At 32.1% G+C, this 69,309-nt stretch overlaps 3 protein-coding genes across 5 annotated transcripts; 1 reads left to right on the top strand and 2 right to left on the bottom strand.

Annotated features, from left to right (window-relative positions):
• Positions 1-9,324: 9,324 nt before the first annotated feature.
• On the bottom strand, positions 9,325-26,143 carry LOC143043575 (UV excision repair protein RAD23 homolog A-like). Of its 3 annotated transcripts, XM_076215824.1 has the most exons (11): positions 25,977-26,143; positions 24,261-24,342; positions 23,225-23,304; positions 22,556-22,701; positions 14,996-15,230; positions 14,501-14,675; positions 12,875-12,895; positions 11,668-11,694; positions 11,035-11,165; positions 10,228-10,392; positions 9,325-9,732 (listed from the first exon to the last, which is right to left on the bottom strand). In XM_076215824.1, exons 1-11 carry the CDS (start codon positions 26,040-26,042, stop codon positions 9,607-9,609), a joined length of 1,254 nt encoding a protein of 417 aa, XP_076071939.1. In that variant the 5' UTR covers positions 26,043-26,143; the 3' UTR covers positions 9,325-9,606. The 3 variants fall into 3 exon arrangements, with proteins under 3 accessions (XP_076071939.1, XP_076071942.1, XP_076071945.1); XM_076215827.1 differs by lacking the exon at positions 11,668-11,694; XM_076215830.1 differs by lacking the exons at positions 11,668-11,694; positions 12,875-12,895 and having other exon boundaries at positions 25,977-26,140.
• A 67-nt stretch (positions 26,144-26,210) lies between these two features.
• On the top strand, positions 26,211-43,457 carry LOC143043562 (tRNA:m(4)X modification enzyme TRM13 homolog). Its single transcript, XM_076215818.1, is given in 13 exon segments — positions 26,211-26,434; positions 30,043-30,089; positions 30,491-30,557; positions 31,614-31,673; positions 32,281-32,350; positions 33,053-33,156; positions 33,556-33,634; positions 34,253-34,341; positions 34,757-34,835; positions 39,176-39,250; positions 39,990-40,077; positions 41,477-41,914; positions 43,054-43,457. Coding segments are annotated over 13 exon segments (1,482 nt in total). The 5' UTR covers positions 26,211-26,326; the 3' UTR covers positions 43,232-43,457.
• Positions 43,458-52,521: 9,064 nt separating this feature from the next.
• On the bottom strand, positions 52,522-63,909 carry LOC143043550 (uncharacterized). Its single transcript, XM_076215810.1, has 13 exons — positions 63,830-63,909; positions 59,129-60,451; positions 58,540-58,645; positions 57,816-57,976; positions 57,139-57,190; positions 56,492-56,576; positions 55,747-55,815; positions 55,125-55,184; positions 54,480-54,527; positions 54,090-54,209; positions 53,463-53,564; positions 53,149-53,246; positions 52,522-52,813 (listed from the first exon to the last, which is right to left on the bottom strand). Exons 2-13 carry the CDS (start codon positions 60,438-60,440, stop codon positions 52,660-52,662), a joined length of 2,367 nt encoding a protein of 788 aa, XP_076071925.1. The 5' UTR covers positions 60,441-60,451; positions 63,830-63,909; the 3' UTR covers positions 52,522-52,659.
• Positions 63,910-69,309: the final 5,400 nt, after the last annotated feature.

The following is a 69,309-nucleotide window of genomic DNA, read 5'->3' as shown; positions in this document are numbered from 1 at the left end:
AACTTAAAAGACTGTCGTCAAGTACTTTTAGTAAAAAAAAATAGCTATTCGAACACACCTACTCTGTTTTTGTGATTAATTAAATAGATATTTCACTTGACCCATATATTTCATCTTATCGTACAGTGATTTTTTTTATGTTTTAAAGTGGACCTGTAGCTTTGATATATGGGTCATTTAAAAAAGGCAGTGTCTGCGCGTACCCGCATGCGGGTACGAATAGCAAAATTGCCGGCTACGCGTACCCACATCCGGTTTTATAATAAATTGCCATCGGATCGGGAATTAAACGTAAAATATATACAGAAATTATCGCAATTAGTGAATAAAATTGATCAACTACTTAGAAGTTTTGTAAACATTTATATATATATATATGTAAGGGAGCTACCATTTGATTTTTATGGGGGGGCTAGGATGAAATTTGAAAAAAATAGGCAGGACAGGAGTTTTGAGTAAAAAAAAAAAGGCAGGATGAGACACTTGCAAAAAAAAAAAGTCAGGATGACAATTTATGTAAAAAAAAGTCAGGATAAACTAAAAAAAAAAAGGCAGGACCGAATAGAGTGAAAAATAAAAAGGCAGGACAGAGATTACAACTAAAAAAAAATGCAGGACAAAATTTTTCATCCTAGCCCCCCCATAAAAATCAAATGGTAGCTCCCTAAGTAAACAGTTTTTCCTCGGTTAATAAATATTCTTAAAATTGGAAAAGAGTGATATACATGTGGGCAGACATTTCAAAGTTATCATGAATTGGATCAATTTGTTCAAAAGTATCAGTCGATTAATTTTATACAATTGTATATAAAACAAACTCGGAGTCAATTGCAGCTGCAGAGAAAAGAAGAACTGGAAACACAAAAAATAAAGAGTGACTAAAGTTTTACAGAATAATTTCTTCCTGTATTCACGGAGGCAAAAAATTCTAAACAAGTTCGACAGGAAAAATTAAAGCCTAATACATTATTTCTGATAAACAAAGGCCGATGCCAATAATCTTCTATGAAAGCTTTGACGAAAATGTAAACCTTCGGCGCATCAAAAAATATTTTGCCTCTGAGGCGTGGAAGCAACTTAAAATTCTGATATTATATATTATAGGACTATAGTTTACAGGGACTGTATATTTCATTTTCAATCAGTGTGCATTTAATTTGCAAAGTTTATTATATATCATTAACTTATAAATACAATTCGAAAAATATTATTTGTCATACCCTTCACTCGTTCTACTCGAAATCCCCATAGTATCGATATTTTCTGTATATATTTCACGTTTAATTCCCGATTTGATTGCATTTTATTATAAAACCGGATGTGGGTACGCGTAGCCTACGTATGTCAATTTGATTATTCGTACCCACATGCGGGTACGCGCAGACACTGCCTTAAAAAAAATGTCGAATTTTCAGTACACCCATGCTAATTTTTTTTTTATTTCTAATGGAAATTTCAGTTGTAATGGTTTAATTGAAAGCTTGTCGGATTTATGTCCGATTTTGGGGCTATTTGTGTGCGTACAGTGTCAGAAAAACATTTCAAATGATTTTTTTCTGATTTTCTGATCGCCTAAATGCCCTTGATATCCACAAAAGGAACTTTTTAAGAACGTTAATAATTACTCTAATGAAAAATCGTAGCTTCTTTATCATTACAAGTACACACCCGTGATATCGCGGGTCCATGACTGAATTAAAGTATATAACTATGCCTAAGCCTTATTTTAGTAATTGGTATTGTCATCTGATAAAGTCATGTCGATTATAAGATACACAGTTTTCTCTGCTTTCAAATCTTTCTGTTTGAACCCGGCGACCTGGAACTTATCAATTATTGGAAATATTAATTATTTGGAAAACAAAAGGTCCAGGCTATCCAGGAATGGGGTACTTTTTAATCAACAGCATTGTCCTATATTAGTTATCTTAGAAAGTCTTGCTGATTGCTGAATAAAGCTACAATAGGGAACAATTTGACAATGATTGAATTTAGTAGTGTCAGTCCTTTGATTATGACCCGTGTATATAGCAAAATCCTAAATACACCGTTTGGTGGTGCGCCTGTCAAATGCGGAACGTACAGATAAGGTAATAGCTAACAGGTGAATATACTATTGGTATCGGTATCGGATTAGACCCGGAACTTGTTAATTATTGGCAAACAAAAGGGTCTGGAGTGGTGTAATTTTTAATCTACACCATTGTCCTATATTAGTTATATATAGAGTTGAATTCTTTGATTTGTCGTTTTTACCCGATGACGGCTGACAAATTGGACCTCGTAATTTTAGTATTATAGATATGTAACATATTATCTACAAACTATAAAATTCAATCAGCGTACGAGAAGTTCATGTCCATCCTGTTACCGCTATACTTAATCAGCCGTGAAATTGTTCTCCCTATGAATATTGAATCAGTCAAGTGTTGATTTCAAAAGTACAAAGTCACCTTTACATTTAAAACGCCACGTTTCTCGAACGACAGTGTAGAGAAAAGAAATTTCAAGACATTTAGTAAAAAAATAGAGGGTACTTTTTTTCATGTCTATGCTGTTACCAACAGTTTTGATTAATTACAACAACAGTATACTTGTAAAAAGTGCAATAACCTGTTGGAAACCAAATTCACAACAGTAAACCATAATCACTTCACCAAAGGGTGTAGTTATTTCACAACAGCATTCAAAAATGAAGACATTTGTCTATCCTGTTATGGTTACAGTAACAGGATAGACAATTGTAGATAGAAACGTCGTTAAAATTTTAGATTAACATATAGTTGCAATAAACGAAATTGAAATATGTCGTTGTTTGAACTCATTAAGGTTATAACGTCTTTTAAAATCTTCTAAATTAAGCATTTGCAGGTGCAATACTGATATCGGTAACAGCAGTGGCGGATTCAGAGGGGGGCGTAGAGGACGTACGCCCCCCCCCTTTTTGCCCGGACTTTTTTCTTTCTTTTTTTTTGTAAAATGATTAATCAGACTAGACTTCGTGAACTTTGCCATTTCCTGTGTACTCTTTATTTTATTTTTATGCGACAATTCTTTAATTATAAAGATGTTTTTCGCTGGAATCTACTGATTATCAAAGTCATGTGTCTGTGATTCGCATATGTTAGGGTTGACCAGTGCATCGAACAAACCGTCGCTCAGTCATTTCAATATTCAAATTACAGTAACACACTGCTTTTGCTGAGGATGACATTCATGACACTTTCAAAGCGAAACAAGATTGAGCAAGTACGTATATTGACTTCTATTTCATTATTCCACCAAACAGAAAGTAATACTCTATATATATAGACTATTACACTCTCATGACAAAAAAGTTCCGCATCAATATTAAACACCTACGAAAACATGTTTAACATCAAACGCCCTAGCCTATTTTAAAATAACATAGCTGAAAAATGATCCCCAGTCAGTATAAGCTCTATACATTTAAAGTCTAACGTACGAACAATTTGATTTGAGGAGACAGTCTTAGATATAGGAGAGAAAAAAATTGACTCTGATTTTTGCCTTAAACAAAATTCTGGTCGTATCTGGATTGAAAACAATAATCTTGTCCACATTTTTGCTATTAGAAACGAAAATTTCCAACAGAATTATTAAGCATTCAATGAACATGATGAATAAAAACGGACACATTTTATTTTGTGGCAAGAGTTTGCATGCCTAGCCTGCATATCTGTTTCGCCGAACTGATATATTGAATACTTTTTTCAAGACCAGACTGCAACCTGCCTGCTGGGTGTGGCCTTTATGTCTCAATTTGTCGGCCGTCAATCATAACTTCGTTGTCATTTCAGACTCATTGTTAGCCTTTGGATAATTTGAAAACCCTCACTTCCCTTAATTTTGTTGGGTGAAATATATCAACCAAACATTTGGATAAAAATTGCTTGTTTGTCTTTTTTAACTCGTGACTGTCGTATTTTAAATTTTTATTTATAGCCCGGCGTATCTCTTGTTTAAAACACGAAGTTTGTGAGGTTATGATAAACTTATTACTTGCAACAAACCAGTGAGAATTTTCCATGTCTATTTTTTACTGATAAGTCACATGCACATCAAATTTATTAGAACATAGCTTTGGATCCATACTACTAGTATCATTTAATGATAGACAATAATAGGGAGAATACAGCATCGAAAATATCCAACCCTTACACTTTACAGCAACTACAAAATATACATGCCCCACGCCAGGAACCGTTTTAAAAGTGCATATTACACTTTATATTTCAGTATGTTTTTAGCCCAAAAAAGGTCCCAATTTTTTTTTAAAGTTAAAACCTTTGCCCCCCTTTCCAAATTCCTGGATCCGCCCCTGAACAGGATAGACTTTTATATAGTGATATATCATAAACGTACGTCCCTGTTACCAATGAAATAAAGAGAAAAGTAAACTAGCTTATGAGGGATTTATTTGATGTTGGGTTTATTTGAAAGAGAGAAAAAATGCAGAACAATTTAATATGAATTTCTATCTTAGACTTGCATTACTGGAGGTAGTTTTTACAAACTTTGAAAATCAATTTTTAGAGGTATTTTCCATTACAACCTGGAACATTGGCAAAAACTCTTTTATTTTACAGAATGAATATATATAGAAGTTTATTCTATTGAAAACCTTTTAATTGGCTACGTAAAACCTGAGACTACTATAACAACGTGTCAAAAAGTAAGATCACAAAAATACTGAACTTAGAGGAAAATCAATTCGGAAAGTCCATAATCACATGGCAAAATCAAATAACAAAACGCATCAAAAACGAATGGACAAGAACTGTCATATTCCTGACTTGGTACAAGCATTTTCAAATGTAGAAAATGGTGGATTAAACCTGGTTTTATAGCGCTCACCCTCTCACTTTGATGACAGTCTCGTCAAATTCTGTTATATTTACATTGATCAAGTGTTATAGTAGTCTCAGGTAAAACAAGCTTTAAATTTTATCTAAATGTTTTTTTAATAACCCAAAATTTCTTTTGAAAATGGTAACAGGAGAGACAAAATATTGTACAACCTATCAAAAAATGTTCAAGATATTCTTGTATGACATTATTAAGATTGCATCTTTTAATATGTACTGTTTGTTTTGATTTGCTTATAGAGGGTTGTTTGAATAAGTAATTTTTAATAAATTTTTCAATTTCAAAATTCGACATTTTTTGAAAAAGACCCATATAAAAATGATAGAATCTAAAGCGAAATGATATATCAACTACTCTTGCTCTGTACGTTTTAAAGACAAAATATACATCTCAAACATGCCCTAACATAAAAAGGTGCACTCGATTTTCTCTTTTCGATACAATTGTTACCCATTTTTGGGAATTTTTTCTTGAGTTACATAATGGAATGGCAGACACGAAAATTACTGAACTAATAGATTGATATGTTCTCGCCCGTGGTACTTTTTTTTTTTTTTTTTTAAATCGGAGGTTATGCATTTTCTACATCTAACTTGATAGATACCATGTCGTGGACTTGATATCCAACTGTTCTGCATTACTTTGTAATAGATAAATTGAAAACTTATGCAAATGGTGTTTTTAAAATAAAACATTTCGTAATTGAGAAGAAAATTGTCGTTTTATTTGTTTCTATTAACTTTTAAAAAATTTGTTTCTATAGTAAACATTACAGTAAGCATTTATCGCCTTCTCTAACAAAGAACTATTTGAACTGGGTTTCCGCCTGTAGTATCTGAGAAACATATCAATCATGCAAATTTAATCTTGACTATTGATCCATGAAATGTGATCGAGGTAAGGTGAGTTCTGTGACCTGTTGAACAAGCAAAGAAACCCACATGTCAACCTATATTTGTTTCACCTAACAGAAGTTCCACAGTTATAAACAATGTTGTAAAATGTGTTCCTGTTGGAACAAATATTCTTTACCATTTATTCTGTTAGGAACATATACTACATAATATTTATTCCAGGATATTTTTTTCATTTCTGTTATGACGGAACTTCTACTTCGTGACACATGTGTACCGAAATATAAGCTTACTTCAAATAGTTTACACCACTGCCAGATTGTAATTCCTACAACTCAGGCAAGATGAAAACTACAGGAGTACAGTGATCTGATAGTTTATAAATATGTCTGATAATTTTTTCCAACTAAAACATGTATAACACCTACTTTCAAAAACACATTTATGTGAAATAACATAAAATTTGCTGTAATTTTTTTCTTGTGTCTGTCACAAGTCAGGAGCCTCTGGCCTTTGTTAGTCTTGTATGATTTTTAATTTTAGTTTCTTGTGTATATTTCAGAGTTTAGTATGACGTCCATTATCACTGAACTGGTATACATTTTTGTGTAATAGGGGCCAGCTGAAGTAAAGTGCTTCCAAGTAAAGGAGTTTCTCACTTCATTGATGACCCATTGGTGGCCTTCGTCTGGACGTCGGGTTGTTGTCTCCTTGACACATTCCCCTTTTAAAAAAAATGGTGGAAGGTAAAGGAAACTTTACAACAACTAACCAATCAAGTATACCAAAATTCAAAGACCCTACAAAAAAAATCTGGAATGCAAGTTTATCTTATGGAGAAATTGCTTTAAAAAACCCCAAACCCCCAACACCAATTTTAATTTTAAAATTTTCACTAAAAGCAGTGAAAGGGAGTTTAAACGGTTTGTTATGTCTGTCCAACTTATCCACTGCATGTTGAATGAATACAGATATATTCTTAGGCATGTATTTAATGTTGGTTTGAATTAATCTATGGAACTACAAATTAGAGCTTCCAAATAATTGGTATCAAGCTTCATGTAAAAAAATTGTACTATGTGGGACATTTTCATGTCAATCACTTGTTCAATTTCTATTTACTAAATACTTACATATAATATTCTTGCACACAATGGCAATGTAAGAAATTTTGTTTCCGTTTTTCTCAGGAGCAAACGTTGGAATCAGCCTTCATGTGAGCATGCTAAACCATGTGATCAATCTTTAATCAACTTCCTGTTTAACCAAATACTTATAGGGGTATCATAAGTAAGCAATACTTGATCTTTAAGTACAGTAAAATTTAGAGACATACATGAAGTTCATGTTTATCCTTAAACTGAAGAACAGGCTTTCTCATATAGCTTCAGGACCGTAGCTTTTAGGTCCTTATGTTATTTTTTTACTATTTGCAAACCAGAGATCTATGGTCCGCAAATAGTCAAAAATAACATAAGGACCTAAGAGCTACTGTTCTGCAGATAGCTCTCATATACTTCATATATTTGATGAACTGATCACATGGACCTTTCAACAATTTTTGTAATCAATTCTTTTGTTGTGCTGTAACATCACTGTTCAGGTAAGGGGTTGGCTGTCCCCATGCATGTTTAACCTCACCACTTTCTACAGTGCCTGTCCCAAGACCAAAGTCAATAATTCAGTTAGTTTTTGTTAATGTATATCATTTTTTTTCTTTAGTTTTGTGTAAAATCAGGCCATTGGTTTTCTCATTTGAATTATTTTGCATTTTGTTATGTTTGGGTCTTTTATAGCTTACAAAGTTTGGGTTTTGCTCATTGTTAAAGGTTTACATCATTTTGGTCACTGGTGTCTAGCTTCACATTATTCATTGCATGGCAAACAAGAAAATACCAAGAGTGCACTCACTGAAATGTCTCACCTGCTTGACAGATCATGAACGATTTCTAAAATATAGGTTTTACTACAAAAGAATCTCACAAAATGGACATTGTCAATGATCCATGTAAATGATGTCAAGGTCGGATGAATACTGTGACAGACATGTACACTTTACAATCATTGATAAACCAAGTTTAGTTGATCTACTGCTAACAATATCTGAGAAATAGATCAATATGTGAAAACTTGACATTAACCAATAAACCATGGTGATGATGTCAGGGTAAGATAAAACCTGCCAGACCAGTATGTACACCTTACAATCCTTCAACGACCCAATTAGTTCTCAAAGGTGAGACTAAAAAGTCAGATGAATATTGTTGATGCATCACTATTTGTAGATACATACTGAACAAATATGGCCATAATCAAAGTTGAATCAAGCATGAAATTTCATGCTGACCAACATTTTACAGATTTTTTTTAAATCAAAACTTGGGGAACAGTACATAAATAAGACAGGTGAATGAGCAAATGACAGGAAATGTGAACCACAACAAAAACTTAAATCAAAAGCAAAGACAATACAAACTCCCATCAAGACCAGGATATCAGGTGTTCTTCAAGGGCAGAAATATTTTGACTTTGTGTGTGATGCTCAAAATTCAATGATTATAATAGATGCATGGAAATACATGTGTGGATACTAATCATGTACAACTTGATAATGTTCATGCCCCACTTGCACTATCATTTTCTATGTTCAATGGACTGGGTCAAAACTCCAATTTGGCATTAAAATTAGAAAGATCACATCATAGGGAACATGTGTACTAAGCTTTCAGTTGATTGGATTTCAATTTCATCAAAAACTACCTCGACCAAAAACTTTAACCTGAAGCGGGTTAAACGGACAAACGATTGCACAGACCGAAAAACACAATGCCCATAAATGGGGCATAAAAACATCCAACTTTGAATGAGTGTTATAATAAATAATAAAAGGTTACATAATATTTTATTACTGATTAAGTTCATGTTTGCTGTAAAGTTATTGCTGTGGCCAGTTGCTTTGACTGTTGAATCCATATCAATATCATTATTAATACATGTAGCATGAATTTCATTTTGAACAAGATTTATTCTTTCTTCCTAAAGATGACTGAATCTTTGTGCAATTCCTGCAGTTCAGACATAGGAGCAAAAGATTAATTTAGTCCTCAAGATCAATGAATTAATGAAACTCAAGGTTTAAATGAACCTGCATGGATCACCTAGAACCATGCCAACACCTGTATACAAATTTGAATCAAAGAGGAAATTTGAAAATTGACCAATCAGAATCAATAATTGCCTTTGATGACCATGGTGTTTCCTGATTGAAATGTGTGTAAAGATTTCACTATTTCAAAAGATTTAGCTGTTTTGCTTCAAGGATAAAAAAATTCAAAACTAACCAACCAGAATCAACAAATGAAGTATCTGCAGGGTTAAGGAAAATGTGAACATTTATCAAATTACAACAGGCAATAAGCATAGCACCTCAAGTTTACAATATGACAATTGTGATGCCATTGGTAGTTTGGAAAACAAAATGTGATTAAAGGACAATTTTTTTCTTCTGTTGCTTAAATCCTATACTAAATCAAAAAGCCAGAGAAGCACAATAAGCCTGTAGGACAAGAAAACAAGTATAAAAGTTGTTTAAATCTTAATTTATGGACTTCAATGGTCCTTGTTTTTTAATTACATTGCAGAGTAACAAATATCTGGTATCATTACAGTGTGTGAATCCTTCTAGCTTGCATGTAATTCATCTTAACAGTTATTAAGCATAAACAGCATGTGGATATGGAAAATGATGTATTATAGATGTCTTCCTATTAAATTTTGTCTATAATAAAAAAAATTCTGTAACATTCAACGCTTAACAAAAATGTTTATATAATGTCACAAATTGGTATATTAATTTAGTCTATCAGCTCTGTCCTTCGTCATCATCAAAACCTTGCGACAACAAAAAGTTTGCTGCCATTTCTTCATTTTTTTCACATGCAAAATAAGCTTGAATACACATGGCTTCTGAAAATCCTAAAGCTTTTAACTGAAAAAGAAAAAATAGAGTAGATTATTCTCATCATCATAATGAAGAGGAAAATCATTTATTGTATTAAAAAAAATTAACAATATAACTTATTTCTTATTTCTCTAAATAATATTGCAGCTTATAATTGTGAATATGAGAGCATGTTTTAGCTTCATCAAAAATATCTAAGGCTTATCAAACTTAACTGTGAACATTTGATGTGGTGTCAAGTTTTCTTTCACATGTCTAGGAGCTGCTTTTCTTCTCAAGTTCTACATATTGTGGAAAGGTTGAGTAATAGCAGAACTTTGTAATCCATCTTAAACATCCGGTAGTTATATTTCTGATCCAAGTCAAGAGTCTGTCAATTATTGTCCAAAACAATATTTGCTTTTTGTACATTTCTAGACTTAATTGTTAATATTCAATCTTCAAATGTCTCTGTTGCACTGCTCCATATTTCAGAACTTATTCTTTCAATGTAGCACTTTTGTAACAACTTATTTAACTTACTCTGTCAATTGCCTCTTTTTCTTGGGGTGTTACTTGTATATATTCACCACCAGGTGGAGAAGGACCCAACCCTCCTGCTCCCTGTGCTGTAGTTTCTGAACCACCTTCTTCATCTACAGGTGCATTTAACATTTGAATAAATCGCTCTTGATTTTGACTAATTAACTGCAAATAAAAAATAACTGGGTTAATAATGGTAATTTTCAGATTACGACAAAAAAAATGCTTCTATTATGCTGATTTTATGTTGAACTTATTCAGAACAATTCAAAGTTAATCACGATTTAAAAACACTGGAATGGCACACTTGATATTCTCCATTTACAGTTTAAATGTTAGTATATTTCAAATTTATTTTAAAAACTATTTCCTTGCTTAAAAGTTTTGAGGCAGCACATAGGAATCACCCTGTCTGCCTGTTTGGATGATGAATGTCCCTTGTCTATGCACCTTTTTAAAGCCTAGACAGATATTGATGAAATTTTGTAGAACAATACCTGATTTTTGCATTAAGGAATTTAACTATGGTCCATCATGCTAAAGGGGAGATAATCTTTATTTAATTGACCTACTCAAATATTCTTAAAGAATTTTTGGGCAGGGGTATCCTTTTGTTAGTTCATTCACAGCTGTAAATGTTCATATCATCTTCACACATAAAAGTTTTAAAATTTGACTTCTTGGATTACTTACTTTTTCATATTTAAGCAATGTGTACGTACTTTGAAAAGTCTTGTACATCTCCTTAAATTAATTGCTTTTACGTCTATATATAAATCCAGTTTCTTGATCTCGTTTATTATTTACCTGTAATAATGGTGGATTTGACTGACCAATTTGTTGAAGTAAAGCTGGTAAGATCTGGGGATTCTGTTGTATTAACTGTCTCATTCTTTGAAACTGTGGCTGTGTTCTTAAAAATGCTAAAGGATCTTCCCCTGAAAGATAAAAAGAAGAGATTCACAATTTCATCCATGAAAACTATCAGTTCATATATGATTTAAAGTAAGAAATATGTCCCAAGGAAATTGGTTTATTAAGTCATGTGAATGTTTCATCTCATGATACCCCAGTTTAATATGAGACCAACCTTAATTTGTCCTATGCCTCTTATTTATCTTAAGGTCTTGTAAACTGTTGCAATTTTGTTAAGTTGTTGAAAACATTGAAAAGTTTAGGATCAAAATGATCCTTATCATTCCTTGTGTTTTACCAGAAATCTTTAATATCGTGCTCATCAATGTGTATTTCTTTACTTTTTATGCAGAAATATGCATTGATTAATGTGTTTGGATAAAGATAGAATCTGTTATTATTTTCTTGTTTGCATGTATAACTGTAAATCTGCATTTGGGAAAAAAGAAGAAAAAAAGAACAAATGAACGAGAATAGAAGTCAATTTAAATAATCATGCAAAAATAAATTTTCCTAAATTCTTACCCTCAAAAGAATCAGAATCTGACTCCCCTGAAATTTATCACAAAAGGCCATTCTACAGATGTCAGATATAACAAGTAAGTTCTGGTTTTATATTGTAATGTTTTTATTTAATTTCAATGATCAAATTAGGAAAAATTAAACTAGTAAAATACTTATGTGATATTTAACAACTTGTAAAAGGAATAATACACATTTTTAGTTGTTTTTTTTAAACTTGAAAGCATAAAATAGAAAATCTGATTAGAAAGGAAAATCACAAATAAACAGCTGCGCAATGAGCGAATAATACGCCTGAGCATGATATGCCTGTTGTCTTGTGTTTCAAGTTTATGCAATAATCATAAAAAATTTCTGAGATACCACGGAACATGTGAACTCCCCCCCCCCCCCTTATTTTTTTAAATCAATAACTCTAAAATAAAATTTTGATTCATCACCAAAACAGTATACAGATCTTAAGATTGATATAAACTAAGACATGTGTAAAGTTTTAAACAATAATCATAAATCTTTTTGAGATACGGCATGACATGTGACCCCCCCCCCTTTTCTTTTTAGCATCAACTCAATAACTTTAAAATAAAATTTTGAATCATCCACAAAAAGTATACAGATCTTAAGATTAATATAGCTAAGAAGTGTGTAAAGTTTTAAGCAATAATCATAAAAAGTTTTTGAGATACGGTGCGACTTGTGAAAAAAACACCCCCTGTTTTAATCTTATTTTCACCAAAAAGCATACAGATCGTTTGACTATCATAAGAAACAACTATGTTAAGTTTTATGAAATTTGGATAAGTTATTCTTAAGTTACAGTGCGACATGTTTATGCAAACATTTGTATACCATAGTACGTCCCATCAAAATTTTGACAGACGTATAAAAATTGCACCTAAACAATGGTTATGCATTAAATATATGTGAAATCTAGAAGTTTTGATGCAATAAGTTAAGCCTTTACTAGAAAATTGTCACCATCAGATTTTGAATTGGTCAAATATTCTATAAATGTATGTAGCATTGTACAGTTGCAGTTCCTGAAACATTTTCATTTTGTCTAAATCAAACAAATTAAATTAAAACAGACTCTACTCCAACATCTGATTAACATAAACCTATACCATAATACACTTACTAAGCCACAATTAATATAGACCCAATAATAATGCTTAAAAATGTCAACATAATACTCTTTTTAAAACCTTACCTTCCAACATTTCAAAATCTTCTGAAAATTTACAACAGATTATTTTATATAAATTAAATGTTTCTGGAAACTTGAATTTTATCATTTCTTTTACTTATTTTATATTCATTCAGATTTTTTTATAAAACAAATAAAATTGAGAATGGAAAAACAAAAAGCCATCAAAGCCAAACACCTGTCTTAACTTAAACTAGTATTGGACATACAATGAATACTGTTTACTTAATTCAAAAGAAAGGGGGAACATACAAAGGGGCCATAGTCAGTTGAGAAAGACAGGACATCTGGCCAAAAGTAATTGACATGCATATTTTCCAATTTGATTGATTGATTGATTGTTGGTTGCTTAACATCCAGCTGCAAATATTTCATGCAGATTCAGGACAAGAACAAGTTCACAATAAATACAATAGGTAGGTCTTGTCACAATAGAGGCCATCTGGGATGATGGTCGGGAAAATTTGGACTGCCACTGGAAAATGAGGGTTTATTGGATAGGGACAGAAATTTTGCCTAGCTACAGGCCACCTACAGACCCTTTTCCAATTTGATAAAGACGATCTAAAGCATACTAATATTTTTTCACTTAGTTATTGAATGCTAAAAAACTGATAAAATTTCTATCAGAAGAAATGGTGTCAATGTTTTGGTCATTTTTCCCATGCTATACAGAAATAACATCCTATTAGCATGATAAAAACAGTTTAAGACTGAAGGATTCCCTAGGTTTTTTTCCTTTTTCAGATGCCTATTACAATTTGCTGGTTTATTAGGTCTTTCCACCTTTCCGTGGAAAGACCTATTGCTTTTGTTCTGATTATTATTTTTTTTTTTTCTTCCGCCTAAATTTTTTCTTGCGTATTGTTGATGTTTCAAAAGATGTCGCTTAGATATTTGGAATATGATATCGTATAGTTTATACGCTTTAAAAATTTTCAACCGCGTAACAAAATACTTTACGTTGTAAGAGTTATCTCCCCAAACACTGTTTTTCTTGTGGCCACTACTCCTTCGCAACCGTAAAAGATTATGACAAATTTATTTTACCAAATTGCTCGTTACATCTTCAGGATTAGGCAATTCATTTTGGACCGAAGCTTTCCAGAGACTCCATATGAGAGTTATTTCCCCTTATGTAAATGATATAAGTATTATGCATTTTTAACTGGTAAACCATAAGTGATAGAGACCTAGGGTCTTCAGATTTGAGGTTCTTGGTCCAAAAAAATGAAAATGAGGTCAAGGTCAAAGGTCAAGGTCATATTCTAAATTTAGATTTTGGCTAATTTTCCCTTACTTTCAAAAACCTTTAAAATCATGCCTAAAGTGATATAACTCATTTACCATACATATTACAGACCTAGGGTCTTTTTATTTGAGGTCCTTGGTTGGTGACCTTGAAATTGAGGTCAAGGTCAAAGGTTAATAGGACGTTCTAGATTTTGACCTTTGCTTTAAATTCATATTTATACATTATAAAGTCATAGGAACTGACATTTTTGATTGATTTTTAATATTTTGATAATAAAATAGATCTTTACTTGTGGAAAGACCTTCAATTGTTCTGTGAACAATTGGTTTTTAATTAGTATTTATATTTTTTTTGTAAAACAAAAATGTCAATACCAGTGCTTGGTGTTCCTCCTGTTAAAGTAGGAGGAGCCCCTGCAGCAGCCGGAGGAGGTGCTCCTAGTGAGGCTGATGGTGCACCAGTTGTTGCAGGCAGAGCTCCTGTTGCAGAAGTAGGTTGTTGTGATAAAGGTGCTACTGGTTGTGCAGGTTCTGGTACATCAGGAATGCCCTAAAAGATAACAAGTTGGTGTATATTACAATAAATACAAAACAACACCATGAGACCATGACCCCCAAAAACAACCCAAATCTTCCTTTTGTGGTATTAAACTTTTTTGTTAAATTTCAAAGAGATCCATACACTTAAACTTAAGTTATTGTCTGGAAACCAAATGTCTTAAGACGACTACTATGTACATGAAAGCATTATACTACCCCAAATTTTTTTTAAGTCATATAAAAACGATTAAATGACAAACAACAGTAAGTAAAATTCAAAATAGAAAACATGTGACTTTATCATATATATACATGGCATTTTATATTTACCCCTAACAAATATTCTACAGCTCTGTCTGGATTATTGAAACTAGCTCTCAGTGCTCTCAGTACTTGTTCTCTTTCGAAGCCCATACTCATTAATTCTGTCACCATATTTTCATACTGCTGTCCTGTAACTAGAGCACTTTCTGCCGATGCCAGTGATACAGCTTCAGCTAAACCTGCCGCTGTAGTTGCTGCAGTGGTTGTTGCTGCAGGAGCAGGTGAGGTCTCCATGGCAGTACTGAAATTGAATAGTTAAAATATTATATTTATGCATTTCCCAGTTTGGAACATATAATTGTGAATTCAGTTTTTGTTTCCATAAAAACATTTTAAAAGTACACTTAAATATTCTGAAGAAATGGCTTACCATAAATTGGGAAATGTTGGCATCAAGATATTTTGGCGGTTTTCACTCAAAAGGCATGTGTTTTATTTTGGTGTGTGTAATTTTGGTGCTCTGCTCAATTGATGTGTTTAATTTTGGAACAATAGAAGTGTGCCAGCTCATTCATATATGCCCGTTTATGTTTATTGACAACATATCAATGACCCACACAAACTAAAAACACGACAAAGTTAACTAAATGAAGGAATCTGATACGATTGCAATTGCAAATAATTCCGTACCTCGGGTTGAACGCTAAAAATAAAGTGATTTTAAAACCTTACTTATGTTTTACAAAAATTCATATGAAATAAATGGTAATCATAATCTCTATTGCAACTACATGATTATCAATCAAGGATTTAAATTTTAATCATTATGCCTCTGGCAGTACATGTTAATTATATGAAGATAAATGTTAATAAGGAGTGTTTATATTCTTATTACAAACAACAGTATCTAATCAACAGTAGCCTGGCATATTTATGACATAAGTGAATACAAATCCATATTGTATTTTTTTTCATAATTTCATAAAATTGACAATTAAATAAAAATTATATAGTGTCGGTATTTATTTTCAGATTTGGTATTTATTTTCAGATTTGGCTATGTATATAATAATAGAAAGATACTAGATATCATTGAGATGGGAGCCATCTCTGTGGGCCCTGCTGTGAATAATGTGCATTAAAAAATTGTATCTTTACCATAGGACATGGGTTTGTCAACTGAAATCAAAGTTTTTGACCTTGACCTTTGACCTAGGAAGTTGTAAATAAATTATGACACACCCTTTGGTGTTGGTTTATAAACATGTCAAGTATAAACTTTGAAATGATAACGGTTCTCAAGATATAGAGCGGACACGATCTTTACCATAGGACACAGGGTTGTCAACTGAAACCAAAGTTTTTGACCTTGACCTTTGACCTAGGAAGTTGCACATAAATTATGACACACCCTTTGGTGTTGGTTTATATACATTTCAGGTATAAACTTTAAAATGATAATGGTTCTCAAGATATAGAGCGGACACAATCTTTACCATAGGACATGGGGTTGTCAACTGAAACCAAAGTTTTTGACCTTGAACTTTGCCCTAGGCAGTCGTTCATAAATTATGACACACCCTCTGGTGTTGGTTCATATACATGTCAAGTATAAACTTTGAAATCATAACGGTTCTCAAGATATAGAGCGGACACGATCTTCACCACAGGACACAGGGTTGTCAACTGAAACCAAAGTTTTTTGACCTTGACCTTTGACCTAGGAAGTTGTACATACATTATGACACGCCCTCTGGTGGTGGTTAATAAACATGTAAAGTATAAAGTATGAAATCATAATGGTTCTCTAGATATGGAGCGGACACAAAGTTATTACAAAGTGTTACGGACGGACGGACGGACAGACTGATCACTATAGGGTGACCCGCCTTTGGCGGGGCCCTAATAATAACATAAGATATGTCCCCCAACTATCAACATTACGATATCGTCATACCGGTCCTCGATTAAGGCGTTCCATATTTAGTGTTTGCATTATTTTCGTGTGTTTAATTTTGGCACTTTCATTTGAGGCACCAAATAAACCAAAATAAAACTACAAACAAAAACCAGATGTTCCGCAGGGCGTAGCTTTATACGACCGCAGAGGTTGAACCCTGAACGGTTGGGGCAAGTATGGACACAACATTCAAGCTGGATTCAGCTCTAAATTTGGATTGTGATTAAATAGTTGACACAGCATAGGTTTCTGACACAGAATGAATGTGTTCTAATGAACTTAAAATTTTTGTTTTCTCTTAGAGCAATTCACTATGCTGTTGAATATTAATTCTCTCAAAAAAATGTTTGAAGAAATTTTCTTTTTTATTTATGAAATTTCAAATGAGAAAAATTGAACCCAATTTTTTTAATCACATCCCCCTTTCCCTTATTCCAAAACTAATCTCAATTAAAATTTCTAATGGAGTTTGCAACAATAACTACTCATTTAAATACATCATGAAATATTAAGATGTAAAAAACTGCTTGTTATCACTGAATGGTAAAGATTATTTTAATTTATCAGTTGGTAGTAAAAAGTGAATATACATTGTATATTGTATATAACAAAGATTTAAGTTGATTCTGGACAAAGAAAGATAACTCCAATTAAAAAAAAATCTTGCTATTGCACAATATTTTGCAATTAGATATTTCTTGCTTACTATTCTGGACAAAGAAAGATAACTCTAATTAAAAAAAAATTTGCTATTTCACAATATTGTGCAATTAGATATTTCTTGCCATTGCGCAATACTGTGCAATTGAAAAGACTTGCTATTGCACAATACTTAATATAATAATTTTAGATCCTGATTTGGACCAACTTGAAAACTGGGCCCATAATAAACCAGATGCTCCGCAGGGCTTAGCTTTATACGACCGCAGAGGTTGAACCCTGAACGGTTAGGGCAAGTATGGACACAACATTCAAGCTGGATTCAGCTCTAAATTTGGATTGTGATTAAATAGTTGACACAGCATAGGTTTCTGACACAGAATGAATGTGTTCTAATGAACTTAAAATTTTTGTTTCTCTTAGAGCAATTCACTATGCTGTTGAATATTAATCCTCTCAAAAAAATGTTTGAAGAAATTTTCTTTTTTATTTATGAAATTTCAAATGAGAAAAATTTAACCCAATTTTTTTAATCACATCCCCCTTTCCCTTATTCCAAAACTAATCTCAATTAAAATTTCTAATGAAGTTTGCAACAATAACTACTCATTTAAATACATCAGAAAATATTAAGATGTAAAAAAACTGCTTGTTATCACTGAATGGTAAAGATTATTTTAATTTATCAGTTGGTAGTAAAAAGTGAATATACATTGAATATTGTATATAACAAAGATTTAAGTTAATTCTGGACAAAGAAAGATAACTCCAATTAAAAAAAAATCTTGCTATTGCACAATATTTTGCAATTAGATATTTCTTGCTTACTATTCTGGACAAAGAAAGATAACTCTAATTAAAAAAAAATTTGCTATTTCACAATATTGTGCAATTAGATATTTCTTGCCATTGCGCAATACTGTGCAATTGAAAAGACTTGCTATTGCACAATACTTAATATAATAATTTTAGATCCTGATTTGGACCAACTTGAAAACTGGGCCCATAATAAAAAATCTAAGTACATTTTTGGATTCAGCATATCAAAGAACTTCAAGATTTCAATTTTTGTTAAAATCAGACTAAGTTTAATTTTGGACCCTTTGGACCTTAATGTAGACCAATTTGAAAACGGGACCAAAAGTTAAGAATCTACATACACAGTCATGACAGTTAGTTTCAGCATATCAAAGAACCCCAATTATTCAATTTTGATGAAATCAAACAAAAGTTTAATTTTGGACCCTTTGGGCCCCTTATTATGTTGGGACCAAAACTCCCAAAATCAAACCCAACCTTTCTTTTATGGTCATAAACCTTGTGTTTAAATTTCATAGATTTCTATTTACTTATACTAACGTTATGGTGCTAAAACCAAGAAAATGCTTATTTGGGTCCCTTTTTGGCCCCTAATTCCTAAACTGTTGGGACCTAAACTCCCAAAATCAATACCAACCTTCCTTTTGTAGTCATTAACATTGTGTTTAAATTTCATTGATTTCTATTTACTTAAACTAATGTTATTGTGCGAAAACCAAGAATAATGCTTATTTGGGCCCTTTTTTTGGCCCCTAATTCCTAAACTGTTGAGACCAAAACTCCCAAAATCAATCCCAACCGTTCTTTTGTGGTCATAAACCTTGTGTCAAAATTTCATAGATTTCTATTAACTTAAACTAAAGATATAGTGCGAAAACCAAGAAAATGCTTATTTGGGCCCTTTTTGGCCCCTAATTCCTAAAATGTTGGGACCAAAACTCCCAAAATCAATACCAACCTTCCTTTTGTGGTCATAAACCTTGTGTTAAAATTTCATAGATTTCCATTCACTTTTACTAAAGTTAGAGTGCGAAAACTAAAAGTATTCGGACGCCGGACGACGACGACGACGACGACGACGACGACGACGACGACGCCGACGCCAACGTGATAGCAATATACGACGAAAATTTTTTCAAAATTTGCAGTCGTATAAAAATCTAAGTACATTTTTGGATTCAGCATATCAAAGAACCCCAAGATTTCAATTTTTGTTAAAATCAGACTAAGTTTAATTTTGGACCCTTTGGACTTTAGTGTAGACCAATTTGAAAACAGGACCAAAAATGAAGAATCTACATACACAGTTAGATTTGGTATATCAAAGAGCCCCATTTATTCAATTTTTGATGAAATCAAACAAAGTTTAATTTTGGACCCCGATTTGGACCAACTTGAAAACTGGGCCAATAATCAAGAATCTAAGTACATTTTTAGATTCAGCATATCAAAGAACCTAACTGATTCATTTTTTGTCAAAATCAAACTAAGTTTAATTTTGGACCCTTTGGACCTTAATGTAGACCAATTTGAAAACGGGACCAAAAGTTAAGAATCTACATACACAGTCATGACAGTTAGATTCGGCATATCAAAGAACTCCAATTATTCAATTTTGATGAAATCAAACAAAGTTTAATTTTGGACCCTTTGGGCCCCATATTCTGTTGGGACCAAAACTCCCAAAATCAATACCAACCTTCCTTTTATGGTCATAAACCTTGTGTTTAAATTTCATAGATTTCTATTTACTTATACTAACGTTATGGTGCGAAAACCAAGAAAAATGCTTATTTGGGTCCCTTTTTGGCCCCTAATTCCTAAACTGTTGGGACCTAAACTCCCAAAATCAATACCAACCTTCCTTTTATGGTCATAAACCTTGTGTTAATATTTCATAGATTTCTATTTACTTATACTAACGTTATGGTGCAAAAACCAAGAAAAATGCTTATTTGGGTCCCTTTTTGGCCCCTAATTCCTAAACTGTTGGGACCTAAACTCCCAAAATCAATACCAACCTTCCTTTTGTAGTCATTAACATTGTGTTTAAATTTCATTGATTTCTATTTACGTAAACTAAAGTTATTGTGCGAAAACCAAGAATAATGCTTATTTGGGCCCTTTTTTGGCCCCTAATTCCTAAACTGTTGAAACCAAAACTCCCAAAATCAATCCCAACCGTTCTTTTGTGGTCATAAACCTTGTGTCAAAATTTCATAGATTTCTATTAACTTAAACTAAAGTAATAGTGCGAAAACCAAGAAAATGCTTATTTGGGCCCTTTTTGGCCCCTAATTCCTAAAATGTTGGGACCAAAACTCCCAAAATCAATACCAACCTTCCTTTTGTGGTCATAAACCTTGTGTTAAAATTTCATAGATTTCCATTCACTTTTACTAAAGTTAGAGTGCGAAAACTAAAAGTATTCGGACGACGACGACGACAACGTGATAGCAATATACGACGAAAAAATTTTCAAATTTTGCGGTCGTATAAAAACCTAATTTACTGTAGTATATATATAAGATTTGGAGACAGTTTTCTTGAATAAGGATACAATCAAATATCTAACAATCAATTGAAATTCATCTTTACTTTTTTCATCAAAACTGCTTGAAACAAATCTTTTAACATACAAGTTAATGAAATGTGAGAAAAGAGTTGCCTGATAGCATGATCCTGAAATGCATTTGACATGTTTCATTATGCAAAACAAGCTTCCTATCTAGCATGAAACATTGGATAAGTTAACAATAAAATATGTCATTGATAGATCTATAGCACATAAATCTAAATACAAAGCACAAATCAAAGCAATTTCAGGTTAATTTAAACTGCATATCAAACTTTCAAATGATATAGATCTCACAAATGTTTTTCCTTTACACTGTGACATTGGTAAATGGTAACATTCTTTGAAATAAATGTATAATGTGAAATGTAGTTTACAAGGGTAATACTCATTTTTTTTTACATACCGTCTTTTGGTATGTATAACACGCACATTTATACCCTAGGTCATGTTTCTTGTAAGACAGGTGGGTGTTACACATGACTACAAACAATTTCTTAGTCTTTTTTTTTCAGGTCCAAACTCTGACAAAGAAATTTCAAAGTGAAGTGAAGAGTACAAAATATTTTTGCTAAAACCTCGATTGTTTTTATGTTTTACATGTTATATTTGTAATATGTATCGTATTGTTCTTGATTTGTCATGTTTTATTCAAATAAAATACATTTCATATCTTTGTTATTACATTTATCGTGTAAAATTGTCCATCTGTTTTGCAATCCGGAAATTTGCCAAAGCTTAATAAAGACACAATTAAGCTTTTGCTGTTGATTAAATTAGCCTATGTGTTCCTTGTTGTCATAACTTGCTGTTTTTGTATGTGTTCATCATAGAGATTTGAAGAAAAGTGTATGAATTGAATAAACCATGCTTGTTTTGAAAAGATAAACCGCCATTTTTTCTAATGTATTGTAAAGTGATGATTTACTCTATCAAAAATTTATTTATATTAGGAAAAATACGTTTTTACTTTGTAACTTTTAAACAACTGTTTAAAACCATTCAAGAAATTATGATTTAAAACATGATAATCCCATAATTGTAACCTAAACGAATTTAATTAGGAACAAGGTCAACCTGTCACTGATTTGTTTTGACATCGATTAGACCCGTTGATTGAGGTGTGATAATCCGGATTAACAGCTAGAATCATCAAACAAAAAATTAAAACAATGAGATTTAACAATTTATTACAGCACTAATGACATTAATTATAATTATTAAACTGATTCATAATTATTTTATTGCTTGAATCAGAACAATAATTTGGACATTTAATCTTGTCCATGATACTCAAACAATTTATTAAATTTGGTTTAAAATATTTATTTCAATCTAATAAAATTCTTATTCATTTGTTAGAATACTTTCAATTTCATATTAATTATGTATTCCATACAGAATTCTCCGACATTGGTGTCCATTTAAAAAACTTCCTGTTTACCGATAAACTTCCTGTTTGCCGATTTTGGAGCTGTAACTTTTCCAAAAATGTCTAAGAGTATTATATGACCAATAATTTTCTTCTCTCGTTTCTTGGACCACAAATGTGCACTATTCACACCAAAAGATGGTATTTTCTAATATATGTTAACACAAATTGTGAACCCACCTTGGAGGTGTTTCTTCTTTCTTTTCTTCTGGTTTTGTCTCTGGTTGTGTTGCTGGAGTAGGTGTAGGTGTCACAACAGGTGAACTTGCTTCTACAGGGGGTGGGGCAGCTGGAGTTTCTGCTGGTTTAGCTGGTGCTGCTTTTGGCTGTTTATAAAAAAAGATAGTTGAAAAATTACTTTCTATAAACAGTTCTTTTTTCAATATAACAATTAACCCTTTCCTCCATTATGGCACCTTTTGAAGCCATCCCCATTACTCCATTATGATGCCTGTGTAGTACCTCAGTTGAAACACTTTGGACTAAAAATGTCTGCATCAGACTTAATAAAATTTGTATCCAATATGAAAAGGATATTCATAAGAATATCTGACTTAAATTTATTAGATGAAATATTTGTTTTTGGCAATGCATTAATACTTTAAAACCTATTTTCAGCATTTTATTGAAAAATCCTATGCAAATCAAGTATGCATATCCATTGAGGAAAGGGCTAAATAGTATATATTGTTGTAACATCATGTTTATTATAGAATTAGCAATATTTTTAAACTGGAAATTTATAAGATTTATTTGTTTGAACAGTTTGTTGGACAAGAGACTTATTAATATCAAAGGTTCTATTTAGCAATTTTTTCCATCATACTTTTATAGAGTAAAACTTTATACCTTGGTTACCATAACAACCACAAAGTTTTTCTCTTCTATTTTGTATTCTGCTATCTTTTTTTCATCATCAAGGATTTTACCTATAATAAAGAAACTGACACGTAAACATGGGAAAGTGGCAATAGAAATTTAGACGTGTGTAATCTCTGTTTTGTGTATTTGCATGCTTCCTTCTTTACATGAAAATTAAGTTCTTTCTGATTTGTATACATGATAACATTACTGGACCATATCTTATAACATTCATGAGTGTGTTAATGTAATTCAATTGCATGTTACCAGTTGTAATTAGCTTGATTCATGGATTGATTAGGCAAATATAACATACATATCAGAATAAAAACATGTTAAAATGAAATGTTTATATGACAGTTGTTATCCATTCGTTTGATGTGTTTTAGTATTTGATTTTGACCTTTGCTTCGGAACTTTCTGTTTATAATATTCGTCAGAGTTCGGTATTTTTGTTATTTTACTTTTTTTTGTACTTAAACTTAAATAAAAACTACATTCTTTTGTAGTCCATACAGTTCAGTTTAAAGACCAAACCACAAATCAAACATCAATGTAAAATGCTGTCTAATTCAGATTTTTTTAGCTTGTGCGTTTATTATTCAGTCACCTTTAAAAAGTATAAGCATTCTAAAATAGCTGCTTAACTTTCCAAGAAGGATCCAGAGAATAATCTGGCCAAATAAGATCAGCCAGAGTCTTCTGTATGTATGGAATCACATCAGAGTTCAAACAAAAACGGTTTTATACATTTAATAGTATGTTGTGGCCATATGTCCAATTGAAAGAACCAAAGTTGAGTAGACTAGTTATTTATTAGATAAGAATCAATATGCTATGCAGTGCAAAATAATTTGTGTTCATGTAGTATTGCTGCATAGTAAGTGATTTTTTGGTTGTCATGCTTGCCACAATAGTAACATCATCATAGTTTCTGCAGAGTAAGTTATCTACAATAATTACAAATTGCAATGCAATTGTTTTTTAATGAAGGACCTTGTTTAGTAATTTATATCATATATACCAGCATAAATTAATTTCTGTCCACCAGCAGGAAATGTTTCTTTTCCTTTCTCTGCCTCTACTTTTTCTTTTAATTTCTTAACCTACAAAATGACAAAAATCAACTTTCAAAAAAGTTCCTAAATATAACTTTAAATTGTTTGTACAGTGAATTCTGTCCACACTGAACACCTTCTAGACTTTGTGATATGTTCGATAATTTGATAAAAAAAAAAAATCTTACTGGAACCAACATCAGGAACACATTAATTTCTGAATATGGTTAAAAGACAACTAATGTTCTCCAGCTGAGCCTAGCAATATTCAAGGTAATTAATACACTGCCCAAAGGTGCTGTTACAATCTGGGTTATTGCAGTAAAGTGCCCTTTCAGACAAGTACATGTAGCAACTTCTACTCTGAGATTAAAAACGGAAACACTGATGAATATTTACCTATGGTCAGAATAATCCTATTGATCTCTATTCATTTACATTGAACCAAATTTTTTTTTTATGAAAAATAAATGTATATTGTTTTTTATTAACCTACTCTATATTATTCCTTCACATAAATTATATGAACATTTTTTTAAATTTTTCTTTCATTTTGGATGGGGTTTTTAGTGGGTAAATTGAGTAAGACGCAAGGTGCTTGTCATTTTGAAATTCTTAAAAATAAGATTTGCTTGGCCTATTTAGTCTGCCACTAAGATTGATGACGCTTTAAGGAATGAGTGCAGTGCAGACTAGAACTGTGATGAGAAAATATTACATTGTAAGAGATTTGTGTGGTAGTCAGCGTGAAAGATTTGATACCTTGAAGTTTAGCGAGAAACTTATTATTTTTAATTATAATTTTGATTATATTCGTCTATAATGATTGTTGTCTTACATGTCTTAGTTTAGTTTTATATTCTCTGACCTACGTTTACCAACAACCATCTCGAAATTTTATGATTTTTTTTTTCTTTCGGGCGGGGATGTTATATACTTGATTTGTATATATGGTTGTTGGAAACCTAGTTCAGTAAGTATCATACCGGAATCACAGGGGTGCTCCGGGATGATGTTTGTAAATAGTATAATCATCTATATCCTATGTATCACATTTCATTAGCATGCTTTCTCTCTCTCTTTACCACCGCATGTTAAGGTAGTCACACACAAATATATTGAGAGCAGTAAAATTAGTTTTTAGAAATGTACACAAAGCAATGGAGGCCAGAAGTGGGATTTTCTGAAGTTCTGAAAGGTGGATATTTGCCCTTCCAAAAATAGATGCGCTGCTTCCTCCCTTCCGGTGCCAACTGAGTCACTGTGAAAACTGTTTGAATATGGAAAAACAAAGGGTGGCAGGTAGGTGAAGCTTACATAAATAAAGAGATAAATGAAAAATGAACAAATTGATACCCGATTTATATAAATTCAAGGCTGTTAGTTGGCACAAGAAAGTACGAAGCAACGCATCTATTTTGGATGGGCAAATATCAACTTTTTGATATGGGACCAGCTCTGACGTCCAACGGCCCCAGCATGTCTGGCAAAACAGCCGTTGGACGTCAGAGTAATCTCGGACTAAAGGTTTGCTAACTTTGTCACTTATAACAGGTAACACCTGCCTCATATTACTTTAATAAAAAGATTTTTCGGATAAAAATACAAATACATGTATAAATGTACGCCGAAAGTGACGCCGGAAAAAGGGAAAACCACTTTGACAAGGCACAAGAACTTACCAACTCATCTTCCCCAATTTCAACCTTAAACGTTTGTTGTTGCAAAGTTTTCAGTGTTATTATCATTTTGATTCAATGTAATGGTGTTATCTACATGGAAAGTTGTGCTTCTCCTTTTTCAAATCGATTTTGCAAGTAACCGGATATAGTGTCATTACCGATCGCGATAGGTTCGCACTTCAAAACAAATCTTTATTATGTCTTTCGACTTTAAATTTAAATTGAGAATAACTTATAAAATATTAAGTATAGTAATTAATCATAAATCTTATTTCTTTTTGTCTAATACAAGAGTGTAAACAAAATTCATTGCAGTTCAGTGATTTGTTATTTACTTCCGGCACGTGGAAATGACAGATGGGCACTGCTCGTTTTTCTTGGAAAAGAAAAGAAGATTTTGCAGATTTAAACCAAATCCCGGACAGAAATATTGTGCAGAACACACGGGTCTTCTTGGTGTTAGTACCAATACGTTTTAATAATGTCTTATTAATATGAAGCAAAAAGCTACAACTATAAGCTTTTTAGAAAAGCATGTCTTGACATATCGCGTCTGTTATCTCGGCCGTTAACAAACTCGCACCATATCATAATCGGCCTCACAAAATCGGAATATGTCAAATTCGGACTATAACAAACATTCATTTTTCATATCCTTGGAATGATATGGGACATATGCTTCCTAATACACCTTATTGCTATTTGTTCACCATTACTGACAACACACTGTAAGTTCATATAAATTTTGACGTCATAATACAAAAATAACTAACACCACAATGGAAAACTGATTGTTGTATGACGTCAATAGTTCACGCAGCACAGATTCTGGGGTCAGCAGGGAATAGCGATAAGGTGTATCTACATGTACATGTATATATAGACAACTTTCGAGTTTGATGCATTTCCGTTAAAAGCTTTTGTTTTAGTGACCCTGCCCGCAAAGCAAGATGGCTGACATGACTAAAAATAGAACATAGGGTTAAATGCAGTTTTTGGCTCATATCTCTGACACTTAAGCATTTAAAGCAAATCTGACGAGATTCAATTGTCCATTAGGTCAATATCTATCTTCCCTGAAATTTTCAGACCAATCTAATGCTTAAGTGTTGGGTTGCAGCCCTTGAATTGGTAATTTTAAGAAAATTTTGCAGCTTTTGGTTATTATCTTGAATATTATTATAGATAGACTATTAGAGATAAACTGTAAACAGCAATAATGTACAGCAAAGTAAGACTGAAAAAAAAGTCAAAGATGACCAAAAATGGTAAATTGACCTCTAAAGGAGTTAATTGTTCTTTATAGTCAATTTTTTTAAAACAACTTTCATAAATTTTGTAAATTTTTGTAAATTTTTACAAAATATTTTCCTCTGTAACTACTGGGCCAAGTTCATTATAGATAGATAGAGAGAGTTGTAAGCAGCAAGAATGTTCAGTAAAGTAAGATCTACAAACACATCACCATCACCAAAACACAATTTTGTCATGAATCCATCTGTGTCCTTTGTTTAATATGCACATATACCAAGGTGAGGGACACAGGCTCTTTAGAGACTCTAAGTTTTTAAAACAATGATACATGTATCATACAATTTCAGCTGTGAGCCACATTGTGTCAAATTAACAGAATTTTATGTTTCCAATCTGGCGTCTGTAGATGAAATAATTACGATTGAACTACTTGGGTAGGCCTAGGCCTGCCACGGATGATTCCAACAACAAAAGTAGGTGTGTTATATACCATTATGTAGAAAAAGTTTTTTAGATCTACGGCATAACAAGTTTAAGTGGGGTTGACAACCAGGAAATCGACATACATTGGAATTGAGCCACCAGCTTACATTTTTCAAAAATGTGAGTTAAGTAGGTAATGTGTTATATAAATACCACTGTCACTCTAATATAATTATAATCAATTTAACTATTGTCAATTTATTGTCTTAATTTTGTATGCCATAACCATTTAATGTAAATGTGTTTGTGCTAAGGCCAAAAAAAAATATATGTCTGTTTCCTGCTTCCAAGGCAAATAAATCAGGGTCGGTAGGTCGGGATTTTTTTTTTTTTTTTTTTTTTTATTTTTGCACTCCCTGTCAGATTTTCAGTCGGTTACATTTCATGTTTGGTTAGGGTCCTGTACCCCAAAATGATTTAAACCCTTTAAAGAAGCTTTAATTGAATAATCCTCCCAGTGCTGACATTTTTTAAACTTTAATTGTAGCACATTTGTGCTGGGAGCAGCCATTTTGATTGTATAGGCATAGTAAAATACGGATCTGGATCGGACCGGAAATGAATTTTTCCGGACCGGAAACGATTTTTTCCAGATTTGAATAAAAAGATCTAGGGTCGGGGGGTTTGAGTCAGGGTCGGTCGGGAAACAGGAAACAGACATATATTTTTTGTTGGCCTAATAAATATTGTCTATTGTCTATAAAGGTATATAGGGAAACAAAATTCTGAGACAAGTGCCTATGCATAATGGTTTTAGTATCATATATACCATCATTAAATATATGAGAAACAAGAGTGCACATGCTGAAATGTCTTGCCTTCTTTACTAATCATTGATATTATATTGATAGTCCTTTATATATAAAGCTTTATTATAACTGTCATATAAACTTAACATTAACCATGTTAACCAAGAAAAATAAAAATTGACCAATGAAACATGAAAATGAGATCAAGGTCAGATGAACCATGCCAGACAGGCATGTACAGCTAACAATTCTTCCATACAACACAGTGTTCCAGCTAGGATTTCAAAAGGGCAGGGTGCCAATCCTGAAAAGGTGACCTGCTTCATTCTGTTTCTATGGTCTGACACACTTAATCAGTTTCACCTTTCTTCTTTTGCTGTGCTTAATGGCAATACAGCACAAAACAGCTGTGCTCAGTAAATGCAGAAAGTTAGGACATAGCAACAGTGAAAATTTGAATTAAAAATAAAGAATACAGAAAAAGATGACCAAGGCATCCTACCAACACTGCTACTAAGACCCTCTTTAACTTTTCCCATAACTCAAAATATAAACATATATATTCTTAAGCAAGTATTTAGACATATTTTAGAATATGTTAAGTGGGTTACTCAATGCTAGGAAAAAATCAGATTGAGTTATCTTTCTTTATTCCGGTGTGCTCTTTCTTTGGAGGATTATAAACAGGACGTAGAAGATCGATGTAAATATGATCAACAATATGGTGGCCGATTTTGTTATTTGCTATTTATTTCACGGAAAAGAAGTAAACAATAACTTTGACCACTGAACCATGAAAATGAGGTCAAGGTCAGATGACACATGCCAGCTAGATATGTACACGTTATAATCATTCCATACACCAAATACATTAGACCTATTGCATATGGTATAAGAAAGACAGACCAAACACAAAAACTTAATTATAACCACTGAACCATGAAAATGAGGTTAAGGTCAGGTGACACCTGCCAGTTGAACATGTACACCTTACAGTCCTTCCATACACTGAATATACTAGACCTATAGCTTATAGTATCTGAGATATAGACTTGACCACCAAAACTTAACCTTGATCACTGATCCATGAAATGAGGTTGAGGTCAAGTGAAAACTGTCTGACAAGCATGAGGACCTTGCATGATACGCACATACCAAATATATTTTTCCTTATCCTATTACTTATAATAAAAGAGAATTTAACTTTACAATTTTTTTAAAATTTTTTTTCAAGTAGTCACAGAACCATGAAAATGAGGTCAAGGACATTGGACATGTGACTGATGGAAACTTCGTAACATGAGGCATCCGTTAACAAAGTATGAAGCATCCAAGTCTTTCACCTTCTAAAATATAAAGTTTTTAAGAAGTTAGCTAACTCCGCCATAGCCACCACAGCTGCCTAATCACTATTCCTATGTCAAGCTTTCTGTGACAAAAGTCGCAGGCTCGACAAAAATGGTACCTGTATCATGCCAACAACTGGTTTTAGAAAAAGTGTTTTTGAATACAAATCATTTAAATCAAACATGAGGTACCTATAAATGTAGTGAACAGTTCAATTTTATTTCTCATTTCAGATACCAACTGACAGAAAAAGAATCATATGTCCCATAGACTCAAAGCAGTGAGAATATTTTTATACTTTGAATTAGTAGAAATTTTCATTTATTATTTTTACAAATGTCATTTAATTTTTTAAACATGTTATTTTTTTTTAGTAATAAAGTGATTTTCAAATTATTACTAGTACTACTTATGTATACCAAAATGTACTATATTGACTGTGATTAGCATTATAAAATTCAGGCATGTTACATGTATATCCACATTTTTTTTTTACTTTATAAATCTAATTGCAAGGTAGGGAGTCAGATAAGACTAAATAAAAGAAAAGTCATTTTCAGATGTTTGCTTATGTTTCTGTAATTTTCTATCTTGACTGATTTTAAAAACATATATAAGTAGAAGGAGTCATGATTTTTTGTTCAAATTCATTAATCATTTCAATGTATATATATATTCCAGTACCTGCTATGAAGATCAGCTGACAAAGCATTTAAAGAAATGTCGAAAGCAACAAGGGGTTTTACCTGTAAGTTAATTTGTTTTTACACTGCCTTTAATAGATGTCATGGTGACCTGCTCTCACAGACTGTAAAAGTCATTGGTTCTAATCCTGACGAGAACAAGACCAAAGATTTTAATCATGTATTTGCAGGCTCTCATTCAGCATTTAAGTGTACGAACAAAGACAGTCAATTTAATAGAAGTTAGAATATGTGTCAAACATTTTAAGCAAACTTTACTATTGATCCCTAATAAGATCTGATCAGATGGAAAAAATGGCCACCAGAGGAATCTTTTTTTTTTAAACTTGAGAGAATTGATGATTAAAAGCCTCTACAAACTGACCTCATTTAATTTTGATTACATGTAGTGGTAAACAATTACATATAGTGGTAAACATGAAAGCATTAGTGGCACATTGTTCCCCTTGAAATCCTTTGAAAAAAATCACATTTTCATCAACTCCCAAATTTTTCTTTTACCAAAATTTGTTGAAAAAATTGTATGGATAGTCTCATACAAACATTATTAAGTTCAAATTGAATGATAAATATAGATGCTACCACTGCATCGAGTGTGATAAACAGTTAAATTTTCAAATTTTAAACGCAAGGCTTGCCGAGCGTTTTAAATATTAATTTAATTGTAAAGAGTGGATAAATATCATATTACACGAGATTTGGTGTAGAATCTGTTTCTCCAATGATTTTCAAACAATATGCAGGCAAACATATTCCTTCTTTTCGAATGATCTGCAAAAAGATGTGTTCTTTCTATTTGACGTCATCAGGCATGCTCGCCTTTTTTCATGCCGTCACAATAGGAAATTCAGAGGAAAGCAAGAAAATTTGACGTCATAATCAAATTTTAACCAATGAAGAACTGAGATCAAACGAACCACACGTTGATTAAATTTTTTCATACAATGGGTGCAGAAAGGGATAAATTGATGAAGAATTAGAGAAACATTATTACCAAAAGAGGGAATTTTTTATATTGATATGAATAATCATGCAAATTAATTGCAATTTATCAAATTCCAGAAGTATACCAACCATTATGTAAATTTTATATTTGTCAGGCTTATCATTGTCCAGGAATAAATTCTGGTGAAGCTGATGAAGATGATCTTGATGCCAAGGTAAATAAATTCTCTGACATAAACAGGTCATAAAATAATAGTCTGTAAGAATTCTACCATTTGAAGATAAATAAAGTGACATCTTACAGTGTAAGGTCTCTAATAATCACACACTAAGGGGTTAGGACATATTGTGTTACTAGACATGTCTGTCCTTTAGTCTGAAATCAAATAGTTGTTATGACTTTTTTCATTTTGTCTACAGATTTTGTCCTGATTTTTGGTACATTAGAGTATAATGATAAGCTTGTGGGTTTTTTTCCCAGGTAGTCCACTTCGTGGAATTGGCAATTGGCCCTTTGCAATTTCATGAAAATTGAACTTGTCAGGACTTTGATATGCCTATCAATCTTTTGTATACTGTGGATTCATTATTATTCCTTAGATACCAATTTTCATGGGTTTCTTGGGTACAGGTGAATCACAAATTCATATGTTCAACAAATTTGAAATTTTCTATAGGCTTTGTACAAAAAAATTGACAAACCATGAATTCAAATATCCACAAAAATGTAAGTTTTCCTCAATTCACGAAAGTTGATACCCACGAAAATAAATGAATCCAGTCCATTAATATATTCAACAGCTTGTCATATTTTTTTTTCAGTTTTCACTGCTTGACATACCAACAGAAGATTTGAAACAATTGATTTTAAAGATCAACAAGCTTTATGATGGTACTGTATAATACTTACTTGATAAAGTTAATCCGTATATACTAACCATGCTAATAGACAATTCAGTTAACCAATTTCCATTCTTGCAAAAAGCAATCATACCACATCTCCTTATTTTTAATGTTTGATCCCAATTCTGTCTTTTATAAAATCTGTAGAGAATATTATTATAACATAATTACATTAGATGTATGTTTCATTATAATATTTTATTCTGATTGGCTAACTGCACATCACGTGTTATTCCGTAAGCAGTTGCATTGCTCAATACAACTTTTCACTCATGATAACACGTGCTCCAACAATAAAGTGCACAGGTGAATTAAATGATAAAATATATAAAATTCGTGTTTTCATGATCATAGCTAAAAAATGTAATTATAAGTATTGAATGCTTCTTTTTGTAACTTTATAGGGTTGTAAAAGCGTTGACCGTGCGTACATTTTTAGAATGAAGCGCTTCCACGCTTCATACAAAATGTACTTCGGTCAACGCTTTTACACCCCAATAAATTTACAAAACGAAGCATTCAATTCTTAAATGTATATTGTGTTCAGTGCAAATTTTCCCACTACCAAATATTACGGAAATTTATTGTTAAGTACATACATTCCCCTGATGATTTCTATGACACTAGATTTTACACATAAACAGTTCTTCTTTAGTGTTATATGTCAATTAATGTTTAACTTATATTTCAGAACACATTAAGATTCCCACAGAGATTTTGTCTCATTCCTGTCTGGAGGAAGAACTCTGTAACAGTTCCTATGGGATTCCTGCTATTAGACACAGAAAACAACAGGTAACTATCATACTTCCCTGTTCCTATTGTATACATATTCCAGCACAACAAATTGTAATGTTATATGACATGTGACATAGAAAAAGTTGAAACAATCAATTTTTAAAAGAAATCAATCCAATTAAAGAAGGGTTAATTAAGGAATGTTGAAAATCTTTAATAAAATAACAAACACAGATTACTGTATGTTCTGAAAATTTTTGCAAGGTTTTTATTAATGCGAATTATGCATATGGGTGAGTATCACAATAATAAGAACTTGCATTATGATATGTAATACTTATATCTCCATGCAGCTTTTCATGTGATCGCAAAATTAATCTCAAATTTTGGTCCGTCATATCAAAACTGTAATAATTAAGTTCTATTTATGATGTAGTTTTTTCTAATATATTTTAGGCCTCTTTGATTGGACATTTGGATTAAATGGGGTTGATAAAAGAAGCTATGACTTATGTTGAACTTGGAGCAGGAAAAGGTATGAATCTAATTTATCACATACTCAAAATAATTTATAAAAACATGTCGAAGAATAGTGTTGAGTACTGTTATCAACATGAAATATTGCTGAGCTTTTAAATTTTGTATGTTTTTTTTATTCGTACATACATGAGATGAAGATTAATACACACTGCCATATGGTATAAAGATAAACAAGTGGGCATCTTACATGTATGTTATGGTTTTAAATTTGTGAACTTAATACTAAAATATTTATCATGTGCTTCATTCTGAAAAAAAACAACAACCCGACCATAGAGCAGACAACAGCTGTATATCTTAAATTATGAAATAATTATTAAGAATTGGTTACAAGACTAAAATAAAGAAGTGGTCAATGAAACCACCACTAACAACTCAATATAAATGGAAAAGGAGTTACTTATAAAACACAAAGAGCAAAACTAAGAGATATAAAATGGCATTCCAATATATCAACCTTAAAGGTCTTTGTCAAATGTTGTTAAGCAAAGTATAATAACCCCGGACCATATTAGGACAGAATTGTACCTTCAATAATTATATTATTTTTGTCTACATATATTATAAATAACTGCTTTCATTATGATAATGATCAATCAAAATGTTTTATTAGGTATGCTGTCTCATTGGATACAAAAAGCCAGTGAGGAGAATGACAACTGTAACTATATTCTGGTTGACAGGGGTACCTGTAGATACAAGGTAGGTTATTATCCATGACGTAGGTTATCTTATGTCAATATTAAAAAAAAAATGAAATTTTATTGGCGATATTCAGATACTTATTTCACTGTTGATTATTAATGATTGTATATGAAGTTTATGTCATGCCTATGGTTTTGAAAAAACAAAATGTTTTATAATTTTTACAATAATATAGCTAACTCACAGTATGGCTTCTCTCATTGTTGAAGGCTGTACTCTGGCTTTTCATTGCTTACTACGAAATAATTTAACTGTGGTGGATAGTAGTCTCATAGGAAATCATACCACATCACCTCCTTTTTATATTACAATTGTAACTTTTTTTTATGAAGTATGTTTTAAAGCAATAATTTGTCAACAAAAAGATCTTTATATCTTAATAATTGTACATTTCACCTTTATATAATTACAGGCTGATAATTTCCATAAGTGGGACGATAAAGGACCAAAGTTTGAGAGGATCAGAATTGATATTGAGCATCTTCATCTAGGTATACATTTTATTATAAATGGCTTTGCTAGACTACAAAAACTTTAAAATGGTCACCCGATATCTAATTTTTATACGACCGCAAAAATTTTAATTTTTTGGTCGTATATTGCTATCACGTTGGCGTCGTCGTCGTCGTCGTCCGAATACTTTTAGTTTTCGCACTCTAACTTTAGTAAAAGTGAATAGAAATCAATGAAATTTTAACACAAGGTTTATGACCACAAAAGGAAGGTTGGGATTGATTTTGGGAGTTTTAGTCCCAACATTTTAGGAATTAGGGGCCAAAAAGGGCCCAAATAAGCATTTTCTTGGTTTTCGCACTATAACTTTAGTTTAAGTGAATAGAAATCTATGAAATTTTGACACAAGGTTTATGACCACAAAAGGAAGGTTGGGATTGATTTTGGGAGTTTTGGTTCCAACAGTTTAGGAATTAAGGGCCAAAAAAGGGCCCAAATAAGCATTATTCTTGGTTTTCGCACAATAACTTTAGTATAAGTAAATAGAAATCAATGAAATTTTAACACAAGGTTTATGACCACAAAAGGAAGGTTGGGATTGATTTTTGGAGTTGAGGTCACAACAGTTTAGGAATGCGGGGCCAAAAAGGGGCCCAAATAAGCATTATTTTTGGTTTTTGCACCATAACTTTAGTGTAAGTAAATAGAAATCTATGAAATTTAAACACAAGGTTTATGACCATAAAAGGAAGGTTGGGTTTGATTTTGGGAGTTTTGGTCCTAACAGTTTAGGAATAAGGGGCCCAAAGGGTCCAAAATTGAACTTTGTGTGATTTCATCAAAAATTGAATAATTGGGGTTCTTTGATATGCCGAATCTAAGTATGTAGATTCTTAATTTTTGGTCCCGTTTTCAAATTGGTCTACATTAAGGTCCAAAGGGTCCAAAATTAAAGTTAGTTTGATTTTAACAAAAATTGAATCATTGGGGTTCTTTGATATGCTGAATTTAAAAATGTACTTAGATTTTTAATTATTGGCCTAGTTTTCAAGTTGGTCCAAATGGGGGTCCAAAATTAAACTTTGTTTGATTTCATCAAAAATTGAATAAATGGGTTCTTTGATATGCCAAATCTAACTGTATGTAGATTCTTAATTTTTGGTCAAGTTTTCAAATTGGTCTACATTAAGTTCCAAAGGGTCCAAAATTAAACTAAGTTTGATTTTAACAAAAATTAAATTCTTGGGCTTATTTGATATGCTTTATCTATATATGTACTTTGATTTTTGATTATGGGCCCAGTTTTCAAGTTGGTCCAAATCAGGATTCCATATCAAGTATTGTGCAATAGCAAGAAATTTTCAATTGCACAGTATTGCACAATAGCAAGAAATATCTAATTGCACAATATTGTGCAATAGCAATTAATTTTCAATTGGAGTTATCTTTCTTTGTATAGAATAGTAGTTGATAATATATGTTGGAAATTTGCCAGACATGACTATGATGTCATTTTCTATTTTTATTTGCCAATAACTTTATGTAAATAACTTCATTGGAAATTTGCCAATATAAAATGTTGCTGATGAAGCTTTTTTTCCTTATCTTATCTAAAATGTTTTTAGATAATGTATGTTGGACATTTGCCAGACATGACTATGATGTCATTTTCTATTTTTATTTGCCAATAACTTTATGTAAATAACTTCATTGGAAATTTGCCAATATAAAATGTTGCTGATGAAGTTTTTTTTTATTGTTTTATACAATAAACAATGTATATTCACTTTTACTACCAACCAATCTTTACCATTCAGTGATAACAAGCACTTTATTTTTAGATTTTAATATTTTATGATGTATTTAAAAGAGTAGTTATTGTTGCAAACTCCATTAGAAATTTGAATTGATATCAGTTTTGGAAAAAGGGAAACGGGGATGTGAAAAAAAAGGGGGGGGGGGTTTAAATTTTTCTCATTTCAGATTTCATAAATAAAAAGAAAATTTCGTCAAACATTTTTTTGAGAGGATTAATATTCAACAGCATAGTGAATTGCTCAAAGGCAAAAAAAAAATTTTAAGTTCATTAGACCACATTCATTCTGTGTCAGAAACCTATGCTGTGTCAACTATTTAATTTTAGATTTAAAAAGTTTGAAGAAGAAATCTTTAATTGATTTGTAAAAACTTGACATTTGTTTTGTGTAAAAAAAAACCATGTAATGTCAAAAATTTGATCACAATCCAAATTCAGAGCTGTATCACGCTTGAATGTTTTGTCCATACTTGCCCCAACTGTTCAGGGTTCGACCTCTGCGGTCGTATAAAGCTGCGCCCTGCTGACCACCTGGTTTTAAATTTTTAAATCTAAAATCTTCTTTTTGTTTACAGGACTTAAAAGAAAATCTCAATAAGGGTTTGTCTGAACACTTAATTTCTAGAGCTCCAAGAATGGTAAAATATTCTTTGTGATATATTCTTTTTATTATTATACGACCTCAAGAAATTTTTTTGGTCGTATATTGGTATCACGTTGGCGTCGTCGTCGTCGTCGTCGTCCGAAAACTTTTAGTTTTCGCACTCTAACTTTAGTATAAGTAAATATAAATCTATGAAATTTTAACACAAGGTTTATGACCACAAAAGGAAGGTTGGGATTGATTTTGGGAGTTTTGGTCCCAACATTTTAGGAATAAGGGGCCAAAAAGGGCCCAAATAAGCATTTTCTTGGTTTAAGCACTATAACTTTAGTTTTTAAAGTAAATAGAAATCTATGAAATTTTGACACAAGTTTTATGACCACAAAAGGAAGGTTGGGATTGATTTTGGGAGTTTTGGTTCCAACAGTTTAGGAATTAGGGGCCAAAAAATGGCCCAAATAAGCATTATTCTTGGTTTTCGCACAATTACTTTAGTATAAGTAAATAGAAATCAATGAAATTTAAACACAAGGTTTATGACCACAAAAGGAAGGTTGGGATTGATTTTGGGAGTTGAGGTCCCAACAGTTTAGGAATGCGGGGCCAAAAAGGGGCCCAAATAAGCATTATTCTTGGTTTTCGCACCATAACTTTAGTATAAGTAAATAGAAATCTATGAAATTTAAACACAAGGTTTATGACTGTAAAAGGAAAGTTGGGTTTGATTTTGGGAGTTTTGGTCCCAACAGTTTAGGAATAAGGGGCCCAAAGGGTCCAAAATTGAACTTTGTTTGATTTCATCAAAAATTGAATAATTGGGGTTCTTTGATATGCCGAATCTAACTGTGTATGTAGATTCTTAATTTTTGGTCCCGTTTTCAAATTGGTCGACATTAAAGTCCAAAGGGTCCAAAATTATAGTCACAGTATTGTGCAATAGCAAATATTTTCAATTGCACAGTATTGCGCAATAGCAAGAAATATCTAATTGCACAATATTTTGCAATAGCAAGAAATTTTCAATTGGAGTTATCTTTCTTTGTCCAGAATAGTAGTTGAATCAACTTAAATCATTGTTTTATACAATATACAATGTATATTCACTTTTACTACTAACTGATAAATTAAAACAATCTTCAGTGATAACAAGCACTTTATTTTACATTTTAATATTTTATGATGTATTTAAATGAGTAGTTATTGTTGCAAACTCCATTAGAAATTTGAATTGAGATCAGTTTTGGAAAAAGGGAAAGGGGGATGTGAAAAAAAAATAGGGGGGGGGGTTAATTTTTCTCATTTCAGATTTCATAAATAAAAAGAAAATTTCTTCAAACATTTTTTTGAGAGGATTAATATTCAACAGCATAGTGAATTGCTCAAAGGCAAAACAAATATTTTAAGTTCATTAGACCACATTCATTCTGTGTCAGAAAACTATGCTGTGTCAACTATTTAATCACAATCCAAATTTAAAGCTGAATCCAGCTTGAATGTTATGTCCATACTTGCCCCAACCGTTCAGGGTTCAACCTCTGCGGTCGTATAAAGCTGCACCCTGCGGAGCATCTTGTTTTTTGGTGGATTCTAGTGTATCTACTGCAAGGATAGTAGAAATCTGCTTCATTTTGATGGCTTTTTTTACTCTTGAAATATTATATTAAAGAATGAAATTGAATTGATAACTTAAAGCAAAACATTTATGAAATATTTATTACTCTTGAAGTTATATTCATGAATCTTTTAATCTATTTTCTGCTGTTATAGAGTTAGGTGCTTTTTCTGTACTGATTTTTGTTGTTAATACTTTTGTGTAACTTTTGTTATACTTGGATTCAACATTTAAATGGAGAGTGTAAATATCAATGAAAAAAACTGTTTTCAACATAACACATGTTAATGCCTTAAATACATGATAAATATGTTAAAGTAGTTATTTCTCTTGACTTTTTTTCTAGGTAAAGTTAACACTATATTAGAAAGTTGTAATCCTGTTGTTGCTGTTGGTAAACACTTATGTGGCAGTGCTACAGGTAATTTAATTATGATTAACTTCAAACTATTTGAGTCTACACCTGTGGTAAAATACAAATATATTGTATGACAGCTGATTGGCAATGTCGTGATTTACATAGGCTGTTCAAATCATACTCCATGTCATAGGCTTTTATGAATGAATTATGCCAGTTGACCTAAGGTAAAACAGTGTAAATAACTTACTATGATGTGATAACATAAGCATTGTGGTATCTGAAATGTACTGGAAAATGACCAAATATAAAAGTTGTCTTAACATGGAAACATAAACAATGATGCAAATGTTTTGGAAAGTCAAAATATATTTTGATAGTGAAAATCATACAACATTTGATAACTAGTATTGTTTACATTCATTTCCCTGTAATGTTATCAAGTAAATTTTAAAGTTAGGCATCCAAACTACTTCAATGTTTGCATTTATATGTCTGTTTATATAGAAATCAATTTCCCTTCTATATTTTACTTTTGATCAGAATGTTAATCCGAAAGGAGAAGGTATGATCAGGCTATTTTTTTAGGCCTCTTGATTTAAAGAAATAAAAAAGTATTATAAAACTGCAAAAAAAAATTTGAGTAAACAAGCAAGTGAAAGTTGTTTGCACCGAATTTCTTAATGGGGCTTTTACCAGTTTAATACACACAGTTTTAGAAGGTATCATACATACAATAACTTTAAAATGTGGAAAACTAACATTTTAGATTAATATATTAAATGAATTTGAAATTATCCAGATTTGGCAGTTCACTGTGTAACTCATACTTTAACAACTGAAGCAGATGGTGAGGAACCTGTAGAAAAGAAGTCAAAAAATGATAAATGGTAAATAGTTCTATTATTTTACAGAAAGTAATCCTATTTGAATATTACATTTTTAACCGGATTTTTGTGAAAAAAATGTCGGTTATTGATTTGGGGATGTACGGCGGTCGGGCGGGCGGCAATCAAATGTTGTCTGTGCATTAACTCATGAACCGTTCAGCCAAAGCTTTTAAAATTTTAATATGTTGTTACTGACAACTAAATGAAGGTCAAGTTCAATAATGGCGATTTTGACTTTTACCGTTTGGGAGTTATGGTTCTTGAAAGATTGAAAAATGGAGTTTTCAGTCGTGTCCGTGCATTTACGCATGAACTGTTCTACCAAAGCTTCCCAAATTTTAGTATGTTGTTACTGATGACAAAATGGAGGTCAAGTTCAATAATGACGATTTTGACCTTTACCGTTCAGGAGTTATGGTTCTTGAAAGATTGAAAAATGGAGTTTCCAGTTGTGTCCGTGCATTTACGCATGAACTGTTCTACCACAGCTTCCCAAATTTTAATATGTTGTAACTGATGACAAAATAGAGGTCAATTAAAATAATGACGATTTTGACTTTCACCGTTCAGGAGTTATGGTTCTTGAAAGATTGAAAAATGGTGTTTCCAGTCGTGTCCGTGCATTTTCTCATGAACCATTCAACCAAAGCTTTTGAAATTTTTATATGTTGTTACTGATGACAAAATAGAGGTCAAGTTCAATAATGACGATTTTGACTTTTACCGTTCAGGCGTTATGGTTCTTGAAAGATTAAAATAGCGTTTCCATTCACGTTGTTGCATTTACTCATGAACCATTCAATCTAAGCTTTTCAAATTTTAATATGTTGATACTGATGACAAAATGGAGGTCAAATTTGATATTGACGATTTTCACTTTCACCATTCATCAGTAATGGTTCTTGTGATATTGCCAGGACACAAATAAATATTAATAAATCCGGTTTGCTGTCGTTGTGACAGCCTCTTGTATTTTATTGTTAAGGAATTTCCAGAGTGCAACTGATAGAGCATGTTTTTGTTAACAGATATATAAAGATTATTTTCTGGTACTATTTGTTAAGAACCCCACTTTGTATGGCAGGTGGTACAAAGAGATGCATTCGCCTCTTATAATGCCCCCACTGTAGCGGAGGGGGCATTAAGTTTTACCATTTTCCATTTAGTTGGCCGCAACCAAATGTTATGGAACTTGTACATAATGCTTATTACAACAAAACACAGGCAAGTTTTAATTATGGTGGCGTCACTTTTATTTTGTTTTTAACCTATAGTTTCTGAAATTCCTCTTCACTGCTGGTCTTTATTGCTTGCTTTCTTAAAATTTAAATCATATAATGTAACTATTTCACATAAATTTTATAAGTCATGTAAAATTGTTATGTTTTTACATTAACAGCAAAAAGTTTGGAGGATTATCCATAGCTTTGTGTTGTCATCATCGTTGTCAATGGAAACCATATGTTGGCAAGGCTTTCTTTCAAAAAAATGGTTTGTCAATTAAAGACTTTAAAATTTTATGTAAATTAAGTAGTTGGACAGCAGCAACATGGACTGGCTGGAAATCTGTTGATGAAATGAACAAGTCTCAGGGTACATCATCTGACTATTCAAAATTGTTAGTTGAAAAGACCAAATTGCACCAGGAAGCCGTATCAAGCATTGTTCCTGACAACAGTCAACAAGAGGAAAAGGCACTAGCCGATTCAGACTATTTAAAAAGTAAAGAAAAAGACACTTCACTATTGGATAGAAATGTAAACACAGCTGATACAGAATCTTCAGATTCTGAGACAGAAGAAAGATCAAATGACACAGAACAGATATCCATTAAAAGGTGAGGGGTAGCATTTATCTCATGCTAGATAACCACTTTGTTAAATTTTAGAAAAATTATGTATAATATAGAAATATGAAAACATGGTTTGATTGCCAATGAGACAACTCTCCACAAGAGAGCAAATGACATAGAAGTTACCATTGTGAAGACCAATATTCTCCATAAGTCTGTCAATGATGGGTGTATGATGATATACAATTGTAACTACAAATATTCTTTAATGAATCATTATTTAACTGAAGAATGGCATTTGTGGTAGAGTAGTGTAAGTAGTGCATGTACTGTATGGCTAGCTTGTCAACACTGAGGTTGCGAGTTGGAACCCTGCATGAGGCAGGTGAAATCGACTGGCATCTTGACTGACTAGGATTGCCAGTTTTCTTGCATAAGGTTGGTGATTCTCTCATTGCCCTCCTTGTTCCTCCACCCATAAAAACAGGCAGCGCCATGATATAGCTAACATTCAACTAAACAGAAGACTAGATACCATTCAATTTGATGATTTACAGATTTGTAGAATTTGATAGTCAAAAATAAAGCATCTTCCATTTATTGTTCCTGTTAAGCTTGGTTTAAGTTGGCTTACAAAAATGTAGATCATTTAACAATAGACAACTTTCAATTTCGATGCATTTCCGTCAAAAACTTTGGTTTCAGTGAACTTCATTCCTGCGTTAAGGTGCATCATCACTTCAGTTCCAATGTTCAGCAAGTTGTTGGAAAACTAGGATGCTAATTACACAAATTATTCAGCAAATTGAATTCCCATAATCGACAATCAGCATTGCTGTCATTAGGGAATTGTGATTAAGTACCTACAGAACAAACATTATTTCTAGTTTATCCTGCACAATGGCGATCACTTAGACGCTTGAAGAACATTAATAGTGTGGGTATACAGGCCATCCCCTCTATCTGGTAAATGACGTCATAAAGATTCATTTTTTCCAGTGAAGGACAAACTCAAAAGTGGTCTATTGATTGACAACAGATTTTTATGCACATTAACAAATCCATGATGATAGCTCACATGGCCTTCTGTAGCCTGATGACATCAAATCTTAATTTTTTGTACATATATTAATAATGAGTTTTAAAGATTTATAAAGCTCAGTCTACAATTATTTTTTTTCCAGACCAGAATTGAATTTATCCATCAAAGAGAGAGAAGAAATTGGGAGAAAGTGTAAAAGACTTATTGATTATGGAAGAGTAGAGTATTTAAAGGAGAAAGGACTGAATTGTGATATGAAAGTTTATATTGAAGAACAGTTAACTCCAGAAAATGTAGCAATATTTGCTAAACCAAGTTGATCTTATGTACAATTCTGTATATGAAAATAAGATTAAATTCAGCACAAACAATCGGGGAAGCCTAGAATTAATTAATAAGTTAAGAAAATGAACAAGATCTTACAGGGTTTTCACTAGGAATTTTTAGAAATGGTGAGTCCCAATAGATTTTGACGAGTCCAGGATGCATGTAATTTTTTGTGTCTTTTAACATAATAAAATATGACGAAATAAAACTAAAATGATGCGTGTTGGATTGGTAGTTTTTATGAAATCAATAAAAATTATGATCTCTTAATAACTATTGTACATTACAAAATATATAATAGACTTCTTTCTTGGTCTATCAATTCTTGGTGATGGGCAACATTTAAAAAAAGGTTGGTTTTCAAAAGCGAGAATGCCATGAAAAAGATTTGGTCAGTAGGTAGGTTTTTTTATTTATTTATTTTTTAAATATAAATGGACTATTTAATAATAACCTCAGTAGAGTTATCTTTTTTGTTGTTTTTTTTTTTTTTTTAGTTATTGGAATACTGGACCAAAATTGCAAAAAAAAAATTAAAAAAATAACTACAAATTAACCCCTTCCCCTTTACACCATTTTCCAAATTAAATTGGTGTATATTGCATCATATATACCAAGTTTGACTATTTTCCTGGCACTCCTATTTCAGCTGTTTATTTTAAATGTCTATTAATACCCAGACAGGGTTGTCTATTATTTAGGTGTTTCCCCAGTATTTTTCCACCAAAAGTGCACATGTGACATGTTTGTCAACAAAAGAAAACATGTGGTCAAGGATTTCATTTAATTTCTGGATTATACTGCTTTTAATAATTTAGTTAGGATTTATGTGTATTCTATTTTACTAAGGTACAGTCAAGCATTTGTATTTAACAAAAGTTTGCAAACAATTTTTAATTTCAAATTGACAAAAACTGGGTCATGATGAGTCATTGAATGTAACCTTGTTCAACCATGCAGACAATGTGAATAAAGCACTATCAGCTGTCAATAGTTATAAGTCAACAAAAATATTGATCTACACATCATATAAATTTTTCAACATTGACTTCCAGTTTAGTTTCTTGTCAAAACAATGTCGACGATTATGAATTTTGTAGGCAAAATGATGTGTCTGGGACTTCGAGGGTACAACCAGGACACGTCACAGGGATTGACAGGTTTCCAAAATGACGCATCAAGCATGATTTCCATGCGTATAGGACGTGTATATGGGTCTTGATGAGAACCCTGATCTTAACTTTCTTGCAACTAAATATTTTAAACAATGATTAGTAGAACTATGTTTACATAAGCACCAGATGCCTGTTCAAACGTGTGACAACTATCAACCAAAGGACAAGGATGTAAACAATTATAGTGTACAGTACAGCCTTTTACAATGAGAAAACACATTGTATATTAAACTATGTGAAACAATTTGAACGAGGATAACAGTGGCCTGATTTATGGTTAACTAAAGAATATGGCAGACTGCAATGAACCACTAATTTACAGGCTTCTAACTTTGGACAGGCTCACAAAGAATGTTACATAGTTAACATATTTAAGAGTACTCAACTTCTAACTTGACAGCAAAACATAGAACAAACTATTACAAGAGCGCTCACCCTGAAATGTCTTGCCTGTTTTACTTATTGATTTCTTGTTGAAAGTCTGTAATATGAACGTTTTACTGTAAGTATCACATAAACTTAACATTATCAATGTTCTATGAACATGAGGTCATTGTCTGATGCAAGACAGACATATACCTTACAATCATTCCATACACCAAACATAGTTGACTTATTGCTTATAGTATCTGAGAAATAGACTAAACCAAAACATGAGAGCACATGCTGTAATGTCTTGCCTGCTGTTGACAGTCTTTGAGATAAAGGTGAACCCCAAAAATGACATAAAACATCTTTAAAGATCCATGACAATTTGTTCATTGTCAGATGAATCCTTTCAAATAGACATGTGCACCTTACAAATATCCCATACACCAAATATAGTTGACCAATTGCTCATGATAATTGAGAAACGGACCACAACACAAGTAGTAAATATCGACTAATGAACTAGGAAAATGAGGTCAAGGTCAGATGATGATACCTGTACACCTTGAAATCATTTCATACACCAAATATAGTTGACATATAGCTTAAAGTACTAGAATAAACAAACAAAAACACAAAAACTTGGCACTTAACTTCATTGATCAATGGCAATGAAGTTAAGGTCAGATGAAAACTGCCGGACTGACAGGTACCCCTTACAATCATTATATACACCACATGTAATTGATCTACTGCTTATATAATGTGAGAAACAGACACATTTGTGTAACTTTAACCTTGATCATTGAATGATGATATTAGGTTGAGGTCTGATAGACACAAAGTTGCAAGGAAAACATATCAAGTATACCAAACATTTATCCTATTGCTCCTTCTTAACATAAAGTATTTGCATACAAGGAATCAAGCATCCATGTCTTCTTCCTTCTGAAATAGAAGAATAAGGAGATGAGGTGTGATTGCCAATGAGATAAGTATCCAACAAATTTCAAATGATTTTGATGTAAGCATTTATAGGCAACTGTACCGCCTTCAGCCATGAGAAAACCAATACTGTATGGTTGGCTTTACAAGAACCCTACTTGAAAAATATGAACAAATTTAAATAAGAACCAGATGCTCCGCAGGGCACAGCTTTAAACGACTGCAGAGGTTGAACCCTGAACGGTTGGGGCAAGTATGGACACAACATTCAAGCTGGATTCAGCTCTAAATTTGGATTGTGATTAAATAGTTGACACAGCATAGGTTTCCAACACAGAATGAATGTGGTCTAATGAACTTAAAATATTTTTTTTGCCTTTGAGCAATTCACTATGCTGTTGAATATTAATCCTCTCAAAAAAATGTTTGAAGAAATTTTCTTTTTATTTATGAAATCTGAAATGAGAAAAATTTACCCTCCCCCCCCCCCCCCCATTTTTTTTTACATCCCCCTTTCCCTTTTTCCAAAACTGATCTCAATTCAAATTTCTAATGGAGTTTGCAACAATAATTACTCATTTAAATACATCATAAAATATTTATAGGTTTCATAACGAGTGAGAATTAGATATCGATTGATATCAACTCGAGTTATTTAATTTCAATAATAATAAACGAGCCTATGGCGAGTTTATTATTATTGAAATTAAATAACTTGAGTTGATATCAAGCGATATCTAATTCTCACAAGTTGTTAAACCTATTTCTCTTATGGCAAAAAGTTGTATGTGCGTGGCCTATTTGTTGCGAGTTGCTACGGCCGTTTTTCTTTGCAACGCGTACTGATCTGTATACTTTTTAAACTAATATGGTTTTATTTTATTGTGTTGTATGTTCTTGTGTGAACAGAATACTGTTCCATTGACTCCCAGATATATCTTTTTTTTATATTTTTATAGGTTTCATAACGAGTGCACGGGTTCCTTTCTTTATTTCTTCGTCCATGATAAGATTTATATTAGATAATGCAGACGATAAAGCAGACGAAAATCGCAAAAAACGGAAGTAAACAATCAGTTGTCAAGAAAAAAAGTAGTCCCGGCATGACCTTTTCCAGTGAATAATGACCTGATCAACGGCCAATGAAAATATTGGAAATTTACGAGATAAGCCAATCAAATTAACGTAATTTTGATATCACTTTTTCATATCACACTCCGTACGGTGTGATACGAAAAATATCTATTCACGTGGGAGTTAGATAACAGGCCCCAACCATAAGAGAATAAAATGTAAAATAAAGTGCTTGTTATCACTGAATGGTAAAGATTATTTTAATTTATCAGTTGGTAGTAAAAGTGAATATACATTGTATATTGTATAAAACAATGATTTAAGTTGATTCAACTACTATTCTGGACAAAGAAAGATAACTCCAATTGAAAATTTCTTGCTATTGCACAATATTGTGTAATTAGATATTTCTTGCTATTGCGCAATACTGTGCAATTGAAAATATTTGCTATTGCACAATACTGTGCAATTGAAGATTCTTGCTATTGCACAATACTGTGCAATTGAAAATTTCTTGCTATTGCACAATACTGTGCAATTGAAGATTTCTTGCTATTGCTGAATACTGTGCAATTGAAAATTTCTTGCTATTGCACAATACTTAATATAATAATTTTGGATCCTGATTTGAACCAACTTGAAAACTGGGCCCATAATCAAAAATCGAAGTACATGTTTAGATTCAGCATATCAAAGAACCCCAAGGATTCAATTTTTGTTAAAATCAAACTAAGTTTAATTTTGGACCCTTTGGACCTTAATGTAGACCAATTTGAAAACGGGACCAAAAATTAAGAATCTACATTCACAGTTAGATTCGGCATATCAAAGAACTCCAATTATTCAATTTTTGATATCAATCAAAGTTCAATTTTGGACCCTTTGGGCCCCTTATTCCTAAACTGTTGGGACCAAAATTCCCAAAATCAAACCCAACCTTCCTTTTATGGTCATAAACCTTGTGTTTAAATTTCATAGATTTCTATTTACTTATCCTAAAGTTATGGTGCGAAAACCAAGAATAATGATTATTTGGGCTCCTTTTTGGCCCCTTATTCCTAAACTGTTGGGACCTCAACTCTCAAAATCAATCCCAACCTTCCTTTTGTGGTCATAAACCTTGTGTTTAAATTTCAATGATTTCTATTTACTTATACTAAAGTTATTGTGCGAAAACCAAGAATAATGCTTATTTGGGCCCTTTTTTGGCCCCTAATTCCTAAACTGTTGGAACCAAAACTCCCAAAATCAATCCCTACCTTCCTTTTGTGGTCATAAACCTTGTGTCAAAATTTCATAGATTTCTATTTACTTAAACTAAAGTTATAGTGCGAAAAACCAAGAAAATGCTTATTTGGGCCCTTTTTGGCCCCCAATTCCTAAAATGTTGGGACCAAAACTCCCAAAATCAATCCCAACCTTCCTTTTGTGGTCATAAACCTTGTGTTAAAATTTCATAGGTTTCTATTCAATTTTACTAAAGTTAGAGTGCGAAAACTAAAAGTATTCGGACTACGACAACGACGCAGACGACAACACCAACGTGATACCAATATACGACCAAAAAATTTCAATTTTTGCGGTTGTATAAAAATTAACTTCTCAACTTATAACTATGCAATTTACGGACATGAACCAACAATAACCACTCAACTACATGCTCCTATAAAGCTTTATACATTTGGTTTAAGCCGAAGCCATACAGTCATCACTGTCTCGCATACTGCGACTTTCATCACAGGTGAATGAAATAAACTGTTATCACAGAGACAAATACATGTCAAATAAGCAAAAGTTTCAAAGTCAATAGACCATGACTGACAAGTCTGCACCAAATATTCTCCATGGAAATCAGGTGTGCTTATACTTATACATGTACAACTGAATACCAATTAACATTTGCCTAACACTAATGGTTTCATTTGAAATTAACTGACCAAATCACAAACTAATACATGTAAACTAAGGAAATTTTTTAAAAGTCAAGACCAGGACTAAGAGGGCGGAGCCAAAAAATCTCCATGGAAATGAGTTATTCCAATGCTTATACAGCTGCATACAAAATATTATTGATCTACCACTAGATGTTCTCCCTAAACTGACCTTATCACAAACAAGTACATGAAAACTAAGCAATGTTTTTGAAAAGTCAATAGACCATAACTGAGGGGGCAGGGTCTCCCTGGAAATTACATGTGCCAATCTAATACTACTACATACCAAACATCAATGACCTAACACTTGTGATTCACCATAAACTAGACCTAATCACAAAATAATACATTGTTGCACCTGTCGCGGGAAACAGCATACCTATGTCTTGCTTTTTGACTCAAGGAGAGATAATAAACTAAGCATCATCCCATGAACCATAGTATCTCAAGATGAGGACTTGATAACAATTCCAATACAAATGAGGTGACTCATGTCACTGCGCTAAAAAAAAAATAATTGTACATTGGAAACACATTACCAGTGTTTCTGGGCAGAAATAACAAATATATGTTTTTGCATAACTTTATTGTCAAAATTTTATTTAACCTAGAACATGATATGCGAAAAATGCTGTTTATCTGGCAAATGTGTCTTTTACATAGACATGTATGAAAACAACATGAAATAAATAGAGTCTCCTCTTAAACCATTCAAAAAGCAAACAAACATATCAAATACTGATCCACTGCCTCACCATCAAAGCTTTATGTTAACCCACTAACAAGGGAGTGTTACATAGTTATACACTAGTCAATATACACTAACAGGTTGTGCCCCATTACCATGACATATCAGTGAGAAATATATATGGTAACAACAGTAAACAGTCAGTAAAAACATAATTAGTATCAATATAAATAAATTATTATAAAATGTCAGAAAGCTACAAAAATTAAACAATTTTCTAGATCTGCATTCAGAGTTTTTAAGTTTCCAATTGATGAAAATATTACAGCTTTTTACTGTGCTTTTACAACGAGATTAAATCCTTCATTTTGATGAGGGCCAAGCAATATAGTCACGTCTTATATCATATACTGTCAAACTTTTTTTTATGCTTGAGTGACTACACAATTAGTTTATTTATTTGGCTAATTATATGAAACAGCCAGTTTTTATAAGTTTCTTTACATTGTGGCTGCTAAATACAAACTTGACAATTCTGTAAAAAAAAATCATAAGATGTGGACAACCATTTTAATAAAATGAAAAACTACTTGGCCCATTTGCAATTTGAAAAGTTAGGGCATCTTGCCAAAGCACAGTTAATGTCCTGTTCTATTTTTAATTTAGATTATTAAACTAACAATGTGTAAAGAATGTACAATAATTTACTAAGTATTGAATATAAGAGTAGTTTGGAATTTACAATACTACATGTAATGAAACAATAATATTAAACAATAGTTAACAGCAAATAACATAGTTGATTAGGCTAAATACTAGCTATTAAACTAAAATAATATCAATATATTTTTGGTTTTCAATACACTACTGGATTTTTTTTAATTACAAAATTGTAGTCACTATGATGTGTCCAATTTGTGTTCAGTAAAAAGGGCTAAACAGATTAACTAAAGGTGTATAATACATAAGTGATGAATGTTAATTATGTAAAAACACAAGTCAAACAACTGTCTGATACATTATGGAATCTCATTATCCATATGAGCATGTCTCAGGATAACCTGTTTTACAGATCAGTACAAATTTTATACATTTGGTTCTATGAAGACAAGCTCTTTTACAATTTAGACTATTTTCTAATTTGTCATCCCAGAGTAAAATGAATGATTCAACAATTTAGAACACATTTTTAAAATAACTAAATTTGGCTTTATTAGTTCTATATAAGAATAAAACTATTTTGCATCAGAAAACACAAGCTATTATTTCAAATTAAATGCTGATGCGACCAAACCTTGATTGTAAATTACCTGCTTGTATTTTATATCTATGTTCAGTGACATGAAATCATGGTCAAATCCTTATTTAGCATATAATTTGAAACGTTCACATAATAATGAAATGCAAACAATAATGTCATCTACTATCATAGGTGGGGGTATGAAAAAGGAAAATGGTGCATCTTGAGCTTATTGTGCAGCTGTTTATTCAACTACTAATAGTCAATGGACCTGAAATAATCACAATAACAGTTTATTGTCATATAAACCTGTTGTAAACCATGCAAGGTTTAAAGTTTTATATATTACACTGTACCAATACATTATTGCATGGTAATAACAGAAAGTCAACACTATATCAAACAATACTTGAAATAAAACTATTGCCATTTTTAGTGGTGTGTATGATCTAAAATTCATTCAAATTAATGACAATAACTACCAACAAAAAATAATGGAAAAATATTCTGGCATTATGGAATGGAAAAAATTAAACACGGTTTCAATGAGACAAAAACTAAACCAGTTATTGGCAAGATTACATTATTGTTATTGCTATCAAGTATGATTCTGAAAAAATAATTCTGAGGGCATTCCCTGCCTTGCCAATTCAAAATAATTAACAAGAAATAGTAGCAAGTTTTTTTGCAGTTGGACAGTAATGATTGGGCACAATTCTCAGTACAACGTATGTCAGTATGTGCATTTTGTTTACAGCAGATTCCATTGAGTGTCTAGCCATAGGTAATATCTTTGGTTAGCTTGCTTGTTAGCTGAACCGTGAAGTCATTGTTAGGTTAAGTAAATTACCCTACTTTAATAATAGACTAGTCGGACAGAAAACCAATCGACCTATCTGTTGGACTATGCTACTTCGAAAGGAGGGTTGTATACCTGACCTAATAATGCCTTTACGGTTCAGCTAACAAACAAGCTAACCAAATATATTACCTTTCGCTACACACTCAATGAAATCTGCTGTAAATGATTGTTGAGAAGAGGTCTTAAAAATTATAATTCTAAACAGGAATGAATGGAGTTTCATTTAGTCTAGCTTAGGTTTATTTAAAAAAAAAATATTGAAACATTTAGATAAGGAAGCCAGATAACAAGAATAGCAACATAAATGTAGTTTGCTAGACAAAAAATTTGTAGCAAAAAAACTAACTGTCATCTACATGTACTTAAGTTAACTACCTAAGGTCTAGAAAATGAAATATGAAAGTAAAGCACTTCAATACCTATACATTTTTTATCAAACTGTTCTTTGTCCAAATTCTTTCATATGTTTATTTAATTGTGAATGAACATCTAAATGATTGCTCTAACCTTCCACTATACATATTCTAGATAGGTAATATTTCCTGTTCTTAATTCTAAACAGGACTCAAAGCTGAATGTTGCATACCCCCAAAACAATTTGAGATATGCATTTACCTAAATTATTTGAGAGTAAAAGTCGTTCAAACTTAACAATATTTTCATGAATCAAAATCATATTTTACCATAATTGTATAGTTATAATTCAGTTAGCTGATATCAATACCCTACTGAACTTTAAAAACTCACTAAAAGCATTATTTTTCTCTCTAAATTTTAATTTTTGTATCATATATATGTCTTTGTTCTCATCAGCAAATTTATTGGTTGAGAGAAGATTTGTTTTTAATTCAAAATATGGATTTAAACTTTGTTATTAAAGAGTAAAATGAAGTAGAAACTTAAAGCATTTAGAACTTTCCATTGATCAAATTTGCTGAGAGCAAAAAATAAAAATTGAACAATGCAAAAAGAAGAATTCTAATGTAATGTATACCAGTTGATAACAATGAAAATCTTAACAACAAATCACTTATTACTATATATAAATTTAGTAAACAATAACAAGCCACTATATAAGGTATACATGGCACATTTCTCTACTATATTAATCATGGATGGGGCACACGTTTGATTTCAATGTTTTTTCTTTCTTCGTCTTGTTTTCTTGCCTGGAGCTGAGGAAGGCTGGCTTGGTTGTGAAGGCTGTGGGGGTTGCCATTGTGTATTGCCCTCTGTATGCATTGCTTGTTGGAACAGATTATTGATAAAGTCCTCCAAGTCTGCTTCACTGTAAATACATTACCAAATAATTAGTATAAAAGTTTAGTTTATTGGTATTTCTTACTTGTACATTCTAAAATCAAACCAAAGTATTTAAAAATCTCTCCATCTATAATTTGAAATTCACCACATTACTGAATGCACATGTATATAAATATTTCCTGTTTGAATGGTTTTACAATATCTTACTTTTGGTGCCCTTTATAGCTTGTTGTTTGGTATGAGCCAAGGCCCTGTGTTGAAGACTGTACTTCGACCGTTATAGATTACTTTGACAAATTGTGACTTGGATTGAGAGTTATCTCATTGGCACTCATCTTCTTATATCTATATAATACATACCCAGTCCTGCCTTGCTGTGCACCTCCTCTGTTTCCTTCTGTGGCTATTCTATAGAACACATGGTGGGCACTAGCCTGCATATGTTTAAAGAAATCTTTCTACAAAATAAAATTAAACAAAACAATTAAGCACATTTTTACATTTTTCCAACATAAGAATAAGTGTAGACAAAATTTTAATGATTCTTTCTACATATAATTTTGTACAAAATTAACATATGAATTCTCATATAAACAAATAACACTTAGTTCTATCATTTACTGGACTTATTTTTTAAGAAATTTCATAACATAAGAAGTTTATCAAATAATTACCTTACAGGCCACCCATTCAGTTATATCATATATTTTTCCTTCCATACATGCATAGTAATGCCATAGGAAACCAAACATTGTTGTCTCAGCCCAAACATCACCCTGTTAAAATAAAACATGCATCTTCTTTAATATTGACATGATTACTTTGGTATATATATTAAATCACTTGACATGAAATTTAGCTAAGATGATGTTACATTCTAGCCTCTTAAAGAAGATGATGTACAAATATCTTTCTTTATCCTCTGGCTGATAATTTTGTTCACAGGGTCTAAAATTTGGAGAGGCAGAATTTCTGAAGAGCAATTTTATTTGCCTTTTTTGCACATGTTTTATCAGTGTCTACGTAGCTATGTTATAGAAATCAACGTTAGATGAAACCTGTCCCGTAACCTGTATAGAGAGTGACAAGCTATCTGCACATTGAAAAACCATTGCAACTGATTTTTTTTAGGAGTCTAGATCTGTAGCTTATCTGAGGCACTGCAAATTTTTGTCCCCTGCCAAAATGTTTTTATTTTTAGTAGCAGCCCGAAAAGTTTTTTCCATTCTTTATTTCATATATCTTGAATTCTCAGACATTTAAAAACCGTGAAAAACTATTTATATGAAAATAGATGTTACCTCTTTGGATGAATGTCTAACATTACACCTTTTACAAAATCTGGAGCTATACCATGGTCGATCTATAAACACTCTCCTATGTTTTCCTCCACAATTATCACAACGCATCATATTGGCAGCCTAAAATAAAAACTTTCTACTTTAAAGACTTGAAAATATAATAGCTTAGTAAAATATCCTTCCTTATTTAGATTTTTTTATCCTGATCATTATTAAGGTTAATAAGAACTCGGTCTTTAAATGATCCCTTGAAAATGAACTGTCTTCAACCTTTACTAGCAGTCATATCAAGACAGATGGACAAGGATAAATCTGTATAACATGAGTTTTTCTGTACAGTACATTTATAATGAAATGTTTTAAGTAACATAGGTAATGAACCATTCTTACCTCTTGCATTTTGTCTTGCAGTTTGGTCAACAGATCATTAAATTCCTTCTGTAAACAATAAATGATTCAGATTATAATTAAATGTTAAAGTCACATGTCAGGACAATATATCATACAAGCCTTTCTGATCATAACTATGTTATAGTCATAAGTTTTTCAAACTATAATCAATTAGTTATAAGATGTTGAAAATTTTACTAATCATGTATGTGAAAATTTATTCTATTTATTTGTTGCTATGACCCTTACATTAATAATTTTTCAACTACTTTTGTTTATCCATACGAAACTAAATATTTGATATTTTTAAAAAAGCATCATCCAAAACTGTTTTTTTTTGGAAGTGATAAAATAATGACATTAACAGCAATAATATTTACTTATCTGTACAAAACACCTTGTTCATTACAATACACCTTATCACTATTTGGAAATATGAAATCTACCCCAGTTGACCAGAGAATCTGTTCCGCTTGAACTATTGACGTCATACAACAATCATTTTTCCATTGCGGTGAAAAGAAATTATGTATTTAGTAGCAAAATTTTATGGGACCTTTGTGAAGTCCAGCAATGGCAGACAAATAGAGATAAGGTGTATATATAAGCTTTTCATCACTTTAACTTATTGATGTAGTCACTTACCATAGCAGCTTCAGCTTCATCTGCCTGTCTGAATTCTGTGTCATACTTTATTCTAAGATCCTACAAAAAAATAAAATCATCATATTTTTGGTTTTACTGAAATTAAAAATTTCAACATCTTTATGTATACTGTCCTTTTTCATAGGCAAAGTAGATTCCACCAAAATTATAATAAAATATATCTGGCGTTGTGTGCTTGTTTTTTCATTATAAAAATGCTTTACTTTATCACTTTGTGATTGCTAGATTTGACTGTCATTGTATTTTTCTACAGCAGATGGTTAAAATTTCAGACCAGTGGAAGTTTGGTTTGAAAAAGCAAACTGCAACTCATTCAGAATTTTAAATGCACTGCAATAGGTGGAGTGGAACACTTACAGTCAAGTCACAGTAACAAAGATCATCACCAGATTAGCCATAACATTATGGAAGAAAAGAATCATTTACATATTCTACAAAATTATAAATGATATTTATCATTGTTAATTAAAGTGACATCTAAGAATTTTTGAAACAATCAAAGGTGATTGTAACAACATCATCAATACAATAACATGTAGCATAGTATCATTAATTTGAATAAATCTTTTTTGTAGGAATACTATAATGTTTAGTAACTTACAGTAGATCCTATTAATTTGAAAGCCCGTCCTAATATCTTAAAAGCTTCTTCTGCACCAGGCTGCTTGTTCTGAAATAAATTTGATTAAAGAATATAAAAGTAGTGACATTTTTTTATTTCAACATTACAGTATTTCATGTAACCACCATCTGTAACCGTATGCAATTTAATATATTTGATAAAATTTTAAAAGACAGATTCTTGCAAGATTAAAATAAAAAACAAGAATAGATCAAGTTACTCAACAGAACTTATGTTGTTGATGTTTAACATCAGAATTGAAGCTATGCATAAAAAGATGACCTATTTTACCAAATTATATCACAAAAAAATAAAAAGTGTTTTTTTAATTTCAATTTCAATTTGGTGTTGCAATACTTTTTTCCATGTGTATATAATTAAAGATGAACTGCATATATCTAGGCATCAGTGAATACCCATCATGATTTCCTGACATTATTAAGTTAAACATGGGAGAAGACTTACCCTAAAGACATGAAGGTCAATATTTCATTTATCAAGGTCATTATAGTTGAAGATTCAAACAATGTATTCTCGTTCCAACATCAGATAACATCCATGTCTTGTATTGAGAAAAAATGATCCTTAAATAATATACATATTCAGGTACTTAAAGGGTGAAAATAATACGTCAAATATCTGCATCCAGACAAATAATAATTTTTTGAATGCTCTTGTTTGAGTGTTCCAGGATTTTGTTTGGCATAGTTTTATTGTGACTTACTTTATCAGGATGTACCAAAATAGCTTGTTTTCTGTAATATTTCCTGATATCATCATCACAACAATCAAACCGTAAGCCTAAAATACTGAAAACAACAAAATTAGTATTGTTAAAACGAACAGATGGTTATGCTAATTATGATGCAAAATATTTCAAAGTTAATATGTTTACACAACTGATTCACTTTTCAAAAATTTCCTTTTTGTCCACTTGTAAATAGATTCTGAACTATCTTCTTATATTTAATTGTTTATAAAGGTGATTGACAAATATTTTCATTCACCAAATCCTATGATCAATATACATGGAATAGAACATGTTATCAAACAATTTGTCAGTCTTTCTAATGACTGGTTGTCTTATATGGAAAATATAGTCAATTTGACAAAAAAGGAATTTTTCTAAATCAAACTTATTTTAGATGCATGATTTTAGATTAAACATTTTCATTTGTAGTGGATTGGGGAAACAACTTATATTAATTCCTTTCCACTTTGCGGGTGCGATTACTGCCTTATAGCAGCATTAGCCTGCTCTTTTTTCAAAATCTTACAAGGATGTCTTTTATTGTCCCTTTCTGACCGACTATCATAGTTTCCTCAAGACCATACTCGTAAATGGTGTCAAAGGTAAATTAATTAACTCACCTGTAAGGGTCTTTTCCTTTACAAGCTAGAAGTCTCTGCATGGCCTCTGAACCTGAATATTAATGTAAAACTTTTAATATAGCTTGAGGTCAAATATTCAGATTTTACTTTGAACAAAAACTAACAACAGTAAAGATAGTATATCTTTGAGGGTTGAGATCTAAAAAAAAAACCTGTTTAACCCCACCGCATGTGTGCGCCTGTCTCAAGTCAGGAGCCTCTGGCCTTTGATAGTCTTGTAAGTTTTTTTTTAATTTTAGGTCATTTATATGTTGTGGAGTTTAGTGTGACATCAATTTTTGTATTGCACTTGTACACATTTTGTTTATGGACCAGCTGAATCACGCCTCCGTTTGTGGGATTTTCTCGCTGTGTTGTTGACAATTAACTATTTTCTGCTCTTTGATTGGGTTGTCAGAACCATTGTCTTTATGACTCTTTCCTAATTTCAATAATTTTTGTTATCTATTTTCTTTATCATGCTTATTATTGTGCAATTTAGTACTGTCTAATGTCAAATTTCAATACTCTGTACTTGCAAAGTAAAAAGTTCATCAACAAAAATAGTCATTCAGATTTCTTACTGAACATTCACTGACTAGGCATTCCCATTGAACATTACACAAACAATCTATCTTTGTCCGACTCCAACAATCATCTAGAGGGAGAAATCTTACCTGTTGAGGGTAAAGCTATATTTTCATCTACTCCAAGTTTTCTCCTTTCCAATTCAGATTGTTTAAAAAACCGTTTGAAATATTTGTTCAATATTCTTGTCTTAACAAAATGTGATACTTTCCCCCAAGTCCATATCACATAAAGCACTATATTACTGACTCTGCAAATTGAAAAAAAAATATATAGTTTTTAATTAAACATATTTTTTAATTTAACAAATTGATCTAAATTGTTTTGTGGTATAAAAAAATGATAGCAAGCACATTGCTAGGACAATTTCTGACAGCTTTAGGATGATCTTCATTTATATGACAGGATTCTGTTTAAACCAGAAGTCCATCTAGTACTTTAATATACAATGGAAAGGTATGCAGTTAGCTCAAATAGAAGTACTAACACAGTTATGCTACAAAACCTAACAGTTATCATGGTAACTAAAGGTATGCTTTAAGCCACATATACTTGTAAGTGCCTATCAGTAGGCTACCAGTATATGAGTCTAAAATTTACAGGTAGAGCCCAAGTAGTTGAACTTTCATGTGTTTTGGATTTCAATAGAAGTTAAATGTAGATGTAAACTATAGGTTTGCTGAAAGTCCAAATACATGTTACAAAAGTACTTACAGTTATACATTTTGTACTTAATCTCTCAATATAAATACTGATTATCATGTGCAGGTATTATATGTATATATATTCATGTCAAACTACAAAAGTACTTACAGGTATGCTATTATTCCAAATAGAAGTAACAACACTGTGATAAAGCCTGACCAAATGAAAGACACAAACGCTTTGGACTTCTCAAACAGAAAGTTGATCCATTCATCTGAAAAGAAATAATAACGTTAACAGTGTCACATGTGGAGTTCCACCTGACCTATGATATTTTTTTCTAATCCAGTCCTTTTCAAATTTTGATTGCAGTTGGCTAGTAATTTCAAATGTATGACGGGGTTTAAGCTAGCTTATTGAGGGCTATAGTCACTTCATTTTCAATAGAAGTGAACACAATCAATGGCCCCCATTGGCATTGAGTATTTCTATATAAAAAGTGTTCACATTCAAAATAACAGAATTTAAGCAGAACTCTTTAAAAATATTTTTCTTTATAATACAAATGCAAGTATCAAATTGATCAGAAATGCTTTTGTTATTTTGAAAAATTGTTGCCTAAATGGCGAAAATTAAGAGCATTGACAAAAACACTGCTTAGAATGATGTTCTCCTATATCATGTTCATACATGCATGTACATTTTACAGAATATAATTAATGTTTGATTTCATACATTTATTTTTCCAAATATTTACCTATATATTCTTGATCAAATGGAGATTGCAAAGGCAAATGCCCTTTGTTGTCTTTACTGCTTTCGTCTGATTTGGACTTCTTATCAATTTTACCATTCTGTACATAGTTATCATGTTTCCTACTTTCACCATCTCTATTTTGAGCACTGTTTCTTTTGTAAGAATCTCTTAGATCATTGTTAATATAAATATTGTCTGTTGATTTTTTGTGAGCTGATGATGACGCTTTGCTTCCTACTTTTCCATTATTAAGAACGGTTGCATTGTCATGAGAAGGCTTGCCTGATGTGGATTTTTTGGATGTCTTTGATTGAAATATTCTTCTTGCATCAAAAAACGGTTTGTTAGGGTGTAGTGTTTCTGCTGGTCTAGTAGGCAGTTTGAAGTCATCAGTTGTGTCTGTTTTTGTTGAATAACTCTGTGGGGCAGGTTTGGTCAAATGTATCTCTTCGATTCCACTTGTTCCACTACTAACACTACTTGTGCTCCCCTTTCTACTCAAAACACGTGGTATACTTTCTGTACTATCACTACGTTGGTCCTGACTAACAGCAAACTCTTCAAACTGGTCCAGACCATACTTAGAATCTGGTGTGACATTGGATGCCATATCATCTGAATGTTTATTATTTATAAGGCCTTTCGACCCTTGTCTGGTATAATATGGCTTTCTGATAGGCTTGAATGGCTTTGCAGATAGAAATGGTGAGGAAGTTTTCTTTTTTGAGGAATCTGTCTCTTCCTTGTCCTTTGGTGCTTGCATAGGTTTTCCTTTTAGTGTTTTTGCAACGTCTGAATAAGTCATTTTGTTACTAGACTGTTGGTCTCCTGAACTAAAGGTACTAGATACATCACCATTAGATTTAGAAATGACTGTAGGGGATCCAAAGGGGTCATAACTTTGAGAAAATGAATTCCAATTATTATATGCGTCTGCATAAATGTCTCTTCCATCATTGCTTGCATCAGACATGCTTAAGTTTCTGTGTGGTGATGGATCTGTTGCACGTAAATCATGTTCAAAAGATGCAGTTGTGGGATTGACAGACAGTAAATTTTGAATGTTTGCTAATAGATCTTTGTTTATCTGTGTACTGTCTATTGCTTGATCATATGTTGATGGACTACTTGGAGGGGTGAAGGCATCCCAGTTGAACATTCCAGCTTGCTCATTAACATTTTGATTATGTATAGGCATTCCACTAAACTGTGTCCAAGTACTGTACATTGGAGCTGCTTGACCTCGAAGGTCAAATCCTCCTGATACTGGCGGAAGTTCATCTGTTTTTATCTTCCTGGCCTCTGCCATCATTCAACTACAACCTGTTAGTTAGAAATTAAAGAAAAAATATTATAGGGTATTATTACATATTACATGTATTATAAAACATAATAATCATCTTTTATAAGTTTTGAAAATAATATTTCCTTTTCGTTTCAACTTTGAATTGAACTTTGCCAAGTACTGATCAGATAGTATATATTTTTTCTTGTCCACGGGCAACCCAGACAAAAATAGTTACTCGTCTGGTTGTTCAAATGTACAAGTAAGGTGAGTCAGGCATTTTTATTAAAATTTGATGGGTGTTGGTTCTATTGCTTGAACATTTAAAAGAAATGTCTAATTAAAAATGTACGCATGGTCCCTGGTTGGGTCAGCTACAACAGGAAAACCAAAACCGAAACATGAAACACTTATGAAACACATCAACAACAACCACTACTGAACATCAGATTCATGACTTAGGACAGGTGCAAACAATTGCAGCAGGTTTAAACATTTTAATGGTACCAAACCTTCACCCTTATCTGAAACAATAGTGTAACATCACATTGAACATAGAAAGACACACTATAAAATATCAATTGAAATGGCATAACTCAATCACAAGACAATTGAAGACATATGAACACAAGAAAAGTGAATTAGACCGTTGGTTCTCCCGTTTGAATGGTTTTACACTAGTCCTTTATAGCTTGTTGTTCGGTGTGAACCAAGGCTCCGTGTTGAAGGCTGTACACTGACCTATAATGGTTTACTTTTATTAATTGTTATTTGGAAGGAGAGTTGTCTCATTGGCACTCACACCACATCTTCTTATATCTATGTTCTTTTGATCAACCAGTTTCCTGAAATTCTGTTGTGTGGTTTCAGTGTAGTCAAAGCGACAAGAACAGAAATGATAGGAGGGTGAAAAAACATTATGTGTGGGGTTAGCTACCTAACCGTAGCTCTATAATGAGCAGTATTACATGTACACTATGTAAAATAGAGATTCTGGGTAATCGCTATAAGATTTCTCAAGTTTTTTTATTACTTTTTTGGTGAGTTTTCTGGATATTGGTATACTCTGCATATTAAATATAAAAATCAGCTAAAAAGGGCTTAACTCATCAGATGGATACAAAGCAGAAAACGTGTATAACAAACACATACCGGACGTGGCAGGGTATTAAAACATCCTTGGGCTACAACAAAAAGAGACAAAGTACAGTACACAAAGTAATGACAAATCAAAGAGCTGATAGCTCTGAGGTGGAAGAAGGTGAATAAAAGGTAACTTGAATTACCATAAAAGCAGCCCCACTAACCCAGCCTGCTTTGTTCCATTATCGTTATGACATTTTTTTTCTTCAAACAAGAATGTGTCATAAGTACATGGATTTCCCATCCGTACAATCATTTTCTATGTTCAGTGGACCGTGAAAATTAGGTAAAATCTTTAATTTGGCAGAAAAATTAGAAAGATCATATCATAAGGAACACATGTGTACAAAGTTTCAAGCTGATTGAATTTCAACTTCATCAAAAACTACCTCGACCATAAACTTTAACCTGAAGCAGGACGGACTGACAGACCAAAAAACATAATGCCCATAAATGGGGCATAAAAATAGTAAAACTTGTTATATACAAATGTACCTGCCAACTTTTGAAAGTTCCCATGGGGGGTTTTAGTGCGCGACAACAATTTTAAAGGTTTTTGCACAATCTGAATTGTCTAGAAAAAGTGTCATATTTGTATGATGAGCTTACATGCCTTTTTCTTAAGTCTGTTTGCATGATTCTAGTTATTAAATCAGTAGAAAAGATGAACATGTAGCTAGCAGACCAGGGTTTATTTTCTTGTGTATGAATATTTGATGCTTGTTGAAATTTCCAATTTTGAATTATGCACAAAGATGGACATTTTACAGGTTGGTCTTTGTGAAAAAAAGAATAGTACATTGTGCTTTAAATGATTTAATTGAATACAAAAATAACGTATTATGTCAATAAATTAGTGAAAAAACTACTATTCAGTATTATCTATATGGTAGTAATGCATCATTGAATTTTGTCAATCAGCCATGCTTTTATCCTTAAGCTGTGTAAGAACCCTCTTTGCAGATGAAAATTCATCTGCGGCAGTGCCATGTTCACGATTTTACAAGATGAAAACAACAAAGTTCAAAATCTAGCATGTTAGAATAATTAATCTTCAGAGAAAACGTTTTTAATTGGCTTATTAATTTGCTCATGAGAAACACAGAATTTGATTGGCTGAACACAATTGTTTTACCTTGGGAACAAAATAAGGAACAGATGATTTTCACTAAATCGTGTTTGGATAGTTTTTTTAACGCTTTTTAATAAATGCAAGGACGTATTATAAACGTCCTTGATAAGAGTGAAGAGAATGAACACAGGGCGAACGTACTATAAGGTCAAAAGAACTTAGGACGAACGGACCAAGGGCGAACATATAAACAGGGCGAGTCGACCTGATCCAAATTCACGTTTGCATACTACAAATATCTACATTAAAAACATCCGGTTAGGCCTAAAATAAAATATTGTTTGTTTCCCCAATCCCGACCGACCCTGCAAAATTGGTGCTACTCATAAAATTTTATTGTCAAAACTAAATGAAATATTATTTTATTCATTTTAGATTTTCAAGCTTGCCGGATCGTCCGATAATGTCAAGCTTTTTGGAAAAATAAAATTATTTCCCTACCTACCTACCCACACCTTGCTTGGCAGGGTCGGGATTGGGGAAACGAACAATATTTTAATTTAGGCCTTACAAGTAAACAAACCATGTTCATGTAGATGAGATGAAATCTTATAATTTACATAAATAAAAGAGTACATATTTACGATAGTGATTGTTTTTCAATCCTAATTTACAAATAAAAAGATTCAAATGCTTAATCATGTGTAAAAATCGGTGTCAACAATCGGAAGTTGTTATGAAATTGTAATGCACAGAAACGGATGCGGCATACGGAGGTTGTAGCAGTTGTAAAGTCGGCACCATATGTCTTCGGAAGACTTGAAGTCTTCTTCCACCAATAAAAATGAAATATACCTATATAAAACATTGAAGGGGGTTGCATAAATTTGCAGTTTTCCTTGTCAAAAATTATTCATGAACATAAAATCAGACTCATGTCTATTCTCTGCTTAAGTGTTACAACAAAAATACTTCAGTCTTCACTAAAACTAAACTGCTTCCCTAAAATGATGTACAGAGTGTTATTTCATTTTTCCGCGAAATGTCAAAAATTATTCTTTCGTTTTTACAAGAAATACATGTTTTATATTGATTCATGTCAGATTTTTCTATAATTTTGTATGTGTGACATTATGCAACACCAATGGGAATGGCTGAACAAACTAGTAAATGTGAATAAGGAAATGAAATATGATCGTACGACAAAATAATTTCAGTTGTTTTCCTTCTTTTTCTCTCGGCCATCGGCATGGAGTTAATCTCGCCTTGGTCACGTGATAGGAAACCGATGCGAGATTCAAATATAGTAGCTTTTCAAAACGCTTGTTCTACTTAGCACCGTGACAATACGCACGATATAATATCCGATATTTATATTGCGTCTGGATTCGATGATCGGTAAACACGAAATTTTATGTTTTACGCCGATAGAATTAGGCATTTTATTCGCAAAGTTTTTGTAGTTAAAGAAATAGACACAATTAAGCATCCATGATCTCGGCTGAATCATTTAATTTCACATTCAGATGTATTGATGCTGTTCTTTCTATTATCAAACTATTGACAATTCTGATTGGGTACCATTAAGATACCCTCCAGAAATCAAAGTAAAGAAATAGAGAAGGCTTCTCCCACTTCTTTTTTCGACTTAAGCGAATTTGACATAATTAAGCGGTCACATCTCAGTGCCACAACTTCTATGACAAACGATACAACTATAATTTTGAAAAATTCCAACCTTAGCAGCATTTCACCAACTGCACCTGTATATGGGATATACTTTTCCCAACTCATTCTGTATTCAAGAGCTTGCAGTTGATCAATATGCTCAAACTGATGTAAAAGAACGTACGTTTCTTCCATATTCTAAAAAAAAAGGTTACAGGAAGCTTAAGATACCAAGACCTTGTTGATAGATATTCAGCATCAACTTCACATTTAATAAATGATATGGTCTTAATGTATAAGTTATTGATTCTAGGTACTGACGTTGTCTATCATCTTTATAAAAAAATTCGTAAAAAAACGATATATATACATTGATGTATCAGTCGAAGCTGTTTTGTATAATAAAAATGGTATATGATGTATATGCGGACCGAGAAACGGTTACATTTTTGCATTTAAAACAAATGCTATAAACATAAACATGGTCAAAACAGGCTATCATCAGAAATACGCTATTGAAACTTACAATTTTTGTTTACCATACAGACATGATAAATTATTATTCCTCACTTTATAATACCAGATTTTGATTTGCTAATACGAGAGGGATAATTACTCTACCCAATGACTCAGCAGGAGGCAATTTTTTGAATGTCACCCTTTTGTGTAAACCAATCAAAATCTACCATTTGAGGAATTGAATTTATATTTAAAAGACAATAATGACAGAAATAATAGTATAGAAAATTAAATAACACATAGCTGAGAGGGTGATACAGCTGAATGAACCCGAATAAACATAGTCAACCATAGCTTAGCTTGTTTTTTCTCGGTTAAGAATCTGCTCTATCATCTATATGAAAATTTAAGATATATAACCACGATAACGTATCGCCCGTGAGTTCAGACACAATCATATCGTATTGGTCAACCAAGATCTTATTACAGTAGAAATATTGTGATGAGGTTTATTCAACGAGAGTGATGTCAACCAGATGTCTACTTAGTAAAACAAAAATGGATTGCCCTCCGTTCTTTACTATTTCCCATGCTCAAATTAAAGATCGACAAAAATATCTCAAAAAGAAAGCTTTTTATGAATAAATATATGTCATGTAATGCCATTTTGGGGGTATATTTAACATTGCCATAAAGCGCGAGGTTTTGCTAGCAGGTTTTAACTCACAATTTTTTCTTAAAATATCCTGTACCGAGTCAGGAATATGTCAGTTGTTATCTAATATAGTTCGTTTCTACGTATGCTGCATTGTCGTTTGTTTTTGTTGCACTTCGAATTCAAGGTTTCTGTTGTTTCGTTGTTTTCCTTTTGTAGTTTGTGTATTTCCCTCAGTTTTATAGTTTGTTACCCGGATTTGTTTTATCTCAATGGATTTATGACTTTTGAATAACGGTTAACTACTGTTGCCTTTATTTATACAAAAACTGGAAATCGTAGATCTATACAATAAACTTCCTTCTTTTAAGTGACGTGAAGAACCTAGCTGATTTTAACAACAAATTCGCCGGAGATGTTATCATAGATATTTAGGACGTTATGATTGACAACACATTCTCGAGATGGGTCAATTGCTTTTTTTTTCAGCAGACAGTCGGTTTATCGATAGGTATTTATTGTGCAACCTATTCGCTGACTTGCCTTTTGTACTAATACGAAGTAGATTTCAGACAAGGTCTTCTCAACGACAAACCAAAACGTTTTGCAAATAAACTCATCATAGATACCAGGATTAAATTTTGTATTTACGCCAGACGGGCGTTTGGTCTACAAAAGACTCATCATTGACGCTCGAATCCAAAAAAGTTAAAAAGGCCAATAAAGTACGAAGTTGAAGTGCATTGAGGACCAAAACTTCTATATTTTGCCAAATACAACTAAGGTTATCTATTCCTGAGGTAGAAAAGCCTTAGTATTTTAGAAATTCAAAAGTTTTGTAAACAGTTAATTCATAAATATGACCATATCAATGATAATTCATGTATGTCAGCACAGAAGTGCAATATTCTTAATTTCAAGTTCACAAGGATGTAATAGAAGCAAGCACTAAGTAATACTAAACTCTTGTTAATGAATGACAGGACATACTCAGTATATCTAAAGATATACTGAGCAGGTCCTGCCATTCATTAACTTCTGTTACATCCTTGTGAACTTGAAATTAAGAATATTGCAGAATCAAAGGTCTGTTTAACCTCTCTATCTTTTCCTCGATATTTACACAGAGGGACGAATTTTAACTTATACCAAACCAAATCTTGAAATTATAACGCTAAGAAAATGATTGAACCGATTTATTTTTTGCATTTATCACGGATAATTGACAAAACCTATTTTATTAGTGAGAGGTTTACTTACTAATCAACTTTCGTGCTTCATTGCCAAAGTTTACCGAACGTTAGCTTAATTACAATCAACATAGAATTATTTGGAGCAAGTGAAAATTAAGGGTGGTGATAGGCATGATGCAATGGAGCGATTTTTTTGATTTTTTTTCTATATGTATTTTTTCAATTTATTTTTCTATGTTAAAACAACTTTTATATAACAGTTGTCAAATGGTTGGGTCAAATATTTGTAACTTTATATACGTCCTTGATTTGGTGTATTAAGATTAGTCTAACTTCTACGTGTGTTTATTTTTTCTTTCACCACGGTTGTTCTCTCGCATTTGTATTGTACGGTTTTACAGCATACCGAAAAGCTGTCGGCGAATACAATGACAGTACATTTCTGAAGATTTTGATAATATTATCAGATTATTACATGGCATTTTTCATATCGCATGTATTATCATCCCTAGGTTCAATACCAGCCCAAGAGCTCGAGGGCTGATATTGACCGAGGGCTGATAATACATGCGATATGAAAAATGACATGTTATGATCTTTTTATCATATTCTTCAACAATGGAGAAAAATAACAGATTCATATATTGATCTATTTATAGTGGTTCACAAATAAAAGTTCACGAACGTCGGACCCCAAATTAAGTACATTCGATATGAAATCTTTCTATCATATGCTCAACAGGGAAGAAAAACATTTTAATATGGACGAATCGACAAAAAGGATAGTCAACAATATAAATAATGAACACTGTTTGGAAAAGTCAACTTTTTTTGAAAGTAAGTTTCTAAATTATGTTTAAAACTTATAAAAAAAAAACGCATTTCTTTAATAATTTGTTATTTTGTTATTTTTTTTTTATTTTATAATTTCACACAATTTGCTCTCCAGTATCCAAATCATTGTTTTGTACACTACTTTGTAATGTTTTTCACTGGAAACGAAGCTTTGAGGTGGATTTTCCGGAATTTGCCGAGTGTCACCGGAATGCCATGCGATAACGTTACGGAAAGGCATGTGATAACAATCGAAGCATGTGATAAACTTTTCATATCAGCCCGCTTTAGCACACATTCGAAAAATATGGAATTAACGTTATTATCATACAGTAAAAATCATATGTTATTTAGTCTAAGTATATGATAAAAACGATTATCTATGACACACATGATGATATCAACTTTCCATTTCACAGCATCAACATATCATATGGCGTATACATTTATAACTTCATTATCATTCTTTCGGGCACCATCACAAATTGGTTTATTGATACTATGGGTCTGTGTTTGAACTCACTAGTGACATGTTTTCCTTAGGTTACAGAAAATTGTCTCGTTGTTTTTGTAAATTTATCTTTAGTGTCTTATCTCCGATTGTGACATTCAGTTGACTGAATAAATATCCGCGTTGCTAGCAATGCGCGCAGTGTTGACGCATCCTGTCTCGCTACTTTTATAGTTATTGTGACTTCCTCAGTTTTTTGTTGTTGTTTTTCTCTGAATCTGATTTGTACTGTACCAAGTCAGAAAAATGGCCATTGTTATATTATAGTTCGTTTCTGTGTGTGTTACATTTTAATGATGTGTTTTTGTTGTGTCGTAGTTCTCCTCTTAGATTTGATGTGTTTCCCTCAGTTTTAGTTTGTAACCTGGATTTGGTTTTTTTCAATCGATTTATGAATTTCGAACAGCGGTTTACTAATGTTGCCTTTATTTTTTGTACTAGTATCCTTTTTATGGATTTATGAAACTTGAGCATCTGTAAAAAGTAGAATAACTAAAATACTGAACTCCGAGGAAAAATTAAAAAGGGAAAGTCCCTAAACTACTGTTGTTTTTAATTTGTTAGCTTGACACTCACTATATGAGCTTACATCTACTACATATGAACTTTGGTTGATAATTCTATCATTGACAATCACACCACATCTCCTTATTTTCATTCCTTAACTTTCGCACATGCTTTACTCGTTACTAAAACAAACAGTCAAGACGTTTATTTTTACTGGTATGTTCATCACCTTTCCTCTGTGTATACTCTGGTAACTTGATAAGAATCATAACTTGAAACCGTTTAACATTAAAAACTATTTGAAGGGAAAATTAGGAATAAAATGTAAGAACATTGACAGAACTTACTAAAAGAGGGACAAAAGATACCAAAGGGACAGTCAAACTCATAACTCTAAAACAAACTGACAACGCCATGGCTAAAAATGAAAAAGACAAACAGACAGACAATAGTACACATGACACAACATAGAAAACCAAAGAATAAACAACACGAACCCCACCAAAAACCAGGGGCGATCTCAGGTGCTCCGGAAGGGTAAGCAGATCCTGCTCCACAAGTCGTGTTATCATAATGTATGTGATAACAAATCCGGTAAATAGTCTAATTCGGTAGGTATCATTCATGAAAGGAAAGGGGATTGTAGTTACAACGTAAGGAACATATCCGATATCATTTGTGAAACGGTTATTCCATATAACGGTCAACCAACTACCTACATAATATGGGCATTGCGACAATAAATATATCTTCAGTGATTGTCGAAAACCAAAACATTTAAAACTCTAAAGCTTATTGAAAAGATGAAGAGCAAGCATCCAAAAAAGAACAAAAAAAAGTGTAGCCATAGCCGG

The sequence above is a fragment of the Mytilus galloprovincialis genome, chromosome 1 (genome assembly GCF_965363235.1).
Source record: "Mytilus galloprovincialis chromosome 1, xbMytGall1.hap1.1, whole genome shotgun sequence".
In the NCBI taxonomy this organism is placed as follows: Eukaryota; Metazoa; Mollusca; class Bivalvia; order Mytilida; family Mytilidae; genus Mytilus; species Mytilus galloprovincialis.
The sequence above is the reverse complement of the archived record's forward strand: the minus strand, read 5'-3'. Positions and strand labels throughout refer to the sequence as shown.

Coding starts and splice junctions, on each gene's coding strand:
- LOC143043575 (XM_076215824.1), bottom strand. CDS start 26,042: ATGATAATAACACTGAAAACTTTGCAACAACAAACGTTTAAGGTTGAA. Junction 24,343..25,976: donor AAATTGGGGAAGATGAGTTG/GTAAGTTCTTGT, acceptor GTCATTTTGTAG/GTTAAGAAATTAAAAGAAAA. Junction 23,305..24,260: donor ACAGAAATTAATTTATGCTG/GTATATATGATA, acceptor TCTTTATTATAG/GTAAAATCCTTGATGATGAA.
- LOC143043550 (XM_076215810.1), bottom strand. CDS start 60,440: ATGATGGCAGAGGCCAGGAAGATAAAAACAGATGAACTTCCGCCAGTA. Junction 58,646..59,128: donor ATTTGATCAAGAATATATAG/GTAAATATTTGG, acceptor ATTTCTTTTCAG/ATGAATGGATCAACTTTCTG. Junction 53,565..54,089: donor TTAGACATTCATCCAAAGAG/GTAACATCTATT, acceptor TTATTTTAACAG/GGTGATGTTTGGGCTGAGAC.